The 68,188-nt window shown below is 43.4% G+C and overlaps 8 protein-coding genes across 12 annotated transcripts; 6 read left to right on the top strand and 2 right to left on the bottom strand.

Annotated features, from left to right (window-relative positions):
- Positions 1–7,078: 7,078 nt before the first annotated feature.
- LOC144704579 (K+-H+ exchange-like protein) lies at positions 7,079–10,111 on the top strand. 2 transcript variants are annotated; one of them, XM_078577041.1, is made up of 8 exons: positions 7,084–7,626; positions 7,735–7,799; positions 7,876–7,974; positions 9,054–9,101; positions 9,215–9,284; positions 9,402–9,473; positions 9,636–9,755; positions 9,827–10,111. In XM_078577041.1, the coding sequence occupies exons 1-8, from the start codon at positions 7,423–7,425 to the stop codon at positions 9,971–9,973; spliced, it is 825 nt and encodes a 274-aa protein (XP_078433167.1). In that variant the 5' UTR covers positions 7,084–7,422; the 3' UTR covers positions 9,974–10,111. The 2 variants fall into 2 exon arrangements, with proteins under 2 accessions (XP_078433168.1, XP_078433167.1); XM_078577042.1 differs by lacking the exon at positions 9,054–9,101 and having other exon boundaries at positions 7,079–7,626.
- Positions 10,112–10,675: 564 nt separating this feature from the next.
- LOC144704580 (uncharacterized) lies at positions 10,676–11,857 on the top strand. Its single transcript, XM_078577043.1, has 2 exons — positions 10,676–10,812; positions 10,891–11,857. Exons 1-2 carry the CDS (start codon positions 10,747–10,749, stop codon positions 11,158–11,160), a joined length of 336 nt encoding a protein of 111 aa, XP_078433169.1. The 5' UTR covers positions 10,676–10,746; the 3' UTR covers positions 11,161–11,857.
- Positions 11,167–13,284, bottom strand: LOC144704577 (Haloacid dehalogenase-like hydrolase (HAD) superfamily protein). 3 transcript variants are annotated; one of them, XM_078577040.1, is made up of 6 exons: positions 12,969–13,284; positions 12,421–12,858; positions 11,972–12,069; positions 11,871–11,895; positions 11,675–11,795; positions 11,167–11,593 (listed from the first exon to the last, which is right to left on the bottom strand). In XM_078577040.1, the coding sequence occupies exons 2-6, from the start codon at positions 12,794–12,796 to the stop codon at positions 11,236–11,238; spliced, it is 978 nt and encodes a 325-aa protein (XP_078433166.1). In that variant the 5' UTR covers positions 12,797–12,858; positions 12,969–13,284; the 3' UTR covers positions 11,167–11,235. The 3 variants fall into 3 exon arrangements, with proteins under 3 accessions (XP_078433166.1, XP_078433165.1, XP_078433164.1); XM_078577039.1 differs by having other exon boundaries at positions 12,421–12,854; positions 12,969–13,283; XM_078577038.1 differs by having other exon boundaries at positions 12,421–13,284.
- A 21,945-nt stretch (positions 13,285–35,229) lies between these two features.
- Positions 35,230–39,305, top strand: ALAAT2 (alanine aminotransferase 2). Of its 2 annotated transcripts, XM_078576743.1 has the most exons (13): positions 35,232–35,545; positions 35,837–35,887; positions 35,973–36,023; positions 36,218–36,283; positions 36,361–36,422; positions 36,651–36,729; positions 36,828–36,932; positions 37,008–37,118; positions 37,196–37,333; positions 38,145–38,219; positions 38,300–38,650; positions 38,725–38,928; positions 39,038–39,305. In XM_078576743.1, exons 1-13 carry the CDS (start codon positions 35,357–35,359, stop codon positions 39,152–39,154), a joined length of 1,599 nt encoding a protein of 532 aa, XP_078432869.1. In that variant the 5' UTR covers positions 35,232–35,356; the 3' UTR covers positions 39,155–39,305. The 2 variants fall into 2 exon arrangements, with proteins under 2 accessions (XP_078432868.1, XP_078432869.1); XM_078576742.1 differs by having other exon boundaries at positions 35,230–35,545; positions 36,828–37,118.
- On the bottom strand, positions 39,245–42,186 carry LOC144704342 (uncharacterized). The gene is made up of 9 exons (XM_078576744.1): positions 42,052–42,186; positions 40,795–41,486; positions 40,604–40,705; positions 40,503–40,535; positions 40,264–40,437; positions 39,999–40,064; positions 39,831–39,896; positions 39,697–39,768; positions 39,245–39,627 (listed from the first exon to the last, which is right to left on the bottom strand). The coding sequence occupies exons 2-9, from the start codon at positions 41,440–41,442 to the stop codon at positions 39,283–39,285; spliced, it is 1,506 nt and encodes a 501-aa protein (XP_078432870.1). The 5' UTR covers positions 41,443–41,486; positions 42,052–42,186; the 3' UTR covers positions 39,245–39,282.
- Positions 42,127–44,670, top strand: RAD51 (RAS associated with diabetes protein 51). Its single transcript, XM_078576747.1, has 10 exons — positions 42,127–42,259; positions 42,332–42,592; positions 42,779–42,923; positions 43,019–43,129; positions 43,217–43,308; positions 43,381–43,475; positions 43,576–43,689; positions 43,774–43,903; positions 44,083–44,204; positions 44,387–44,670. Exons 2-10 carry the CDS (start codon positions 42,497–42,499, stop codon positions 44,508–44,510), a joined length of 1,029 nt encoding a protein of 342 aa, XP_078432873.1. The 5' UTR covers positions 42,127–42,259; positions 42,332–42,496; the 3' UTR covers positions 44,511–44,670.
- Positions 44,671–44,889: 219 nt separating this feature from the next.
- Positions 44,890–47,099, top strand: LOC144704343 (Remorin family protein). The gene is made up of 4 exons (XM_078576746.1): positions 44,890–45,928; positions 46,001–46,397; positions 46,476–46,557; positions 46,638–47,099. Exons 1-4 carry the CDS (start codon positions 45,448–45,450, stop codon positions 46,890–46,892), a joined length of 1,215 nt encoding a protein of 404 aa, XP_078432872.1. The 5' UTR covers positions 44,890–45,447; the 3' UTR covers positions 46,893–47,099.
- Positions 47,100–47,301: 202 nt separating this feature from the next.
- On the top strand, positions 47,302–51,867 carry LOC144704270 (Translation initiation factor 2, small GTP-binding protein). Its single transcript, XM_078576626.1, has 7 exons — positions 47,302–47,405; positions 47,821–47,906; positions 48,298–48,409; positions 48,569–48,629; positions 49,327–50,791; positions 50,899–51,048; positions 51,129–51,867. The coding sequence occupies exons 2-7, from the start codon at positions 47,880–47,882 to the stop codon at positions 51,561–51,563; spliced, it is 2,250 nt and encodes a 749-aa protein (XP_078432752.1). The 5' UTR covers positions 47,302–47,405; positions 47,821–47,879; the 3' UTR covers positions 51,564–51,867.
- The last annotated feature ends 16,321 nt before the right edge of the window (positions 51,868–68,188 follow it).

The following is a 68,188-nucleotide window of genomic DNA, read 5'->3' as shown; positions in this document are numbered from 1 at the left end:
AACCTAACTTCAAAACCCTTCTCAAGTCTTAAGAGTCCACTATGTGAAATCCTTTATTAAACATGGGTATTAGTAAATAGTAATGATACAATACTATAAAAGAAAATTTATTTGATTGCGTTATCTGATATCCTTTTTTTGGTATCATATTTCAAAAACCTAAAAAAAATTAAATAAAAAATTCTTACATATAATAGACACAATATTGGATAAAAAATCGATTCTTTTCCCTGAACAAATAAATTTATCGATAGGTGTAGTAAAAATATTGTATGAAACATTCCTAGAAGTCACGACATGATGATAACACATTAATAATCATGTCAGTATACTGAAATTTACATATCTTATGTGCTAAAAGAATTTTTATATTCATGTTATCAAGCTGGAAATGATTCTATTTTATTTTTATAAGTGATTCATATTTTTTGGATTTATTGGTATTTATTATATCGAGTTTGGGTTAGAATATTTTATGATTTTTTGAATTTATATTTTGATATATTATTTTTATGAGTTAGAATATATAATTCTTATATATATGAAATATTTTAATTTGTTGAACTTATTTAAGATTTGTTTGGTCTTTTACCACCCTGCCACATGCAGCTGGTCAAAGTTTCCAAGTGATTGACACAACCAATCATTAATAAAGATTCCATTGTGACATACAATTTCAATGTCATAAGGCCAAATCATTAGGGGTGATGTGCACCAATAGAAAAACATGAGAGAAAGGGAGAACATGAGAGAGAGCACAAGAGAGAGAGAACGGGAGAACATGAGAGAGATAGAGAGAGAGAGAGAACAAGAGAGAGAGCTAGAGGTAGAGAGAGAGAGCAAAAGAGAGAGAATAAGAGAGAGAGAGAGAAAGAGAGAGTGTGAGAAAGAAACGGGAACTGAGCGAGCAAGAGGGAGAGAGAACAAGAGAGAGAGAGAGAGCTAGAGGGAGAGACAGAGAGAGAGAGCAAGTGAGAGAGAAGGAGAGAGAGCAATAGAGAGTGTGAGAAAGGAACGGGAAGCAGGCGAGCAACACAGAGAGACAACAAGAGAGAGAGCTATAGGGAGAGAGAGAGCAAGCGAGAGAAAATGAGAGAGAACAAGAGAATGAGTGAGAAAGAAATAGGAAGCAAACAAGCACAAGAGAGAGAGAAAGTGAGAGAGAATGAGAGAGTGAGAAAGAAACAGGAAGTGAGCGAGCAAGAGAGAGAGCTAAGGGGAGAGGGAGGGAGAACGAGTAAGGGAGAGAGAAAGAGAGAGAATTGATGAGAGAGCGAGGAAGCACGAGAGGGAGCTGTCATTTTTTTCTTGAATTGTTTAATTTCGTTCAAACAGTTCAGTAAACTTTGATCCATTTCACTTTTTTAAATTGAATCGATCTAAAAATCTGGATCAAACTTGACCTATAACCTTATTTGATCGAAATATTCAAACTGTTGGGATAAAATCTCATTTTGATCAATCAAAACATTTGATCAAAATTTGGTCGATTAGATTTGATCCGAACCCCAATCCCTACATAGAATGAAGAAAACGCTTACTATTTTATAACTACTGAAGAATTCAAATTTAGTGTTACTAATTTTGATTGATATTTGAGTAGAATAATAATAATGTAGATATTAATCCATAAAAGAATTTGACTATTTCATGATGATCAAAGGTTGCCTTTACAAGGAAGGGAGTTTAGGGTTTTAGTTGCCTATTACACGGTCATTAGGGGATTAGGAGAGATATGTATAAATTATGAGTACAATGAGACGAGGAGGATGATAAGGGAATAATAATAATTTATGTAATAAGAGGGATTCAATGATGATGATGATGGATCGGAAGAGATGAATGGGTTGATGTAAAAGGATTGATGTCAATACATATATGTGAATAGATGGACTTTGGCAAGAAGAATACAAATAAATATGGGTAGAAAAACTCACTGTAGGTCCTTATATTCTATCAGGGTCAAGGAAATTTATGACAGCAGAAGAACCCCTCCATTTCGCTTTCTTAATGGCATAAATCAATAAAACTTGATGGATAATGAAATCACTTACTTTCATTAGGCCTACTAGAGTAAGAAATCCCAGGATTATTTTTACACGAATCAAGGGGTATATTTATACATCTAACATTATAGATGGATAGAGGAAAGAGAAAAGGATGAGTCAATGCTCAAAATTGATGCCCAAAATTTCTTTTCAATCATTAAATATTTGAATTTGAACTTGAATTAGTTTTTAGATCTCCAATTTGCTCTTTTCTCCTTGATTCATGTGGCAGATATTGAGAGTGGGACAAAATTTTGGAAACCCAAAAAAAATCATAAAATCCATTCTTAATTCTTATATGCATGAAGTTAAATGCTAAAAATTATCCTTTAAAAAATATTTTACTTCTGAATGATGTTAAAAATACCACAAAATACTTATATATTAAGAGAAATCAAAATATTGTTCCAAAAATCAGTTTAACCATTTCAAGCTTGATGACACAGACACATATAATCATATTTATGCAAATGAATATAAGTAGTTCATGATATCAATCTAATTATTAGCATCTTATGTGTTATTCAAAGTCTGAAAAGTCAAAAAGCCATAAAGTTTGCGTGGCATTACTTTCTTGGCGTAAAGGTAAGAAAAATTGTTGTAGTCCTGGAAAAAGGCTTTGATGATCCAGAAATTAGGGCTAAAAATGTCATTTAAGGCTTTTGGGTTTGCCAAAATATTTATAAGTTTCTTTACGAGCACAGGGCGAGCAAGGGTTGAATCCACAGAGAGCAAGCATTGAATAAGAGAATTTATCTTTAATCTCTATTTTTTTGGATTTTTATGTTTATTTTAGGACTTAAATATAATTTAATAATGTAAAACTATTAAAAATAATTCAAAATAATTCTAGGAAGGTCATAAAATGTTAATGATATGTAATCTAATATATTGAAGTTTTAAAGAATAATTTCGGGAGCTTTTATAGAAATGTATATTAGAAAAATACTAATTGATTTGAATTAAAATACCTTTCTCCAAGGCTTCAGCAGAGCCGAGTGACGGTTGACGGAGATGAACGTGAGTGGAGCGGAATGGATGAAAGAGATACCACACTAGTTGTGATGGAGATGACGACGGATATACGTCAACAAGTGACGAAGGAGGGGCAAATGATGATGATTTTATTATCGCCACTGTGACAAAGATGGAGCCAGATTGATAAAGACAAGTGGTGGACTTGGAGTTGGCATGCATGATGGTGGAAAGCTAGGCTATCAGTGAAAAGATCCTAGGATAAAGGACAATGACATAAATCAGAAAAAGACAAAGGTCACACTAACCTTGTCGTCAAGTGTCAGACGGCTCGAGTGGTGTTTTCTTCATGTGTCTTGATTTTACCATCATTCCTTCAATCCTTCGCTCTTGGAGTGCAATCAAGGACCCCAACAAGATTTTGAATTACCAAATCACTCAACTAATCATAATTATGAACAACATCCAATGATATCATTTTAATAATGATGGGTTTTTTTAATACATCCAAGATGGCGGATGGATAGAAGAGGGAAAGATGGAGCTACCCTTAAAATTGCATCCCAAACTCCTTCCATATTGTTAGATACCATGTTTGAATTTGAAAAAATCTGAGCCATCTGATTCTCTCTCTTGTCTGATTTGTAAGGAGGATTGCCAGCAGTTCGGAGTGAAAAAAGCCAACAAATTCATTAAAAATACTTAGATACATTTAACTATGAATTTAATATGAAATGGCATTTGAAAATTATTTTCTCTATGAATTTAATGTCAGAAAATTCATACTTGAAAATCCAAAAAATAAAATGCCATTTGAAAAAGTTGTAAAACCCTTAAATATGAATAACTATTTTATGAATTTCATAATTATTGTAGTCATTTCATTAATGTCAGACGACTATGTTAAAATATCATTAGATAATGAAAACTAAGAAATCATTTAAACATTAATAGCTTGCATTTATTATCATTTCAATGAAAATAAGCACATAAAACACATTATGATTATCACTCCTCTCCAGATAAAACCTTTAATTAAGTCAACGATTACATGCTTTTTTAAACATCGAGAGACATGTGGCCTCAGTTCATTGGATAAAACTGCATATGCATAGATTTTGAGCGCACTGATGCTTCACCATCTAATCATTGTTTAAAATTTCCATTGTTGTCTTATTTTGCAGAACATGTGTCATGCTCTGGTTCGTTGATTGTGGATGGTGAGGAAAATAAAAACAAATCAATGAAATGAATATTGCGGGATTTTAAAGGTTACAAACTGTAAACATATATAGGTGATGTGACAACTGCAATGGAAAGGAGAGAGAGAACATTTAACTTAGTGAATGGCTAAGATTTCTCTAAGTTCAACTCATGATATCTAACAATCCAGATTGCTGATTGTGCTGAAAATTTGAGGGCAGCTTCATATTTTACCCTTGTTCCAGCCATGTCTATATCTATTAATTGAGGTTCCATTCACTAATAATTTTTTTATTAAAATTAATTCGTATATTTCTGAGACTTTTGAAAGAAAAAGTTTTAGAGATCTATCAAAATTTTTCTAGGTGTCCCAGGTGATTTAGGAGGAGAACCCAAGAAGTAGAGAAGCTTACCTGGAGCCGCAAATTGTCGTGGATCCTAGAGAAATGTAAGGACCTAGGGTAAAACTTTGTTCCTTACATCATTCCGTACTCGTCATCATATATAGCTTATATCTGTATCATTAGCACATTTTATATTTGCATCACATAGAGGTCTACTTTCATCACCAACTCATAACCTCTCATTGTCACTTCACCTTGTCATCCCATCATAAATAAACTCTCATCAAATTCATATCCACTCATACATCTACACACACCCATGTCTCTCTATCCACATTCTCATCCTGTCGGTGTGTTTTCACTTCATCCTCCATCTCTCTTTCCCATTATCTCCATAAATTAGTATCTCCTATCTTATGTGATTCACATTCATCTAAAAATATTATCTACTATCTTAATAAATATCCATTTCACTCGTCCCCTTGTCCAGTATTTTATAAGTGTCATGTATCTGATATGCGATAGTAGTTAGTAAAGGTAAAATATTATAAAAGTAAAATTATCTGGTACTTGTTTTCCCATATCAGATATCTAAGCATTAGAAACAACACAATGAAATGATTATAAATAGCAGGCACAGTATCAGATATGCTATCATTAATTTTCTGTTATCCAATATCGTCATTCCATCATAAATATCACATAACAATAACAGAATGGACAATACTTCATGAATCTTGTACTAAACCCTTACCGTAGTTGTTATGATGGCATTTCCATTATAGTAATTGAAATGCTAGCCCCCTACAAACCAGTCCTGTAATTCATAGGTTACTTCTTAATTTCTTCGTTTTATCATTTAATTTATTATGCCTTAAATGTGATTAATTTCAGTCACCCTTTTACCCCAAGAAAAATTCACCCCGTCCTTGAGGGAGAAGTCAGCCCCCTGTGACGTACACTTAAATAATAGATGCCGATTGTTGCCATCTACAATTTTGAACAAAAGATGAGAATGTTAATTTTTTTTTTCTTAATTAGCACATTTTAAATCTTTCTTTAAATGATAAAGAGTTTCATTTTCCTCAGTTAAGATTTGCATAAACATACTTCGTTCCTCTCTCTCTACTCACTATTTTTGCCCTGGGTACATAGATATCTATTTTTCCACAATATATCACAAATTGAATAATGGGTTTTTTATCAGTAACGCTCCAAGATAATTTGGCGATGCATATCAATTCTGCTCCATGTGGAGTTTGCCGTGTTTTCCTCAAGAGCTCTTCTCTAGATCTTATCTCAAACATCTACAAGGGTCCGTAAAAAAAATCACACAGGAGATCCAGGAAACTACTCCAAGAAACTTTTGAACTAATAAAAGGACTCCATAAAGGGTGGACCCAAACTTGCTTCGCAGCAGTTACATCATATTTACAATTGCCACCAAGTACAAGTGAGCGACAGTTCTAACCATAGTGATTAAAGCAAAATAATTAAAGGGGAAAGAAAAAAGCTTGTGAGAGGATTTCCAGAATTAATTAAGCCTAAATGAATAAACTTTGGATATCCTTTATCATCCCAATCCTATTGTTGTTAATCCTACCGATAGATTTTCATGATATTGGTATGATATTAGCAGCATATTCTTCCGGTAGACCACAGATTATGGCGATTTCTAGGTAATAATTTATCTGTTACGCTCAATCTGGAAATCCACTCTGGATAAGATCAACTTTCTCCAAATTTAGTAAACGCCCGGGCCCCCATGTGCGCCAGCCGCTCGTCGCGCTCCACGTCTCTCTCTCTCTGTCCACCTCAGTCTCTCTATCTCTCTACCTCTCTCTCTGTCTACTTTCTCTCTCTATGTCAACCTCTCTCTCTTCTCTGTCTAGTGTCTACTCTCTCTACCTCTTTATCTGTCTACCTCTCTCTCTATCCCCTCTCTTTCAGTGTACTCTCTCTATATCTCTCTGTCTACACTCTCTCTATCCCTCTCTTTCTCTCTGTCACACTCTATCCCCTCTTTGGGATCTGATAGTTCGAATCTTGATCTAAAGATTAGAACTAACAAATGCCAATTCGAACTGATCTGTTCGAATCTTTTGATCGAACAGACCCTTTGTTCGTGTTCGTGTTCGTGTTTGTTCATGTCTGATCGGTCATTTGTTCGAACAAGTTCAAACCAATGGCCAGCGAGTACCAGCGACTTTCTCTCTGGCAGCCGCTGGCGGGCGCTGGCCGCTGGCAGCTGCGGCCGCTGTCTAACCCAAATCCAGTTCGAACTACGTGTTCCAATCTGATCGAATTCGAACAGTTGATCCGAACAGCCATCTTCTTCGAACAATCCGAACCGAACAGACGCGCAGATCGTGTTCGGATCGGATCTTTACTGGACATATTGGTGTTAGGATTCGACCGTTACTCCCTCTCTATTTGCCTACTCTCTCTATCTCTCAGTATTTGTCTTCTCTCTCCCTCCCCCTATCTCTCACAGATCGTCTACTCTCTCTCTCTCTCTCTCTCTTTCTCGCTCTTTACTCTCTCCATCGCTCACTCTTTGTCTACTCTCTCTCATGCTATTTCTCCCTGTCTCTATCTCTCTCTCTCTCTCTCTCATACTATCTCTCCCTCCATCTCGCTATCTGTCTACCTCTCGCTATATCTGCCCGCGTCCGCCGCCTCGAAACCGCGTCACGTCGCAGCGGTCTCGGGAATCCCGTCTTCCGATCCCCATCCCCATCTCATCCCGTCGCTGTCTTCTTCGTCTTCCTCGCATGATCGAATCCCGCTCGGGCTCTTCGATTACCAGTCCGAGTCGAGCAGCCGCGATTGGTGGGGGCAAGTGAGGCGCGATGAGGGCGAGACTGGTCGTATTTCCGATCAAGGGCCGCAACTGGTGCTTCAGCCGATCCGTCGACCCGGCGCCCCCCGAGTCCACTCTCCCCTCCTCTCGCTCCCAGCCCTGGAATGACCTCTGGAAGAAGCTCTTCGTCGATGGCGGACGAAGAACGGGCAAGGAGAGGGTCGAACTCATCGTCGACTTCGCCGCGGACAAGGTATGGACGAAATCTCCTTTCCTTGATCTGTTGCCATTACATCCTCTCGTTCTTCGGAAGGAGTAGGAGAAGAGGAAACTTAGTCCTCTAGGGTTTCGATGGTTTTAGATGCACGGGGCGTGGGTCAATCTGGAGAATGCGCCTGCGGGGAGCATGAAGAACAAGATCCACGGGTGGGTTCTGAATCGGGTTTCTTCTCTTGCGAATACTTGTTCCTTTCGCAGGGTTAATCATCGGCTTCGTTTGCAGCTTGGGGCTGAAGCTGCTGTCGCGGGTGGAGCCCTCGGAGACGTTCCTGCGCTCTGTCTCTGAGGACATTACGAAGGTGGATATTACTTACCCCTCGAGGTTGGCCATTCTTTTAACTTATATGTGAGATGTTAGTGACTTTCTTCCCATCGATCAGACCTCTCATCTTGTGGGTGGGTGCACGGGGGTTGGCCTCTTGTCCAGAACCTCCTCCTCTTTGCTTGGGTCGAAGACTGTTCATCTCATAATGGAAAGCTTAGTTGCGAAATTACTGCCCTGCCTAGAGTAGATGGAAATTTCTTCTTGAGCGTCATATTTTTTGCGAATTTTTATTCCTTTTTAAAACTTCTAGATTGATATGCCTTGGGAAAGTTTTAGGACAGAGATGTTTGGTTCTAGTCATATATCGTTTACGAAGGATATTTTAGAAATCGGAAACGATATCGTGTCCGCTGTTTAAAGTACAGGCGAGCAATATGGAGTTTTTATTAACTAGGACTGGGTCCGTGAAGTCTTTTTCGTTCGCAATCGCTTTAATATTGAGAATGGGTAATTCATGGTTTTTGACTTTTTAGGGATTCAAAACCCTTGATTAGGTTCTTGGTGTTTGTGCGGCTGTCGGTGACAAAAAAGGCCTTCTGATATTCATTGCAGCATTATCCTTGTTCACTTGCAATCTAGCTTGAAATGATGACCTTTGAAACGATGATGATGGAAATCGTTAGTCCCGACGGCCTTTGAAAGAAGGGGGAGATACTGAGAATGAGGGCGACGATGTCAAATTCATGTTAAAATATCTGTCTGATCTACCATATTGTCTCCATGTCTTCTCGCTGATAGAACAAAGTTTCATCTGGGTTCTCATCGTTTTTATCTTTTGCATCTTAATCTTCTATGATCTAATGACTTTGAGAGAAATGACTAAACTTTTGTAACGAAGAAGCGAGGTTGAGAGTTTAGAAAGAAGCCGAGTTCTGATTGGAACGAGGAAAACGTTTATCAAAGTCTTTCTATGTTTTCCGATGATCGGAAACTTTGGTTGGGGGGGGGGGGGCGCTGTTCTTGAGCTTTGATGACGTGATTATTCTTGTGGGAAAGAGGAAGAAAATTAAGAATTTTAGTTCTTCTGCTTTCCCATTTCTGTCCTTGACTATAAAGTGTTGAATTGGAATCTGCAGCTTGAATCCTAGGCTTGTGCGTAGGAGATTGCGGCACATCGCGAGGCGGTATGAAATCCCTCAGAGCGTGCTCTTTCCAGGTCTCCCCAGAAGGCTCATTTTGCAAAGTTTTTGAAGCAGGCTTTCTTTGATTTTTGTTGTGATTGCCTTGTGGACTCCAGGGGATCTATCAATCACAGAATATTCTTCTACACCTCGGTTTCCTTGATTCCCTTCACGGCCGCACTGAGCGTGAGTACTCCTATTTACAATTTTCCCTTTTTTTTCAGTCACCATTGCTCTGATCTCTCTCACTCTGTCTCTTCAAAAAAATATGGTGAGGGCTAATCTCGAGCGAGCTGTTCTCAGGTCCTGCCTTTGCCGAACATACCTTTCTTCTGGCTCCTATTTCGAGCGTTTGCCAATTGGAGGGCCCTCAAGGTACTTGTATCGAATGTCTGAGGGACGAATCAGAGAGCCCAAAAAAAAAGAAGTTTTTGTCCATTTTTTCCCCGTTTTGTTCTTCCTCTATGAATGATGGGGGGGGTTGGGGGAGGGGGGGATCATCTGTCGTTTAAACTTTCTTGGATTCTACTTGCGCAGGGCAGCGAGAGACTCTTGCTGCTGGTCTCTGACAGCCCAGAAGAGTGGAGATTGGTGGTGGCCCGCGAGCAGGCCCTAAATCCGAAGACAGACGGCGAGGGCCCCCAGCGAGAGCCGTGGGTGGGTCCTTCTTCCTCATCTTCCTCTCTTCTTCGTTGCGAGCTCAACAACCTTCATGGGTTATGGCGCAGACGCTATGGCCGTGCGAAAAACTGGAGAATCTCGTCGGCGGGCAGCCCGGCGAGGACCCCGAGCAGGCGCTGCGCAGGATCTGCGATGTGTACCGCCTGAACGAGACGGAGGTTCTTCGCTGCAGGCAGCCTTCCATTCCTCGCTAGAATTGAACGAGTGCGCACCGCCCTCCATTTCCCTCTTTAAACGACGTGAAAATGTAGTAACGACTAACGAGGGCTCGCAAATGATTAGACCCTTGAAGAATTCTAACTCTTGCCGCCACGGCGCGTTGACCGTTTCGATCCTCGCTGTATCTTCCATCCTTTCCCCATCAGAGCACGTGAAGCGATCACTGCACTGGCGGCCCGCTTCGGCACTATTAGATCGATACATTGGAATATAAAATGAATCTATATTTCTATCTATCCGTATCGCTCTCTCTTCCAGACTTGGATTGGCGCCACATGTCGTGAAGGTCAGGGAACCATATACCTGATAAGAGGGGGAAATGGGGGGGGGGGGGGGTAAGGGAGGAGATCTCGTGAGTCTGCCCCGGTTTCGTCTGTCTCGCGTGTTGGACCCATTCCGATAGATACATTCCACCAGCGTCTGTCTTCGCTGATGCAACCAACCATCTCCTCGTCCTTTTCTTCTTCTTCGTCTTCTTCATCTTCTTCGTCGATGATTTCTCCCCAACCGGGGAGACTGTTTGTTGGGAGTGGGAGAGAGATAGCGGGAGGGGGAGAAGAGGCGGGCTAATCGGCGGAGTAGAGAAAGGAATAGGCGGACCCACGGCATTATTTCTCGTCCTGGGTTATGGCGGGCGTGGCAGGCATTGAATGAGGGCCAAGCTTCTGGCGCTCCCCTTGGCTTTGACGGCCCGAGCCGAGGTCGTCGTCGTCGGTCGCGAGGAGGAGAACCTGACCGGGCATCTGCTATGCCGGGCGGAGCACGCTGCGTCCCCAACTTCCGCCTTCTCCTCAGGAGGAAGGTGAAGACCAAGGTACCCGCCTTCTCCTCTCCTTCTCTCCTTGGTTCTCGGGTCCGATCTTGGCGGTAACAGAGACCAAAGAAACCGCAGGAGCGGCGCGGGGCCAAGTTGCTGGAGCGAGGCGGCAAGCGCGCCGACGGCGGCGGAGGGAGCGCGCCGCCGCAGGCGCAGGCGCAGAGGTCGTGGCGGCACGCAATTCTCTTCTGGAGGAGGCCGCCGGCGTGCCCCAGGAAGAGGAGGCGCGCGGTCGCAGATCTCCCCGACCCGCGCCGCTGCGCCGATACGGCATACGTGGCCCTCCGGCAGCCGCACCCGGGCGCGGCCGGCAGCCCGTTCGGGCCCCTGTACCTGGTCACTTAGACACGGGGCGAAGGAGGCGATGGCGAGCCTGGTGTTTCTTCCAAGAGAGCAAAGGTCCGATTTTTCGACTGGAATTCAGGAGGCGCGGTCGCCGGCGGGGCGGGCGAGGGCGCGGACGGCGCGCTCGACCTGGGCCCAGGTGTGGACGGTGGTGACGAGGGGGTGGGCGGCGGCGGCCGGGCACTTGCTCCACGGGTACGAGCCGGCGTAGTCGAAGAGGAGGACTCTTATCCCCGCCTCGGCGCACTCCACCGCGTAGCGCGGGTTGTCGTCGACGAGCACCCGCGCGCCGACGCTCCGGCAAATCTCCGACTTGGCCCGCGACTGCCCCTCCAGCGCGAAGTGGTTCCCGAAGTGCACCTCCTTGAACAGCCCCCCGTAGTGCTCCTCGATCCACTCCTCCGTCTCCTCTTTGATCGCCTTCTGCCGAGATCTTCGCAAAACCCAACTCCCACCCATGATTATACTGATTATGATGATGAACAAGAGCATGAATTGATCGTGAGAATTATACGTGACGACGGAGAGATGGCAGAAGGCGGAGAGGCGTGCGAGGACGCCGTGGGCGCCGGGGATGGGCTTGATTCCCCTCTTGAAGTGCGCGGTCTTGAAGAACTCGTGCACCCTCAGATCGGCTGCCCCAGCAAGATTAAATTTTTGTTTTCGTTTTTAGACATGGTTGAAGATAGTTTGGGTCGCTCAGTGCCTACCTTCGGTGCGGGAGCACTTCCATATCTGCCATGGAAACTACGGTAATCAACGACGATCGAGGATAAACCCATTCACTGCGAGTCTGCGAGAGAGAACGTACCCTGAAGAATTCGTAGACGTAGAATTCCGAGAGGGAGTGATTTGCAGCGTAGTGCTCCGCGACGAACTTGTTCAAGGCCGAGAGGAAGCTTCCGAGCACTGCCCAAGAGAAGAGGAACGGTAAAGGTTGATGAATCGTTGGAATACACGTGGTAACGGGGAAAACGCCAGAATCGGTCACGCGATGAGCGTCCAATTTTCGTTTCACATCAGATGGTGATATTATTTGGAATCAGGCGGACTGCGTATCTGGAAATTTCAGCAATCTAGTGCGTATCGACCCGGGTTTGTCCAAAATACTTGGATGCATGATTAGGAATTCTGGGGTTATTTTCGGATCGGGGAAACGCCCAGATTGAAAATGTACCGAATCCTAGCACACACAAATATGGTATTGAATGTAGAAGCAACAAAAACACAGCAGGTCTATACTCGAACAAGGATTTATACCTTCATCGACGTCCACAGCGACCACAAATCTGTCGATTGAAGAGTCGTTCGAAAATGTTAGGGGAATTTGGCGGCCATTCCCCAACTCGTCTTCCAGCCCAAGCACTGAGCTCTTCACCGCCAACCTCCCGCTGCTGTAATGCGCTAGAGCTTGAGACGTTTTCCAAGATCTTTCGTCTGCCCTTCTGAAAAGACCCTCGCGGCGATCTAGACAATTTGTAGATCTTAAAACACCCCGGGAACCGCGGCGAGGGTAAGCGCAAACACAAAGACCATCCCTGATCTTTCTAGTTCGTCCCAATCTCTGTTCATCAGGGGAAGGTAGTGGACTAGATCCCCAATCGGCGCGAGGAAGCAGAGCTTCGTTCAAGGCCATGGATCTCCAAAGAGCTAGGCGGGGTTGGCAATACCCGAAACAAAGCCGGGAAACTCGTCTGCCTACCATAACGGGGCAAATCACAATGGCAGGAAAAAGGGTCAGGAAAAGGAACAGGATAGGGATAAACGGAAGAGCTCCATGAAAACTGTAAACCGGAACGAACGATTACGCGATCGGAACGATAGCTCGAAAGGGCAAACAACGCGACGCCCGACGATTGACCCAAAAGACGAAAACAAATCTCTGGCGGTGGGATAGAAGATCCCGACGAAACTAAACTCTGATCGCTGTGACCGCGCCGTGAAGCGGAGGGTACGCAGTATTCCACGCCATCTGTTTCTTCCCTCTACTCGGGTCAGCCGTCTTCTACAAAAAAATTATATTCTTAGATCCGGGCCGAAGACTCCGTGATCAACCATTCCCCCCTCACGTTTCTTCCTTTCCGCTGGCCGCTAGTCCGAAATAGAGAGAAAGAATCCAGGGTCGGGTAACCCAAAAAATCTTTGCTGTTCTTTTCGGCAAAGGCGCGCCGAAAGTAGGCATGGAAAATGGATGACGGATAGAGACGAGACGGACTGAACGGCCCCCCGTTCAGTCATCCATCCACATTTCGTCCTCGTCACCATTGAGTCATCAGTTCCGTTCTATTTTAGTAGGGATGGGAAGTTTGTGGTTTGCTGTTTGTTGATGAATGAACAGCTGAAAATTCCGATTTGTGATCATGTTCAGTTCATTTGCAAACAGTTGCGAACAAACTTCTTTTCAATTATTAGCAGATTCGTGTCTGAATTCCCATTGTAATATGAAAGCAAAGACAGCAGCATCACGCTTGACCCGTCCATTCAATCTGAAGCATCGTCACTTCCAGTCTTCCCTTTTTCTTTGTAATATTCCCATTGTGATTTAATTAATGATTACCGAGCTACATCATGATAATATCATCAGGAGTGAGCATTGCAGATCAACGAACAAGAAGGAAGAAACACAGCTCCTCCTCCTTGTGTTGGTTATCTTCAGCTGTGTGCCTCGTTGAACATGGCTCCTCCTCCGATCATTTGATGCATGGATAGTTACAATAATTTGATGCCTGTGTGTAAACAAATCTCCTTATGACCTAGACCATCCGAGCCGTCGGGTGAGTGCATCTTCAAACTCCAAATCCACTAGCTATGTTGCCTCTAGATGGTATGAGTGTTGGGTTCTGTGCCTTGGTTCAACCATGTAACACATGGTTTCCATGATGTGAAAGCGTGAAGTCGATTCTTAATCAATCTATAAAACAACACATCAAATGTACCTTTTGGGAAACTTGTTCCACCCTAGACTTGCTCTCGTTGAGATCGTTCTGAAGCTCTTCAGGTGTCCAGTCTCTCGAAGTGTCCACATGATCGCTTGGTGCTCGGATCTCCACCTCTTCTTCTTCAACTATCCTATGAAATCTTGAAGATCTTTTCACCTTGAAGACACTCTCCTTGGTTGAGTATAGAAGAGAGAAGAGTGCAAAAAGGTGGGGCTCTCAAATCTTGCTGGCCTAGGTTCTTGAAATTGGGGCCCCTTCCCTATTTGTATTTTATTTTTAAAACTTTTCTCAAAAATCCCAAGAAGTAAAATATATCCACCAATGTCCTTATGATCTTATGAGTGTGACCTCTAGGCCCATGTATTATTCTAGTTAATAACTTTAGTGGCCCAATAAAAATTATTGACTAACCTTGTTAATTAACTATATCGACATATATATTAATTAAGGATCAATTTAACCCAATTGATAGGTTAAGTATCCAACCCGTGGGGTGCCAAGTAACACCTCGTTCTCTAGAAGATGTCGAGTAGTGTTTGAACTCTCTCATAGAAATTTTACTGTCATCGGTTACCAAATATGTATAATCCATCATCTGCATGAGATTCTCGAATGACTTAAGGTATGGTTGATCTTCAAATCCTAATCCATCATTCAATTAGTACTGATGCGTAACAAGGATCATCGGAGAACGCCTTCTCCAATATCCTCACTACCTTGCCAGGAATTTGCTGCATCGTCTTCCTAAAGTCAATCTCCTCTTATACCAAAGGTGAATGATCTCATCTTGACCACTCAATCATCTTCGTGAGCTTCTTCCTACATCCAGGCTATGACTTATTTGGATCCCATGATTAGAGGCTCATAAGTAGTAGTCAAAATGTAGTCGTCCATTCGCGAGATGCCCTTGGTAGCTCAAGTCAATGAACCACTTATAAAACCATGACATGACTCAACCTGATTGACGTTTAGGCATAATAGCATTCATGAATTCATACGGATCAATTCTATGAACTCTTTCTCCAAATAGCACTCACTATCTGTCCTTAGTGTTGCCACACTAACAACCACATGTTCAGCTATACTTATCGAATCAGTAGGATCCATTAGTGTCATTCTATTCAGATAATTCAATGTCCATCTCGACTATCCATCAAATAGGAATATTTAGAGTACATGTTTATTGGCTAGTGATCATTGTATTATGATCTCAATCACAATTCATTATGTCATTGCATGCATTCATAGACTTTATTATAATTATCACACTAGAATAATAATGAACATAATATTTTATTTAATGAACTTCAATAAACATGGTGGTATGATTGGCTTAACGGCCACAAAATATCCGTCAAAGATGTGGAGAAATTCCCAAGGTGTCTAAAAACAAGGTTGATGATGTGTGCAATACAAGGCACGTAGTGATTTCTATCAAATGTAGGGTTTACATTTCTTATCACAACTATCAATGTTGTGATCATTGACATATTGTTGCTGGTTTTGTCTAATGTAATAATGATGACCTTTTGCATAGTCGAAAGTCCACCATAACCTATGTTAGTAAATGTGTGAGGCGATTCCCTCTACGCAGCCCATTGATCTTCTTTATTACCTAAATATGTTACTTAAGTTTCCAGTTGTTTGTAATGTCTGTTGTAATGTCTATCGTCAATCTTGTTCCATGCTTACTTGGTAAGATATATACTTTTTTTTTAACATCTCCTTGGTTCTCCCATATGTGAGACAAAGTAAATGGTCATCCCGACTTGTGCAACTCACATTTCAACAATACATATTTAAGCACAGAACTTGGTTTTTCCTTTATCTCTTGGTCAGTTTTCCCTTTGGGGTGGTTGTGAATTCCCATTTGGCTCTAATGCAAGTACCTCCAAAGCATTGTTGTCATCCTGTGATTTTTCTCATCAATAATTGTAGTGATTGGAGGGTTGCTCTCCTTGCTTACCATGCATTTTTAATGGTTGATTTTGAACCGTTCGTATTAGCACATTGCCTCTGATTCCCTCGCACAACATTTTTTTGTGAGGTTAATTGGGTGTTCGTGTTTTTTCAGGTTTCCCTTCTACAAGTATGTCCTCCTTCCAAGTCTTGTATCCTTCTTTTAATTTCTTCAAATTTCTCCATTTGGCCCAAATTTCTGCCAGTGTCACCTTCTTTAGTAGTCATTACTTTGAACGCATTCCTCGTACTTTCCAGGATGACTCAGAAAATTAAAGAAACCAAGTGTAAGTTCATCTTCAATTCTAAAATAGCAATAATATAGTCATAGTTTGTTACCATATTAATTAAGCCATATATTAAAAAAAATCAACCAGATTTAATCCGATCTGGTCCAGCTCTGATCTCTTTGTAAATTTCTTGTCCTCAAAGCATGTTGCTCAGTTATCATAGTGGCCTAGGCTGCCTAAACATATCCAACCACAATTATTCTAATGAATGATCTCCCACAATACTTAAAAAATGCAAGTGTTGATGCTCACAATGATGTTCTTATTAATGTTATGAACCATTGACTTATTTTTAGAGTGATCCAATCATGATAATGACTTGATTTAAAAGTTGGATACACACTAAAGTCGCGCCTTCAAGATTATGGTTATGATCGTGATCATGATATTCTTACAACATGGAGCCTCCATGTTACTAATTCAGTTTGCAACAAAGTAAACAAGCAAGGTAGAAGCAATTCCAAATCAAGGTAGAGCCGACCTGGTTGAGTCAGCACATGTTGCCCGAATCAAACGGGTTGACTTGGTCAAAAACAACCCAATCATCCCGGTCGACTCGACTGACTCACTTTGAGACGACCTAGGTGACTTGGCCCACTCCGCCCCAGACGCCCGGGTTGGTTCAGTTCACTCTAGACGAGTTGACTCAACCTTTCAACCCCAGGTCAAACACGGTACTCAGGCCATGTGGCCATTGATTCAACAGTTGACCTGACCGGTATGACCGATCTCGATCGAGTTTCTCCGATAGAGTTGACTAGGCACGCCCTGCTAGACCCGGCGGATACGGGCCAACATGTCCAAGTTGACTCGGGTGCTCCTGACCGATCCAGTCAAGGGGATCGACTCAAGCTTGCCCAAGAGAACTTATCCGGCACAGCTCCACTCCTAAGAATTACTTGGGCAACGAGAGTGGCAGGTCCTTCACATACGACCCCCAATAAACCACTATCGAAGGCTACGCTTCCCCCTTTTTACGATGCCGTGATCCTGAAGAGGGGTTATACTGACTCCGAGGGTGCGTGTAGTCACCTTCTCCAAAGTGGAGGTATCGCGAATGGCAGCACCATTTGCTTATACCCTGATTGGGCGGTTTGCTACAAGCGACCACTCATTGACGATATCATGAGAGTATACCTAGTGCCAGGGAACTTCCTTGGGCCGGTCGTCATTGGAGCATGCAATCATAGGAGCGTCTTTATTCATTTCCAATCAGAAGTCAACTTTAGGAAGGCTTGGAGCGGTACCATATGGACGATCAATGGCTCCACGATGCACACCTACCGATGGGCGGCCGAGCAGGCGAGCGGCTCATGCGAGCACTGCCCCCACTCTATCCCAATGTGGATAAGATTCCTTGGACTACGACCCCATCTCTTTACACCTACCGACCTGAAATCCCTAGCCAACGATGTTTGAACTTTCATATGTACAAACAAGGACGCCCACCTATTCAGTCACCCTGGATATGCGAGTGTATGTGTAGAGATAGATCTACTAGAGCCCATCCATCGCATGATACTCATTCGCAATGGCGATGAGATGATTCACCAGTCCATTGTGTACGAGAACCTCCCACAGTTCTATACATACTGCACTCTACTGGGTCATACCTTCCATACGTGTCGCCAAAGGGTGACGCAGACTGTCTTGACCCCCGAGGAAGAGTATCTTCCCCCCTTAGCCTACAACAACTACATAGTTGCGTCATAGCGTCCAAGGGCATCGCCCTAATCAGAGTCCACCCCTAGGTACGCTTCCCACATACACACCGTAGGCTGTGACTAGTGTGTCCTCTTCTATCCCTCGAGACACTATGACGGCGAAGCCTATAAAGGCTAAGCCTCCCCTCACAGCTCCACAATGGGTGTAGAAGGGCGCTGATAAGCGCCCCCAAACCCTACCACGGGCTAAGGATGCCCCTTCCACTAGTAAAGGCAAAGAGGTAAGTGTATCCACACTCACCTTGAATACTTTTGTCCTTCTAGATGTATCAGAAGGACCAGATGCGAGCGATTACCTAGAGGTCGGGTGGAGTCCCTCTCGTATCCACTCTACACCCCCTCGTGCTTCCTCTCCTTGACCAATTACCCCCCTCCCTCATCATCCCCCCACGTATCCTCCCACTAGTCACCCCCTCGGTCTAGTTCTCCCCACCCTACACCCCTTCCCGCCCCTCGTCATCCCCCCATGTACCCTCCCGTGTCTCCTCCTGCCAGTCACCCCCTCGGTCTAGCTCTACCCATCCTGCACACCCTTCCCGCCCCTCGCCATCTCTTCATCCCACATCTTCCCCCCCTTCATCATCACCTATCACATCTCCACCCACCATCCGATCCCCCTCATCTCCCCCATCACCCCACAACCCATTGTCCTTTTCTGACCAACTGTAGCCCCCACCTGATATACTCATCTCCATGCCCGACCTCCATCCATCACATATCCCTTTCGAACAGGTGGAACGCTTGACTAATCGTCAGGCTTCACTCACTAGTTCGGAGGACACTTGTGGAGGTACTAGTGGTTGAGCTTCCACGGGAGAGGAGGACAATGTCTCTCTCTCTGATGATTCAGACGTGGATGCCTCTCCCCCTCCGGGACATCGTTCAAATGCCTCCCATACACGTCACGTGAGCAGGTAGTTTTATGATTCCAAGTCTTGTTTGGAATTGCGGAGGGATTGGTAGCCCTCTAACCCCGTCACATCTCCTCTCACTAATAAAAAAGCACAACTTAGGGATAGTTGGGCTTATCAAACCGATGACAACATCGGATCATTCCCACTCCATAGCGAGGAAACTAGGAATGGATCATGTTTATTGTCATTCCTCGAATAAGCTCTGGCTTCTTTGGAAGCAAGATTATTCGTTGGTGCTACTGGCTGAAGGGGCATGGTACGTCACTTTTGACGTACCGTATTCCCCGAAGCCTTACTCGCTTACTGTTGTTTATGCCCCGAATAGACAACTAGAGCAGGAGGCCCTCTGAGAGGAACTCGCCTTACATGCCCATTCCCACTCACGACTTGTTGATCTCCCTTGGTTTATAGCTGGGAATTTCAACTGCATACGGGTAGTTAGAGAGCGCCAGGGGGCCGCCCACCTCGGTCACGATCTATGCAAACGTTTAATGACTTTATCCATCAGGCGTCACTAGTGGAGCCGCCTACCATAGGTGAGCAATGGACCTGGTGTAATGAACGTCAGGCAGATGCGTACATGTACTAACGGCTCGACCATTGTTTTACAAATAGTACCGCACTGATGCATTGCACCACCACGATTGAGATCCTACCGCGATATTACTCAGACCACTCGCCGATCCTCTTTCTCCCTAAATCCAACAACCGAGTCCGTCGCCCTCCATTCCGATTCCAAGCCATGTGGTTAGAGCACACCAACTTACATCGTTATGTTCAAAGCCATTGGCATGGAACGATCTCTACATCACCTATGGAGAACTTCAGTAACAGACTAAAGAATCTCAAGTTCCACCTTAAATGGTGGAATCGACATGTCTTTGGAGACATACACGCACAGGTCGAAGCACTCAAACGGGAATTAGCTACTATCGAGCGACAGTAGCAAGATGGTTGGAAGGACGACGTGGGAGAGTGCAAGCTTCACCTTAGAGAGCAGCTTGAGGACGCGATGCGGCGCCAGGAGATTTTCTATCTCCCGAAGTCGCGTGTCCAATGGCTACGAGAAGGTGATAGAAACACGCGTTTCTTTCACGCTTTGATTCGTCATAGAGCGCGTCCTAATTATACGACACTATTAGAGACGTATAGTCAGGACCCCACCCAACTAGCAGCTACAAGATGGAGTATTATCACTGGTTCCTCTCCTCAAAGCCAACGGTTGTGAGTGAGGACATCCTTGCCTCGATCCCTCACTTGGTGACCGACCAAGATAGTGCACTTCTCATAGCCTTTCCTACCCGAGCAAAGGTTAAGGAGGTCCTTTTTTCCTTGGGTAGGAACAAGGCCCCAGGACCAGATGGATTTTCCGCAGAATTCTACACTGCATGCTGGGATATTGTAGGCACTGACTTGGTGCTTGCTATTAGACATGGTCGTTCTGTTCTGTTGGTGCGAATTGGAGCGAATTGCGGGAATTGTTTGGATTTTTGAACAGAAGAATCTTGAAAACAAACAGATCTTCGCACAGACTGCAGTGTGGTTTGCATTGTGCGAATTGTGCAAATTTTTTTAAGGGTTTTTAAAAAAAAACATTGTATTCTCATTCTCTTTCTCAGAGTCCCATTGTCCCACTCTCTATCCCTCGGTCCCTCGTTCTTGGAATCCCGTCTCTTCTCTTCCTTCATCTCTCTCGAGTCTCGACAACCGCCCGTAGACACCATCATGGGGAGAATCATCGGACTTTCTTCTGGCTGATTTGGCAGCTCTACTCCGAATTCGCATCTCTAGCACCAGATTCGGACGAGGGTCAAAGTGGAGGCGGAAAGAGGAGTCAGGATTTGGTACATTTATTTGATTCTCCTTTCTTTCTTTCTTTCTAATTCTCTGATGCTTTCTTTTTCCGCTCTAACTATCTGACTCTCTCTTATTTTCTCTATGATTTTTTCTCAATAATGCTCTTATTCTCTCTTCTGCTCTCTGTAACTCTGCATGTCTCTCTCTCATTCCCTATTTATCTCTTTCTCTCCCTCATCCTCTAAATTTCTCATATCTATATCTGATTCTCTTCCTATTTTTGTCTTTGCCTCCCTTGCTAATTTTCTGCTTTTCTGTTTGTTGCTCTCTAATTTTCTCCTTCCATCTCTTCCTCCCATTCTCAAAATTTCTCTTTTTCTATCTCTAAATCTCTTTTACGGTCTCACCATAATTCTCTTATTTTCTCTTGCTCTATGTCTAATTCTCTCTTCCTCTCGCCCTCTCACTAATTCACTATCCCAAAACCTCTTTTCTTCTATTTTTCTCACTGGCTCTCTAATTCTCTGATTTACTCTCTCTCTCTCTCAAATTCTTTATCTTTTTAATTCTCTGATTTTCTCTATCTCTATCTCTGAATCCCTCTTTCTCTCTCTCTGAATCTCTGATTTGCTCTTCCTCTATCTCTAATTCGCGCTCTCTGTCTCTCTATTTCTTCAATTGTCTATCTCTAAATCTCTATTTTTATCTCTCTCTAGTCCCCCAATTCTCTCTCTAATTCTCTTTATGTAATTCTCTATTTCGCTCACTTTCTAATCTTTTCTTTCTATCTCTCTATCATTATCTCTTCCTCTCACCCTAATAATCTCTTTATCTCTTTCTATCATTCTCTGTTTTTCTCCTTATCTATCTCTAATTCTCTCTCTCCCTCTAATTCTCTGATTCTCTCTCTCTCTCTCTCTCTCTCTCTCTCTCTCTCTCTCTCTCTCTCTCTCTCTCTCGCGCTCTCTTATTCTCCCCTACTCTCTGTCTATCAAATTCTCCATTGCTCTGACTTGAATTCCCTCTTTCTCTTCGTCTCTCAAAATCTGTCTCTTTCTAATTCTCTGATTTTCTCTCTCTCTATTTCTGGATCCCTCTTTCTCTCTCTCTAAATCTCTGATTTGCTCTTCCTCTATCTCTAATTCGCTCTCTCTCTCTCTATTTCTTCAATTGTCTATCTGAAAGTTAATTGATTGTGAAATTTTATAAGGTTTAAATAGAGATCTAATTGTTTTACACAGACAGAAAGTCGGATTAGTGATTTTTTGGAGGTATTTTGTGATTTTATTATTAAGATAGGTGATGGCAGTCGATTGACCAAATAAGTTGCTCTTGTATCTACTTCATCTCATAATTTCTCCAGCACTATAGCATTATGTAGTAATGATAAATATGTCTGAGTAATGTGACAACGGGGTGAATAATTCTTTTTTTAAGATGTTGATGAAGCTATTTTAATTCTCTACGCAATTAGATTCTCATAGAGGGAATCATTTTGCTTGAAAGCATATTGAGGACGGGATAATAACATAAGTGTTCTTCCACTTAGAGTTTCTTGTGCTGCAACTAATTGCTCAGTTTGATCATTTAACATCTCGATTTGTTCATCCGATAGTATGTTACATTTTCTGGATTTATTACTCAACTTTGCAGACACATATTTCTTTATGTTTTATCAACCCTTGATTCTCTTTGTTGATCTGTTTATCTCTCATTCTCTGAGTATCTTTTGAACTATCCCCATTGGACGTTTCGGTTGATTTCTATCTTATTTCAGCAGGAAGTCATCTCGGGTAATCTGAACATTTCTCTACCTTTTGATACAAAGCTATACGCGGCATTCTCTGCACTCTCCATAACGTTCAGAGCATTTATCTGCCTATTGAACCATTCCTGAATTTTCCTTGGAGGCAATTAAAAAGGTGCATACTTATGTGACGAATGGGACGCGGATTGGAGAATTTTTCAATTTATGTTAAGTGGCATATATTTCACTTTGTTTGCTTTATTATTTACCCATATGATGTACGAAACTAGTTTTCACCTTTGCAGTTGTCATAAATTTCTTACTTTTCTATTTATGAATCTGTTTGAACATGTGTACTTTATGAGTGCAGATCAATCAATGTCCGAATTCAGCATGGTATTGGATGAATTTTTTAAGTAATACAAATTTCCAATTGTAATTTAGGATGCCTAGGGAACCTCTATTGTATGCCTCTGGTTTCCATGGAAGCTCTTCATTGTCCGAGGGGAGCATTGGCCACGGCGGGAAGAGGAAAAAAAGAAAGAATGAATGCGCTGCACGGATACACTTCACAGAGGTGGCGCCAAAGGTTTTTACATGCAACCTTTGTGCCACCCATACTCGGGGTCGTGCAGTGATTGTAGAGAAAAATAAGTATAGTTGTAGTACGATCTTATGGCATCATTTGAAAAATGTGCACCGTAAAGAGTATAATGAGCTGAAGGCTCAAGATTGCAACTCTTCTAACCAAGTATCGTTGGCCAACATCTTTGATCGACAAGGTACTGAAAAACTGTACTTCACTGGTCACTCGCCGGAGATGACAGAAGAAGAGCTTGTACATTTTATCTGTCAGTCAGCCTCACCGTGGAACATTGTATGTAAGAAATATTTCATCCGGCTGCTTTGATTCATCTCACAAGAGGAGATATCCATTCCATCGACAAGGGCTGTGAAGGAAAAGGCATTCAAGATTTATATTGAGTTGAAGAGCGGTATTCGTGATCGTCTGGAGAGTGTTGATAGAGTGGCCATCACTCTGGATTGTTGGACTTCTGCGAATCGAATATCATTTATAGGACTCACCGTTCATTGGGTAGACACGGAAAGGAAAATGTGTGAATGTGTCCTCGCTATACGCCAGCTGGAGGGATCCCACACTAGGGAGTGCTTGAGTGAGAAGTTGTGCGCTATTACGATGGTCAATGCTTCGAATAATACAACAATGATGGCGATATTAGAATGAGAGTTACGGCCAGTGAATGCCCGATTCACTGCAAAGAGATATGTCTTGTGTATTGCGCATGTCATCAACTTAGTTATGCAGGCCGGATCGAAGGCGCTCAATGTCGTCGAAGATGGCTCCGAGTCAGGTTTCATTGACGAAGTAGACCTCACAAACCTTGATGCTGTGATGGTTGCGGAGGAATATTATTCTCTTGCAATATCCTTAGGGGATGTTGTTCGACGTTTAAGAGAGGTGGTGATTTCTATATGAGGATCAACGAGGCAAAAGGCAAAGTACTTTACGTATTGCAAACATTTAAACATGTCAGACGTGAGGAGGATCCCGATAGATTGCCCTACTAGGTAGAGTTCCACTTATAAGATGCTATGCAGGTGCATTGAAAAGAAAATTGTTATCGATATGATGACGTCCACCGCTCTTTGAAAACAAGCCTTGTCACTGAATGGGAGCTAGTGCAAAAATTTGTCGACTTACTCAAACCACTCCAGCTTGGTACCTCTGTTGCTATCCAAAGCAAGGCACCAACGTCAAATGTGGCTATAGTCATTATTAAGGGATTGACGAGGCATCTAAAGCAAATTAGTGTGGGCGTATCAAACTCATCCATGCTTACAATTGGTCATGTTATCTCCGCTAGGCAAAGGAGCGCCTTATCTAATGTTTGTTCTGCTATGCGGGCTAAGCTAGATAAATATGTGTCTGTATTAACACAAAATGAGGCGTTCACTGTCGCCTCTTTACTTGATCCATCTATGAAGCTTTGCTTGATTGATCCACAAGCTAAGAATGAGGTTCTATCTACTGTCTGCAATATCATGGGGACACATTCAATATCCAGGAACCTTAGGAATCGGCACATCGAACCAACTGCTCTATCAACGACTAGTGATTTCATACAAATGGATCTTGAAGAAATAAAAGATCCGTCTGAGCTACCACAACAAGTTGATCTGATCGTAGAGCTCGACGTATAAGCGATGGCCCCCCAGCATTCAGTACGGAGGTGTTACATTGGTGGAAGACGATAGGTATCATATAATTTGCATCGTTTATATTCCAAATCTTGTACTTTTACTTATTAAATTTCTGATTACCTTTACCCCCAAAACAGGTCAGCTTTCTTACCCCACGTTAGCACTGGTGGCAAAGGAATTCCTACCAGTTCAAGCGACAAGTCCCGCGTGTGAGCATCTATTTTCAGAGGGTTGCCGAGTAATCAACTACAGGCGATCGAGGCTCACGCCAGAGAGTGTTGAAGTGTTAATGATGTTGAAGTCATGGTACAGCAACAACAACCGGAGAGCAGATGAGGACGAAGACATTGATGAAGAGGACGGGCCATTTAACATACGTCTAAATGCACCGACGGGTTAGACTATGTCCTTGCTCCTTGTCTGGTGTAGAGAGCTCTATTATTTATCTTTGCCTTCGTGAACAAAAATTATGATGATGTGATGGCAAATTATTTCATTTTTTAACATGCAGATTAGCGCTCCACCACACAATACCAGCGACAATGATGGAAGAATCCCCAGGTCTAAATGCGAGACTCCTCTAGTTTTTCCTCTCTCTTTCATTTTTTGGTTTTCTCTTTATCTCTAATTCTCTCTTTCGCTCACTCTCTAATTATCTGATTCTCTCTTTTCCTCACTTTCACCTCTCTACTTTCTCTCATTCCCTAACTCTGTCTCTAGTTTTCTCTCGGTCCCTAATTCCATCTCCCTCTCTCCCTAGTTTTCTATCATTCTCTGCTGTTCTCTTTTTTTATCTCCGTTTCTCTCTCTCCCTCTAATTCTCTGATTCTCTCTCTCTCTCTCTCTCCCATATTATCCCTTACTCTCTATCTATCATATTCTCCCTTGCTCTGTCTTCAATTCCCTCTTTCTCTTCGTCTCTCTAATTCTATCTTCGATTATAAGATTTTCTTTACCTGGGTAGAGCAGGAGTGCTGGTCATCAAGCTGAGGGTGCTACTCAGGATTCAACCATCGCCAAAGGAGCATACTCGGGCAGGAGGCGGAAAACTGGTTCTGCAGCTAGAAATACCCAGCCAGAAATCTGACTGGAATTTTGAAGTTTTGGGTGAGAAGAGGGACTTCAATTTTGAAATGAGTTATTTTCCTTCAAAATTGTGTCCTACTCTTCAAAAATTTTATGTCGTACCCCACGTTTTGCAGTTGGTTGATTAAAATACATATATACTCAAGGAAATGTTCTCCACACAGTGTTTAATTTTTCTTCAAAAATTAAATTCCCCCCCATGAGGAGCGATTGCGGCCTATGAAGAAAAATTACTGATAGGAAAAATTGCAGAATTGTGCTCTCTCTAAATCTGTGATTTTATCTATCTCTATCTTTGAATCTCTCTGTCTCTCTCTCTCTCTAAATCTTTGATTTGCTCTTCCTCTATCTCTAATTCGCTCTCTCTCTCTCTCTATCTAATTTCTTCAATTGTCTATCTCTAATTCTCTATTTCTCTCTCTCCAGTTCCCCAATTATCTCTACAAGATTCTCTTCATCTAATTTTCTATTTCTCCCACTTTCTAATTTTTTTCTTTATACCTCTCTCTCATTCTCTCTTCTTCCCTCACTCGTAATCTACCTCTCATTCTCTCATTATCTCTCTCTAATTTTTTATTTCTCTCTCTACTATTCTATGGTATTCTCTCTATCTCTGATTCTCTCTTTCGCTCTCTCTCTAATTATCTGATTCTCTCTTTTGCTCGCTTTCTCCTCTCTAGTTTTCTCTCATTCCCTAACTCTGTTTCTAGTTTTCTCGCAGTCCCTAATTCCATCTTTCTCTCTCCCTAATTATCTCTTTCTCCCTTTCTATCATTCTCTGATCTTCTCTTTTTCTATCTCCGATTCTCTCTCTCCTTCTAATTCTTTGATTTTCTCTCTCTCTCTCTCTTATTATCCCTTACTATCTATCTATCAAATTCTCCCTTTCTCTGTCTTTAATCCCCCCTTTCTCTTCGTCTCTCTATCTCCCTATTCTTTTCCTTCTCCAATTCTCTGTCCCACACTCCCACCGTCGCTCTCATTCCCTCTGTCTTCCTCTCTCTCACTCACCCTCACCCTCTCCCTCTTCTTCTCTTTTTCACTCTCTCTCTCCCTCTCCCTCTCCCTCTTCCTCTCCCTCTCCCTCTCCTTCTCTCTTGCTCTCTCTCTCTGACAAAAGTAGGAACCCTCACATTTGATTTAAAAAACGACATCTTGAATTCATTACGGTTTGGATACACCCATCATACCTTCTTTCTTAGGTATGAGAACTAAAAAAAGTTATATTATTATTGAACAAATACCTAAATATATAACTATTGAAATCTAATAGTTCCACCCTCTAACCAAATTCTAGAAAAATATGGAAGTACACTCCATTTCATGTAAGTCATTTTAATGAAATTAATTCTCAAAAATCTATTAAATTAATTAATTACTTTCCTTTAAAACCAAAAGAATTCAGTTATGTCACCCAATGAAATGAAATGAATTATCAAAATGAATTCAATATAATCCCCTCTTCTGATTTTCTGCCAAATGAACTCATTAAAATAATCTTAACTTTTTTCTTAGATCTAAGTGACAACAATGACATAAACCCCTCACATATCAGGTACCATTAAAATATAAATGGCATTATCACTAGATTCAATGACTATTAGATTTGTACTAGTAGAATTATATTGAATATGATGTTTTGTGACTTGTAAGTTGTGAATTAGTATAACGTCATAATAAATTAGAATATTCTAAGTATGATATGCTTTGGTAGATGCATAATAATTTTTTGCAATTCAGTGCATTTTATGCAATTTTCGAACAGTTTTGTTCTTTTTTTGCCAAATTTGTTCGTTTTGTGCGAATTTTGTTCGGTTGTGCGAATTTGTTCATTTTGTGCAAATTTGTTCATTTGTATGAATTTGTTTGTTTTGTGCGAATTGTTCATTTGTACGAATTTGTTCGTTTGTGCGAATTTGTTCGGTTGTGCGAATTTTGTTTGGTTGTGCTTCCATTTGAGACTCATGCATCGTGGCCTCCCGACTAATGATCGCGTGACTTGTATCGGCCACTCCCTCAGTTTGCGTTGCCAGTGTTGTAACCCATCTCCCCAGGCGAAGACCATGGAGCACCTTTTCTTCCATAATGAGACAATCCTAGACTGTTGGCATCGAATTACACATCATTTGCACCCACTACTGCGTACCCCTCCTACTCTAACACCGTTAGAGTGTTCTAGGAAGATTTTTCTCGTCTCTAGAGTGTTCAAAATGCTCTAAGTGGAGCCCATTCCTTCACGTCACCATAATTGACTTACTATGGGAGATTTGGAAAGGGAAAAATTCTTCTTGTTTTGTAGGGACTTGTATGTGAGCATTGGATATCACGCGACGAGTCCAATAGTGGATATGCCACACTCACCATCTTATATTGCCCCTCACTCGCTGCTCAATCCTCACATTTGATCTTCTTCACACTTGGGCATACTGGTGACCCTCACCCCCATCACCATTTGGCTACAACTTATTAATTGGCACCCACCGCCAATTGGCATCCTAAAGTTGAATGTTGATGGCGTAGCCAAAGGGAACCCACAACTAGCAAGAGGGGTAGTATCCTTCGTGACCACACAGGGAGTATTCTCTTCGCCTTTTCGTACTTTTATGGTTTCAAAAATAATACAAAAACTGAGACTATGGTGATTTGTGATGGTTTGCTCCTCTGTGAGGCATAAAACCTTCATAATGTCATTGGAGAATCAGACTCATAGGTATTAGTAAACATGCTCCATGCATGCACCTGCTCCCAATGGTGACTGTAGGAAGTACGTCATGATATCATACGGCGCTGCCCCTACTTGATTCACATTTGACATCAGTTGCGCGAGGGCAACTAGACTATGGATGCTCTTGCAAACCATGTGGTATGCACTCAAGCTCCCTCTACTCTTTACTCCTCTTGGTAGGAAACCCCTCGGGCAGCTCGTGGTTGCCAATGTGTAGAGCTCCTTGGCTTGCTAGCTCTTCGCATGCGTCCCACTCTGTCAAAGGATGGACCACGTGATAGGCGTATTGCATGGAGCACTAGAGGCGAGAGCGCTCGCCCTCTCGCTTGACAGATGTCCCACCATGTGCCTCAATGATGCCACATGTTGATGGTAGGGAGAGCTCCACACACTCCATACATCATCACTATTGTGGGGGGACCTGGTGAGACATCAACACGAGCCCCCATCTTTGAGCACCTACCAAGTATCCCTCATGTACCTTTTTCCTTTCCTGCACATGGGGTGGACGAGTAGAATCTGAGTGTAATTGGGATATTTATGCTCGCTCCACGCCTATAAATGCTAATAAACAATCCCCTACGTACCCGACAGCGTCTATTTTGCCAATTAGAAAAAAATGTCACACATGAATAATAATGAAAGTATGTTACATTCAATGTACTTAAGTAAAACCATTGTGGTGTGATTGGCTTGATGACCACATAATATCCATTAGAACCTCTATTCACAAATTTATAGGTAATAAAGGCAGATCTGGCTACAACAATAATGAGGTGAGAGGTAGAGAAAGATTCTATGAGGGAGGTAATAGAAATATATGTGGTTGGAAAGGTAATCACACATTCTATTCTTGTTCTGTGTTCATTAATTAAACATATTCATTATAGTGCACATGTGATGCTTATAATGAAGTCCATAAATGTATAATCGAACTTAGTGAATTATGATGAGATCGTGATACAGAGATCTCTAGTCTTTAAACTTGTTCTAAATATTCCTATTCTAAGGACACACTAGAATGACATCGAAGTATCTGGATGGAATAACACTATCTAGCCTCACTCATATGATGAGTATAGCCGTTCACATAGCCATTAGTGTGGAGACGCTAAGGATAGATAGTGGGTGCTCTTTAGTGGATAGAGTTCATTGAATTAATATGTATGAATCCCTGAATGGTATTATAATGAACTGTTAATCAGGTTGATTCACGTCACGGTTGCGTAAGTGGTCCTTAAACTTGAGACACCAAATATCTTGTGGACGGACAGTTGTACTTTGACCTATGTGCATGGAATTTTAAATAATCTTAGTTCAGGTGCATCAAGAAGTTCATGATAACAATTGAATAATCAAGATGGGATCATCCACCCTAGGTCTAATAGGTGACAGCTTAAGGAAGATGATGCGATGAAGTCCTTGGCAAAGATAGTGTGAAATATCCGAGAAGAGTTCTTTGATGATTTCTGAACGCATCATTATTAACCCAGATGACCAATTAGGGTTTGATAGTAGACCATACATTAAGTTATACTAGGAGAGTCAAGTGGATGCGGGACTATTGACACACGTTCCATGAGTGAGTCGATAGACGCTCTTCATATCTTCAAGAGCATGATGTGTAGCTCAGCACCCCACGTGTTGGAGCCTCGACCTATCGATTGGGTTAAATATAATCCGACATAAATTAATATATATGATGATATTGTGAATTAATTTGGAAGGCCAATAAAGGTAATTGGGTCACTTGAGTCGTTAATTAGATTAATACATGGCCCTAGAGGGTCATACGCAAAAGGTCTGTTAGATGTCTAAACATATACTTAACTTTTGGGCATTTTCTGAAAAATACCCACTTAGTATTAATAAGGGAAGGCTCTAAATAGAATTCACCCAAGATTTGTTCACGGGCCTTCCCCTTCTTTTCCTTTCTCCCCACACTTCCTCTCCACTCCCAATGCGATCGGGACGGTGTAACGATGGCAACGGAGATTGAACAGGGCTCATCAATGAGAAGGAGGAGATCCAAGGTACCAAAGAGGGCTCATCAAGATTGCGTGGATACTTCTAGAGGTTGCACACATGAGCAGCTCCACGCAACTTGTTCAAAGATCAAAGAAATCATGTATGCGATCTGTGCTGAGGTACTTCGTTTCATGATTTCCACGATGTCGTTCGATTTTTTTTACGTGTCTTCCGCTGCGTGGAATCCTCATGTTCATCTAGATCTAGGCCTCTAGAACCCAATAAGAGGGAGAGAGAAAGTTAGAGATGAAGAGATAGAGAGCAAGAGATTGAGAGAAATATAGAGACACATAGAGAGATATATTTGGAGATGTAAAATAAGAGACGAAGAGTATGAGAGCGTAAGATAGTGAGAAAGAAAAAGAGATGAAGAGTGTGTCTGCGTCTGAGAGAGTGAGAGACAAAGAGATGGCGAGAGAGCCATACATTTGAGAGGAAGAGAAAAATAATGGGAGAGTGAGAGAGGGGAAGAGCACCATAGGGAAGCGGCGACAGTAATGTGCTACCAATCAGATAACAAATATGGAAATGGATGTGGGATACTGACATAAAAATTGTTTTGTTTCCCTTTCATTCATTATCAATGATTATATATTTGTTATCTGTTATCATATAACCATAACAAATAACATATTTTTTTCATATGTTATCATATTCACAATCTAGGGGCATTTCTCAAATTTGGAGGTTGTTCTGTTTTGATATACATTATCATGAACAGATATCAGATATCTAATAATAAAAATGATATAACATATTAGTATTCATTATCATAATATCTCTATTGCGAGAGAAGGAGAGGGCAGGAGAACGAGTGATAGTCAAGGACAGATAGAGGAGCTTGTGAGAGTGTGCATGTGTGATATATATATATATAGAGATATATACAGAGATATATATATATATATATACAGAGAGAGAGAGAGAGAGAGAGAGAGAGAGAGAGAGAGAGAGAGAGAGAGCGAGTGAGAGAGAAGAGAGCACGCAAGAATGAGTGAGAGAAAATGAGAGATGGGGAGAATGAGCAAGAGGAATGGAGAGCAGTGAGAACGAGAGAGAGGGAGAGAGAGTGAGAAAGGGATTGGTAGGACACAAGAGAGAGAGATAGTTATAGAGGGACCAGGAGAACGCAGGAGAGAGGGAGCGATATTGGGATAGGGAGAGAGGGAGCAACAGTGGAAGAGGGAGAGAGTACAATAGCAAGAGAGAGAAAGCTATAAAATAGAGAGAGAGCCGGAGGGTGAGTGAGAGAGCGAGAGAGACAGAGCGAGAGAGTTAGAGAGAGGGATAACAAGTGACAGAGAGAGGGAAAGATAGAGATATCCAGAAAAAAGTGAGAGAGCATGATGGCAAGCGAGAGAGGGCGAAGGAGGGTAGAGAGACTGAGAGTGAGAGACTCAGATAGTCAAAGAGAGGGAGAACGAGCGATAGAGAGAGGGAGAGATAGAGAGTGATAGAGAGAGAGAGCAGGCAGGCGAGCAAGAGATACTGAGAGAGAGAGCATGAGGGCAAACAAGAGATACTGAGAGAGAGAGAGAGTCAGAGAGAGGGAGAAAGGGCGTCATAGAGAGAGGGAGAGATACCGAGAGAGAGAGAGAGAGAGAGAGAGAGAGAGAGAGAGAGAGAGAGAGAGAGAGAGAGAGAGAGAGAGAGAGAGAGAGAGAGAGACTTAACATTATCGGTTATCAAAAACTATATAGTTTCATAATCGATGTTGTTATCCAGCTAAATGTTATACATTATTCTTATCTGTTCTACACCTTGAAACCACTATCCATTATCAATATCGTTTATCATTATTGGACACGTCTCAGACATTTATAGATAATGGATATCATACTATCCGATAACAGATATCAGATATGGATAACGTTAGTAGCAGAACCAACAATAGTGGTGGAGAGATAGAAAGAGGGAGTGAAGGATTTGTTTCTTGTGACAAATCACACAAACTCATGCCTCAAAAGATTTCAATTAAGTTATAAAACAAAATTGTATTTTTTGTTTGTTATTATGCCCTTTCTTGATGGTCTGTGATGACGTAAAAATGATGTGATGGGATATCATATGGCATCTGATGGATTCTGATGGATTTTTCTAAAAAGCATGGATGAGTAACAGGAGATGTGACAAACTACCCATCACACTTTGTCTCATGCCACTTGTTATCCATCCAGTCACCTCATGTCCATTCCTTGTGGGACGTGCCGAACCCTAGTGACGATGAAGTCAATGTTAATGCTAGATGCAATGTTTATGAGTAATTATTTGACTTCCGTCCCCTATGAGGAAGAAGTGGGTCCTAGATGACTCAAACGTTTTCTTATAGACATAGACACTGAGTTTTCAATCAAACTTTAAAACATGGCGATGCTAAAATTTTTTATTTGTTTAGTTTCAACCTTATTATTGAATTATCTGAGTTTCGGTTCTTAAACTTTTAAGATTACCATCTTTGTTCCGATGGTTCGTGTAATTCAGTTAATTAATCAAATATTGTATAATTCATATCCATATGCATTGAACACAATCATCAACAAAGTTTTATGTGTTGTCATGACAAAACAGGGAACATAAATTTAATGATTTTAAATTAATTATTGTAATTTACGTGGTCATAATTTACACACTGTGACCTTATCCATTCATAAATTATCCACTTAATATATATGTTAATTTGATGGAAACCTAACTAGCTATGTACTGTTTCAAATATATAAAAGTAAGTTGAATTTTGATACAAAGTTATAATATTTATATGTCAAATAATCATTAATGAATGAGAGAAATTTGGAACTGAAAGAAACTAATGTATGCTTCATTTAGTACTCAATAAAATGTCTTGAAAATGTTTTCTCAAAACATTTCATAGAGTACTAAATTTTGGCATCAAGGATATCCATGACCTTGTGAAAATTTTCTGTTTAATATTTAATTTTTCGGGATTTCTGACAGCACAATTTGCATGTTTGTTGTTCAATCAACGTATATCTCAGTCAATAGGGGATGATTTAATCCAGCCTGGACCTACACATATACACATCATGGCCAAGAGCAAATCTGGTCCCTCCCCCTGCCCTCCACAAGGATGCCATGACGCATGCATGTGGGCAAACGGAAACTAAATAGAGACAACATTTCTATGTATTATCCTTTAGAGAAATTAGTATGTATACACATTTTTTTTAATGTTGCCGATATGGGATAAATTGCCGAGATCCTTTGGTTCTTTCAGATTTCCGGATATCAAAATCTGATATGTGAGATCCGAGACCCGGTACTGACATCCATCACCATCTGCCCCTTGTTTTACCAAGAATGTGGATTGTCCCATATTAGATATTGCGGCTTATATTCAAGGACAACGCTAGTATTCACATTAGAAGAACTACTGTCATTTCCCTCACTCTTACCCCGGCCTTGACCTAATATAACTAGATTAAGACTCTTAAAGTCACACCTATTTAAATATATGCGTATTTTTAGATAACATAATTAAAACACTCCCTCATTTGTTAGATTATATACAGAAGAAGAAAAAATGGGTCCCTGCAGAAAGATATATCCATGTCAACATCTTTGCTGGCATAGGAAGTCAACTTAAGGACATTTAATGAACGATCTAAAGTCCACAAAAAAATCTCCGGATCGACTTTGTGCATATACGATGGAGAGTGGCAGACGATTATTTTGTTAATTATTGTGACGAGGTAATATCTATATGTTTGGCCAATGAGGCGTCGCCATGAGTCATGATTCGGAGTCCCTATCGTAAATAATTATATTGTCAGACATTATCAGCCCACAGAAGAACAGCGCTCGAGTGCCTGCGCGTGCATTTGTTTACTCTAAGACGACATATACTTGTGCGGCTGTGCCGATGTGTGCCTTGGACAGAGAGAGTGTGTGAATGGAGAGAGACATAGATGAAGATAGATGGACAGATAGATAAACGGAGAGAGATAGATGAAGAGAGATGGACATATATATAGATGGACGGAGAGATAGATATATCGATTGATGGAGAGATAGATGTATAGATAGATATATAGCTAGATAGACAGACAGAGGGATAGTCAGATGGAAAGAGAGAGATAATAGGGAGAGAGAGAGAGATAGTTAAATAGTAAGGAGAGAGAGATCGTTGAATGGTAAGGAGAAAGATATAGCTAGATGGGAGAGAGAGAGTGAGAGAGAGATAGGTAGATGAGAGAGAGATAGAACAGAGAAAGAGAAAGAGTGAGCGCGAGACAGAGAGATATAGAGAGATACATAGAGCGAGATACAAGAGAGGGATATGGGAGAGCGAGATATAAGAGAGAGATTACGGGAGGGAGAAATATGGGAGAGAGAGAGAAAGAGAGATATGGGAGAGAGAGATGGGGGAGAGAGAGATGTGGGAGAGAGAGATGGGGGAGAGAGAGATATGGGACAGAGAGAGAGATGAGGGAGAGAGAGATAGAGGACAGAGAGTGAGAGAGATGGGGGAGAGAGAGAGAGAGATGGAGGGGGGAGAGAGAGAGATGGGAGAGAGAAAGAGAGAGATGGGAGAGAGAAAGAGAGAGAGAGAGAGGGAGAGAGAGAGAGAGAGAATATGGAAGCGAATATCTCCCAGGAAAAAGTCAAATCCGGTGTGCGAATGGGAACAGGGCTGCCGGCGAAGTGACGAGGGCTCGAAACCGCCCTGGTTAAGTCTCCCTCGCGTGGGAAGGTGGGAGCACCGGCGTATAAAGCCGTTCCTCAGCGCCTCAGCCCACTTCTACGATGCGTAGACTGGCCTTGAACAAGGCGAAGCAGCTTCTACGCCCCCTCTGCTCATCCCTCTTGACCACTCCCATTGCCGCGTCCGATCTCCTCTCTTCATCTTCCCCCTTCTGCTCATCCTCCTCGCCATCGACTGCCATGTCTTCCACGAAGACGGCCCCCGTCTCCGTCGACAATATCAACCCGAAGGTGCGTTATCGATCCGCCTTTCCTTCTTCTTCTTCTTCTTCTTCTTCTTCATCGTCCCTTCGTTTTCCGTTCTGGCAACCTTCCTTTATGAGAACTCTTCCCTCTTCATTTTCATGGGTTTCCTCTTTTTCTTCAAAGTTTCAAGTTCCTCAAAGTACCCAGATCGCTTGTCTGTTCTGTAATTAGATCTCACCCATTAAGCCCGGTCCTTGGGCATCTCTTTGTGTTGCAGAGCATGATGTCATATCTTTGGCTGAGCTGAGTGCTCACGTTGCTTGCTTATTTTTGCAGGTCGTCAAGTGCGAGTACGCTGTTCGGGGTGAGATTGTCATCCTTGCGCAGGTATTATATTTACTTATAAACTAGTTTTGGAGATTCATTCGTCGAGCAAACCATGACGAGATTTTCATGTTGGCCTTGCGTGCAGCGGCTGCAACAAGAGCTGCAAGAGAAGCCCGGTGCTCATCCGTTCGATGAGGTACTTGACATTCTTTGTCTAAATCAAGATTATAATAGGAACAAGGGTTTAACCCTCGACGTCCTGTGAAATGTTTATCTTTCTAATCTACTTTTGCATTTAACCCAATTGGCCACCGTTTGTTGATTTTTCGGCGATAATTGATACTTTGTTTGTGCGTGACTTCATCTTCTTCTCGATAATAATGTGGGCAGATACTCTACTGCAACATCGGGAACCCCCAGTCGCTTGGCCAACAGCCTATTACGTTCTTCAGAGAGGTTGGAGTTTTCCTGATGCGCCTCCCCCGTTTTTATCAGAACTGTCAGTCCTGAATATAGTCTTGGATTTTCTTCAGGTTCTTGCTTTGTGCGATCATCCTGCCTTGCTCGACAAGGATCAAACTCATGGCCTGTTCAGGTACTTCCGACGCGAGAAACGATTGCTATTTTCAAACATAATAAGACGAAAATTTGAAACTTTGTGTCGGGAAAATGATGTTAATTAGTTGCGTGTATCTGGGAAAACTTTCTTTTTGGTTAGACTTGCGATCAGTGAATCGGTGTCTGCTCAATTTTTATTCATCCTCCTAAAAAGTTTCTCCCCATTGATTTATATAGTTAATCAATCTCCAGAATTGTGTTGCAGCTCGGACGCCATTGACAGAGCATGGAAGATACTGGATGTGATGCCCGGCAGGGCCACCGGAGCTTACAGCCATAGCCAGGTGAGCACCTCCCTCCATGAATGACGTGCCAATTCCAATTGAGGAGTATCCATTCCAGCTTGGCCCGAGTGTTTACACTTCCTCACTGTTTCCACCAGGGAATCAAGGGCCTTCGAGACCTGATCGCCGCCGGTATAGCTGCCCGCGACGGCTTCCCAGCAAATGGTGATGATATCTTCTTGACGGATGGAGCCAGTCCAGCGGTTCGCTCTCTCACCCTCTCCCAAAACAAAGTAATATTGTGGGTTCTAAAAAAATACAATTGGTATCTGTTTCAGGTGCACATGATGATGCAGCTGTTGTTGAGGTCAGAGAAAGATGGGATCTTATGCCCAATTCCGCAGTACCCGCTCTACTCGGCCTCCATTGCGCTCCACGGTGGAACGCTGGTAAGCCATCGCATGAATTGCGTGCTTTTACCATGCAATGCATTGTTCTAAAACCTTAATGGTGTTTGAATTTGTAGGTGCCATACTACCTCAATGAGGAGACGGGATGGGGTCTAGAAATTTCTGAGCTCAAGAAGCAGCTGGATGACGCTCGTTCCAAGGGCGTGACCGTTCGGGCCCTGGTGGTGATCAATCCGGGGAATCCAACAGGCCAGGTAATATTACATCTGTGTATGGTATTGGGCGATGATCTTTCTGTTCGTCAGGACCAGTTTGCAAGTGTTAGATTCAAGTGCTTACCAACTGTGCTAAAAGCTATTGCTGATTGCAAAGGCACTACTTTTCATCTTTAAACAGGATGTTGTTCTTCAACAATTCCCCACAACACCATGTTAGATTCAACATCTTTAAGCAGGATGGTGCCTTGATACCATGTTAGATTCAAGCAGTTACCAACTGCGCTAAAAGCTATAGCTTATAGCAATGGCGCTACCTTTTCATCTTTAAGCAGGATGTTGTTCTTCAACAATTCCCCACAACACCATGTTAGATTCAACATCTTTAAGCAGGATGGTGCCTTGATACCATGTTAGATTCAAGCAGTTACCAACTGCGCTAAAAGCTATAGCTTATAGCAATGGCGCTACCTTTTCATCTTTAAGCAGGATGTTGTTCTTCAACAATTCCCCACAACACCATGTTAGATTCAACATCTTTAAGCAGGATGGTGCCTTGATACCATGTTAGATTCAAGCAGTTACCAACTGCGCTAAAAGCTATAGCTTATAGCAATGGCGCTACCTTTTCATCTTTAAGCAGGATGTTGTTCTTCAACAATCCCCCACAACACCATGTTAGATTCAACATCTTTAAGCAGGATGGTGCCTTGATACCATGTTAGATTCAAGCAGTTACCAACTGCGCTAAAAGCTATAGCTTATAGCAAGGGCGCTACCTTTTCATCTTTAAGCAGGATTTTGTTCTTCATCAGCCAGTAATCCGTGTGAAATTTGATGGAAAAAACAGGTGCTAGGGGAGGAGAACCAGCGAGAAATTGTGGAGTTTTGCAAGGCGGAGGGGCTCGTTCTTCTGGCGGACGAGGTGCGCGCGATTGACTGTCTACGTGATGCATGAATGTACGTGATACATGATGGATATGAAGATCGTCAATGGCTGTGCAGGTTTACCAGGAGAACATATACGTGGAGGACAAGAAATTCCATTCGTTCAAGAAGGTGGCGAGATCAATGGGGTATGGGGAGGAGGACGTGGCGCTGGTGTCGTTCCAGTCGGTGTCGAAGGGGTACTACGGGGAGTGTGGGAAGAGGGGAGGGTACATGGAGCTCACCGGCTTTGCGCCGGAGGTGAGGGAGCACATCTACAAGATTGCCTCTGTCAACCTCTGCTCCAACATCTCCGGTCAGATCCTCGCCAGCCTCGTCATGAACCCTCCCCAGCAGGGCGACGAGTCCTATGAGTCCTACGTCGACGAGAGGGACGGCATCCTCTCCTCTCTCGCCAGGCGGGCCAAGGTACAACTCACATTCGGACTAGAACCACTAGTACCTGTACTAGTAAGTAGTAATTGGAGGAGCTTGATGGGCAGATCCTGGAGGAGGCGTTCAACGGGATGGACGGGGTGAGCTGCAACAAGGCGGAGGGCGCCATGTACCTGTTCCCCCGCCTCCGCCTTCCCCGCCGCGCTATCGAGGCGGCGGCGGCGGCCAACACCATGCCGGACACCCTCTACGCGCGCCGCCTGCTCCACGCCACGGGCATCGTCCTAGTCCCGGGCTCCGGCTTTGGCCAGGTAACGCAATTGAACCAACAAATGATGAATGTTTGAATGAATGAATGAACGAGTGAATTGTCTTTCTCTGCCAGAGGAGACTTGTTGACCATTGTTCATCTCTTGACAGGTACCGGGCACATACCACGTAAGGTGCACAATTCTGCCACAGGAGGACAAGATCCCAGCCATCGTCTCCCGTCTCAAGGACTTCCACGCCGCCTTCATGGCCGAGTTCCGCGACTGACGCCTCTCACTCTATGAAATACATCTCTCTCTCTCTCTCTCACTCTCTTTTGGTGGCGCCGAGGCGCAATAAAAAAAGGAAAAAAAGACCTGAGAAAGGACCTTCTCTTTCTTTTTTTCTTTCTTTCTTTATGAGTGGGGTTTCTCTTCAATTCTGCCGGTCGGTAGGGACGTGGGTTCGGCGTCGCGGTCCTTGGCGCCGCAGCTGCAGGCCGCCGCCGGGCGGGTCTTCCGCCGCTCGAGCTGGGCGGCTGCGGCGGCGGAGGAGCCCTTCCAGGCGGCGGTGGCGGCGGCCAGCGCCACTGGCATTAGGCAGAGGCCTTTAGTCTGCAGGTATTGCATCGCCATGGCCATGTTTGACTCCAGCAGGCTAAGTACGTGTTTCTCCGCCTCCGCCGTGCCCGGCGACTCCGCTTCTTCTCTTAGGTACCCCCCTTCTCCCTGCTCCACCACTTGGCTTCCCCCCCTCGATTCCTACGCGCGATCGTGTTACGCTTTTAATGCGAATTCTGATGCCGATGGTCGGGTTCTTCGGATTTGTACCTCGGACGAGATGTCTGCGACCGAAGAGGCCGCCGCGTTCTGCGCAGCTCCCAACCTGCTCGTGCTCAGAACCTGCGACGCCCATGAGTATTAGCCGGAAAATTCTATGATTTTATGCGCCCGTTGGAAATCACCTTCACTTGGAGTTGTAGGAATTTCACGTAGTCGATTATCTCGTCGAGCATCGATGCCTTGTCCGTCTGCATTGTGCGAGAGGTTTATAATTTATTGATCGCAGCAGGAACCACCCTGAAGAACGTGCATAAGAAGCTAAAAACCAAAGGTTCGTTTGTTGATGATACCTTGCTCGCGTTGGGAATCAGCTCTTGAAGATTCTTCATCCTTTCAGCGATTTTCTCCCTGCGCAGCTGTTTATTTTTTGCGGCAAATTTCAAATCAGTAAATCCTAGGAGAAGGGATTAGAGTCGGAAGGGTCAGCGGAAAGCTATCATCCTGCGTAGGATGGAAAATAGATTGAAAATCTTCGGGAAACAAGCGACACTTGATAATTCAAACCAACCGCCCACGCAAAAAAGGAACACCCGAGCAAGTTTGCGCAAAGTTTACCCTTTCAGCGATGCTGTGAGGATCTGTTGCCTGACCTCTCCGTGCTCGCACGCGTGTTTTCATGGAGTCGCTTGGCCGGACGGCCAGATTGGTCGCTGCTGGTTGCGAATGAGTGACCAGAGATTGGTTGTTCTTGTAATTCTCGGCGGGGAACCGCTCGGCAGACGGCAACGGCTGCCGTAACGCCATTTAAGTAATTTTTTATTTCAAAAACATGGTTCAAGTTTATTGATAATAACCTGTAAGGTGGCGGGACGCCCTGGTCCAAGTCCCTGAAAACGAAAATTTAAGAGTCGACTGGGTTAGTCGAAAAACGATGGCAAACTGAGTAATTTGATACCTGATGGAGCGCCTCGAAACAAAGATTTTCCACAGGCTCCATGAAGCTTCCATGAGAGATATCGGGTAATTGGATGCCTTGCGCCTCGCTATTTCCCTCAACCTTGCAAAGGTAAAAAGAGGACAAAATAAATTTTTGTTTTGGTCGAGGAACCGGACTAATTTGTGACGAGGAAAAAATGATGGAACCACCATAAATATTCCCGAAAAACTTTTCGATTCACCAATTTCGCCACCCTCGCGTGAGGCGGTACCCAAGCCGTTCTTGTCGCCTTCAACCAGCCGCTCGTGGAGTCCGAAATCTTCGGCGCACCCAGATCCAACTAATGTAAAGGGTGCGGGCCAAAAATCGTCGGCTACAGCAGGCTCTAGAAAAGGGACTTCTGTAGACTGCGGAAACTCCCCTGTAACGCAAGCATCAGCCCTCGAAGAACCAGGATTGATCAAAGCATGATGACATGTAGACGCGGTGCAAGAACAGTTGAACTCTGCGCCAATCGGCCCAGACACTGTGCCAATCTCGATTGAAAACGCCAAATCAGGGACTTCCAATCCATGCTTCGGCATGCTCGAAAGGTCTTTAACAGCAATCTGCCGATAGTCACCCTCACTTCGAAGATCGTCAAACTCGAACGTTTGGTTACCAGGAATCCCAAAGTTGCCCGGATGAAGGTTTGATGCTTCGAGGCTTTTGCCCTCCGCAGGACATCCTCCACAATCCAAAAGAAAACCATCGAGGGTAGGGTCTGCAGGAGACGCCCACAAAGTAGGATAAAACTCAGCATCTTCAACCCACTGAGTTGGCGATAATGGATTCGTAGCTTCAATGTAGTTCTCCATTCGGAGATCGTTCCGTTATCCCTCTCGAAAATAATGATGCCCCACTGTCGAAAAGAAAAAAAAAACAAGTGGAGATGAAGGGCAGAGATTAGATATGACGGAAATCTCGATCCAGAGCTAGCATCCAGGGCAGAATTTAGATTTTCTAATACTTTGTGAGAAAACAGATGATCTGCAAAGGTGTTTTCGAAGGCGAGCAGACAAGGAAACAGCTCATTTCCAGATTGACGAGTTGAAGCAAACAAGCGTGGCCTTTATGAAAGGACGAAAGATTAGGGATACCGCATACGCAACTTGAACTCCAGCCAGAGATTAAATCCGCCGAAACGAAATTTAATCATCCTCCTCGATTGATCTTTTCTTACACAGTCGTCAGTAATCAATCAGATCTATAAGACGCCTTGAGATCATCCGATTCCTTTCTAATTAGAAAACACAGATTCTAAAATGCGATTCATAAAATAACGAAGCTTCCGCAAGGGGACGGCGATAACACGGAGTAGAAAAAAGGAAAAAGAAATGCAAGATAGCCGCCGAAACGAAATTCAAAGAGCAATTCGAGCATGCCGAAGATAGCAACGTCAGACTAAAAGCCAAAGATTTGCTTACACCTAGACAAGCACATCAGTCGGCGCTGCGCGGTTCTCGTCTCCTCTGCTCAGTCTCTGTTCTTGTCCCCGCGGGGGGAGAGGGACGAACGGTCTGCGCGCAATCGTAGGCCTCTCCGCGCGCTTCGAAGGACTCGGTCTTGTCTTGGCGCTCAACGGCCTTAAAACTCGGGGGGTCGTTTCACACGTGGCGATTGGCACGCGCATAGGTACTCATTTTCCCCAATTTCGACGTTAGAAAAGGGATAAAAAAAGAATTATTAATGCAAAATGCGATCCAGGGGTAAAGAGGTCATTTGAGCGCTGGGGGAGCTTCTCGTACAAGCCTTCTCCCCGCCGACAAATACAAATCCAAAATCAAGAAATCTCTGCGGTTTGGCGCCTGTTTTTCCTCGCTCTTTCTCCCTGTGCATCGTCGCGCTTGGCGCAGCGGCGAGAGCGGGGCCATGGCGGCGGCGGCGGCGGCGGCACAACATCATAAGATGGCGGAGCAGGAGGAGATGGAGGTGCAGCACGGCCCCATTCCTGTCGAGCAGCTTCAGGTGGGAAGTCGGTTTCTTTCCCTAATTCCATCTTGGGGAATTTTTTGGCGAAAATTTTTGAATTTTTTTGATCGAACGAGATTCTTGAGGGTCATTGTTCGATCTGGGCATTGCGCCTTGGCGAGCAGGGTAGGGCAATTCGACTTGGGCTGAGGTTTTCGCTGGATTTCTTTATCTCCCTTTCAGACTTCTGGAATCGCCGCCCTCGATGTTAAGAAGCTCAAGGATGCCGGGTTATGCACCGTGGAATCCGTCGTGTACACCCCCAGGAAGGATCTCCTGCAGATCAAAGGAATCAGCGAGGCCAAGGTTGACAAGATTATTGAAGCAGGCACGCCCATTATTGTTGCTTTGAAAGAAAAAAAAACCCTCTTTCTGGAACCATTTCGGTGGAGTAATCTTCATTCCTTGATCTCCATTCCGCAGCGTCGAAGCTGGTTCCATTGGGTTTCACGAGCGCCAGCCAGCTCCACGCGCAGAGGCTGGAGATCATCCAGATCACGTCCGGATCGACCGAGCTAGACAAGATCTTGGAAGGTAATTCTCATGGAGACCCAGTTCGGGTGTTTTTTAGAGAGCGTTTCGCAGTCCCCGAGCTGATCATCTCTCTTTCTCTTTCTCTAGGGGGCATCGAAACCGGATCGATCACAGAGATTTACGGGGAATTCCGATCTGGGAAGACCCAGCTATGCCACACGCTCTGCGTTACTTGCCAGGTATTTCGCTAGTTGCTTGTCTTTTCAATCGAAGACAGAGAGGCGGGTTTGAATCCCTTGTTTGTTTTTCAGCTCCCGCTGGACCAAGGCGGCGGGGAAGGGAAAGCGCTGTACATCGACGCAGAGGGCACATTCAGGCCTCAGCGGCTGTTGCAGATTGCTGACAGGTTTTGCTTGTTTGATATAAAACTAGAGTCTCTTGTCCTGCCTGGAATCGCGTGTCAATGGGAAGCCAGCAAGTGTAATTTGCGTTCTAATCGATCTCAGGTTTGGCCTAAACGGAGCCGACGTTCTGGAGAATGTGGCTTACGCCAGGGCTTACAACACGGATCACCAGTCTCGGTTGCTGCTGGAGGCGGCCTCGATGATGGTGGAGGCCAGGTGGGTGGTCTTTATTTAATCTTGATTTTTTCTGGGTTTTTTTTTCTGATGGCGTTGGATTGATTTTCAATTTATTGTGGGCAGGTTCGCGCTCATGATCGTGGACAGTGCGACGGCATTGTACAGGACGGATTTCTCCGGGCGGGGGGAGCTGTCTGCGCGGCAGATGCATCTGGCCAAATTCCTGAGGAGCCTTCAGAAACTGGCCGATGAGGTGGGAGGAATCGATATTCTTTTTTTTCCGACTCTTTTTCTTCTAATCTCTATTGTTAATCCTCTGTTCCCGGATCGCTCCTACTTCCTAGTGCAGTTTTGGGTGGGTCCTTGTCGCTGTACTCTTGTTCTTGTTCTTCTCTTCTGCCATCCGACTGACCAGTTGATGATGGGATGCAGTTTGGGGTGGCGGTGGTGATCACGAACCAGGTGGTGGCGCAGGTGGACGGGGCGGCGATGTTTGCTGGCCCCCAGATCAAACCGATCGGTGGCAACATCATGGCGCACGCCACGACGACGAGGTGCAGCCTCAAGGCCTTGACGTTTCTTCTTCTCCTCTTCTTCTTCTTCTTCTTCGGCTTTTCTTCTTCTTCTTCCCCTTTTCTTCTTCTTGACGTTTCTTCTTCTTCTCCTCTTCGTCTTTTCTTTTTCTTCTCCTTTTCTTCTTCCTGACGTTTCTTCTTCTTGTTGATCTGGGGTGCAGGCTGGCTCTGAGGAAAGGGAGAGCGGAAGAGCGGATCTGCAAGGTGATCGCGTCGCCTTGCCTAGCCGAGGCGGAGGCCCGCTTTCGAATCTCCCACGAGGGCGTTACCGACGTCAAGGACTGACTGACTGACTGGCTGACCCCTCATGGTGGACCGCTAGCCGTAGCCCACCTCTACCACCATCATCAGCATCATCATTTCTTCCTCTTCTTGTTGTTCCTCTCTGTAAAGCTGGCTGTCTTTGCGTTTTCCGATTCTGGAAAAGAGAACCCTCAACGTGGAACCCTTGTCTCTCTCTCTCTCTCTTCTGGCGTGGGAGTCATCCTCGTCGGCCGTGTCCGAATCCAGAGGGGGGTGAAGACTGAAGACTGAAGACGAGGAACAGTCATGGCGGAGGAGACCAGCAGGGTAAAGAACACCCCAAGGAGGCTGCAGGAGAAAGCGCGCAGCCTTTCTTCCTCGGCCAAAGTAAAAAACACCCCCCTCCCCCAAACTGAAAAGCCATGATAGAGATGGGAGAGAAAAAGGATGAGAGGGACAAGACGGACGCGACGGGTGGCCTGGGTATTTCGGACAAGCCGGACAGAGCCCGGCCTCCGATCTGGTCTGGTTCGGCCTGCTTTGGCGGGGAGCGCGGCTCGCCGGCTCGTGGGTCCGCCCCCGCTGGAATCTAATCTGTCGGCATTAATTCCAGCGGGGAAGAAGCCTACGAATCGAACAAGCCCAACGCGAGAGACTGGCAGTGCACAGTCTCTTTGTCCGGTCGGCCCGGCACGGCCCCCAAGTTTCCACTCGAGAGACGCGGGCTCGACTACCCCCCCACCCCTCCCCCCAGCACGAGTCTGCCTGTGACCGCGTCCGCGAGGAGCAGTTATCATTTTTATCTTCCTGTTCAATCCGGTGTGGGCTTCTCACGTTCCGCGATTCCCGGCCGCGACTGGGATATCGAGCTAAAGGGTAAGGCTCTCTCTCTCTCTCCCTCTCTCCTCCATGCAGCACGAAAGCCGGGCTCCGTTCCCTCCTTCTCGGGTGGGATAGTGGGTCGGCTTCAGTTCTTTCCATGGGGGAGCTCGGCGGGGCGGCGCCCTCCCGGCTTTCACACAGCGTCGCCGGCTACAAGCCCTTTCAGGCGGCGGACCCGCTCTGCCGGCTCAACCTTCTCGAGACCTCCGACTTCGTCCGCGCGCTCCCGAACAGCAACAGCAACGGCAACGGCAACGGCAACGGCAACGGCAAGAAGAAGTACAGCACCGACAATGGCTCAGCGGAAAGGAGGAGCAGGGACGGGGGCGGCGCCGCGCGGCCGAGGGCGGAGTTGGCCCCCCGCACGCCGGCGCGCGCGGCGCTGGGCAGCCTGGCCAGAAGGCCCGCGCCCTCCAAGTGGGACGACGCCGACAAGTGGCTGATCAGCAGCAGCGGTTCGTCCTGCCGCGCCTCCCCCGCCCACGCCGCCCGCCCCGACAAGCCGCGCAGGCCGCTGGCCCCGCCGCCGCCGGTCGTCCCCCCCCAGGGAGGAAGCCCGCCGGAGGACACCCTCAAAGGTTGTGACCCCCTCTCTCTCTTTCTCGTGCCTCTTCCCCGCGCGTCGCCGGCTGAGCCCCCTCGCGTCGCAGACAAGCTTACGGAGATGGTGGAGGCCGCCACGCAGCGCCGCCGGGACGCGGCCACGGAGATGACGCCTCTGGGCAGCTCCACCGGCTCGCGCTGCCCCACCCCCTTCAAGGCCTCCTCGCCGGCCCGCCACAACACCCCGGCCGACCGGTCCGGCCCCATCCCGGCGGCGCCCCCCAAGTCCGGCGCGGACCTCTCGGAGATCAAGGACGGGCACTTCGCGAGCCTCGTCTTCGGAGGGTCCCTCTTCGACTCCAACTGGAGCTCCAGGGAGGAGGAGGAGGAGGAGCTCTCCAAGAGCCTCCGCCACTTCGCCGCCGCCGGCGCCGGCTGCGGCGGCGCGTCCGAGTCCCCCTCCGCCGCCTGGGAGGACGACGCCAAGGCCAAGATCTGCGTCAGGTACGCGCCGCGCTCGTCTCTCTTCACTCCCGAGTCCCGTCCAACCCCCATAAATCATTTTTACTTCTCGGGCGGCAGATACCAGCGGGAAGAAGCCAAGATCCAGGCCTGGGTGAATCTCCAGAACGCCAAGGCGGAGGCCGAGTCCAGGAAGCTCGAGGTGCTCTTTCGATGGATTTATTTTATCATTAGATTGTACTTGTCTGAGATTTGAGTTGATGGAGGGGGGGGGGCGCGCAGGTTAAGATCCAGAAGATGAGGTCGAGGGTGGAGGAGAAGCTGATGAGGAAGATGGCGGTGGTGTCGCGGAAGGCGGAGGAGTGGCGGGCGGCGGCGCAGCAGCAGCACGCGCAGGACATGGTGAAGGCGGCGGAGCAGGCGCAGAAGATGAAGGCCCTGCACGGCCACGGCGGGAGGGCCTCGCTGGGCGGGCCGAGGACAGCCTGCGGCTGCATTCCTCTCCATCCCCCCCATTACATCGCCCACCGTCTCTGAATCATCCATCCTCTGGAAATGAATTCATCCATCTCCCTGTTCCTTTTACCCCAATCCCCGTCGAGACTCCAGAAGAAGGCCAAGCAGCATACAATGAATGCGCCAGCAAGAACGCTTGCCTGTTGTTTATCTGCATGAAATCTGACGTCTCTGTCTCTGTACTGTATATTTCCTTCTTTCTTTCTGAGCGACCTGGGCTTCATTTCATTCTTCACGTCGTACGGAGCACAGAAGCTCAGGGTGCGACTGTAGCAGCGGAAAACAGTCTACTTATACGCTTTGACCGCGCGCGAAATACCTTGTCGCCGTCCGGCCCGGTAAGAGATGAGCCCACGTTGGGTCTCTGTTCTGGGCTTCTCCGGAAGAGGCCCACTTATAGTGTACTACTCCTAGAAGAAGGTTACAACACGGGGACAGGGGACAAGGCAGGCTGCCCTGGCGATCTCGAGTGTACCACTTATAGTGCTTCTTCGCTCGGGGACGGGGGGAGGCGAGTTCCTCTTCTTTCCGTCGGTGGGTTTGCCTTGTATTCTGTTCTCTTCTGTTCTATCGCCCACCGTGTTCCTCATCTTTTGTTCTGTTCACCTCCCCCGACCTCTCTTCCTTCTCAGTGTGTCTGGGGTTGGGTCAAAATGCCCCGCGCGTTTCCCTTTGATTGCAGATTCTCTCTTTGGTTGAATTTTTACGGGTTTTCTCCGGATTAGTTCTCGATCATTTCAAAAAAAAGTTTGTTCTTTGATTGGGTTTTTGTTTTCTTCGTCTCTCCTATCGGTTTTACGTTAGAAAGACCTTACCTTTGATCTGTTTTTTTCAACCGCGAATCCTTTCCTCGGAGTGAAAACTTGCTTGTCTCGTATCGTTGTGGCTCTTTAAATAAGTTCTCTTGTTTTTTTCCCATGAACTGTGTTCAAATTTCTGTGTCGCGCAGCTCGAATGACGGAGGACTTTCCCTCGAGTAATCCCTCGCGAAAATCAGAGTATCCATGAATGGCGTGGAGACATATCTACAGAAAGGTCAGTACGATGCCGTGATGGTGAATTTGTTTGGCTTCTCCCTACTGTTATATCACTCATTTATACCGAGTACTTGAAGAAAACTAAATGAGACGGATTTTCCCTATCGAATATTTGCGATGGCCGACGCTGAAGTCCATCCACCTGAAATAAACTATGCGCCTGCCGTTGAATGATGTATCCATTAACGATCAACCGTCTAACATTGAGGCGCTGACACATCATTCGACCATCTCTGTGGCGGATTTGACATGTTAAAACAATTACATGAAACTAACTACTCTTCCTTGTTATTGTAATTTGCCTCCTGCGACGTGGATCTGTTGAGGAGACAATGAGGTCACCCATTCACGGCGTTGATGAGAATCTTACTACTTCCTTTGCCGTGCAGTTTGGCCGGCCCAAAGAAGGCAGTCTCCGTGCCAGTTGGGCCGGGTTGGCGGAGGCAAAGGGTCCTGGAGTACGCAGCTTTCTGTTCTTTGATCTGACGGAGAAACCATCGAGTAAGTCGTATTTCGTCATAAACCCGTCTCTATCTTATGTTGAATAAGTGTTCTATCGTGAGTAAGTTTGTGGGCTCTTCCTCAAGTGGCATTTAACTTGCCCTGGTCCATCGAACATGCCTTTCATGAGGGTTTTATTTTGCTGCATTTTTTTTCCAGTTATTGGAGGGTCCATCCCTGGCTCCAGCTACGTACGGCCCAACCAGCATCCTTTTGTTAGGTGCGGAGGCATTCTTATCATCCTCTTTGAACAACAATGTTATTTCTTGGATTTTTCGTGCACGCTTTAAGTGGGTTAATCTTGCGACTTAAAACAGTATATGGCATCAAGCAATACATTCTTCTAATGGTTTTACGCTATTTTTATGGGGTTCTTTCTGCAAGTTAATGCGATATTTTCTTTCCTCAAATTGATGTGATATGTTCTCTCTGAAGAACATTTTCTTTCTTCTTTTATGTGTACGTGGAAAATTTAAAGAAAATGGGTAAAAGATTGAAATTTTCCATGTGAGGGAAAAATAAAAATGAAAATTTTCACTTGCGACAAAGAAATCAGCCAATTGCATCATGTTTTTGTAGCTTTCGTGTCTGTGTTTTCACAGTTTTCTTTTCTGCTCACTAAATTAATCGCTTTTTGAGACGTTAATTTTTTCGTATATAATCTCCGAGGATAAAAAGAAGGAAAGCTTTTGAGTATTCAATGTCCAAGGAAAATAGATGTGTTTTTCATGCAGATACCTTAGTAGAGGCCATCATTTACATAATAGCTTTGATTTCAGATACAATAATTCATTTGGGGTTTTGTTCATCTTATTATTTTAATGATACATTTTTCAATGCTACCCTTCTTCTCTTGTGACGGCTGAGAAAATAAAGAGGAAAACATACAATTATGGATTTATTCGTAAATTGAACAGGCATTTTCGAGCCAGTGTGGCCTCATCGGCCAAGAGAAAAGAGGAGCAGGGGAATGGCAGAGACCGTTCACTGAAGTTGAGAAGGGAGAAGCCTCCCCCAGTTGAAGTTGCGTATGTGCCCCCAAAACCAAAGCCTCATGTGGAAGCACCATACACTCCACCCAGGCCCAAGCGGCCCGTTAAGCCTCCGTCTGATAGAACTGTCGAGATATTTGATGGCATGACCTTGGTCGAACTTGCCAAACGATCAGGTCAATCTGTTCAACGTCTGCAAGAGATACTGTCCAGTGTGGGCGAGAAGGTTGCCTCGGAGTTTCACCCTTTGGGAGCAGATGTTGCTGAGCTGGTTGCCACGGAAGTCGGGGTCAATGTGAGAAGGCAGCAGTGGCGTGAAGGGGATGAGGGGTCTGGGGTGTTTGAGGTGCGGCCACCAGTGGTGACGGTGATGGGCCACGTTGACCATGGGAAGACCTCTCTACTGGATGCGCTGCGGCAGACTTCAGTGGCGGCCAAGGAGGCAGGTGGCATCACACAGCACATGGGTGCATTTGTAGTGGGCATGCCCTCAGGTGCCTCCATCACCTTCCTCGACACGCCAGGGCATGCCGCCTTCAGCGCCATGCGTGCCCGTGGTGCTGCAGTGACAGACATGGTCGTGCTTGTAGTGGCGGCAGATGATGGCGTGATGCCGCAGACACTGGAGGCAATGCGACATGCCAAGGAGGCCAACGTACCGATTGTGGTGGCCATCAACAAGTGTGACAAGCCCAGCGCGGACCCAGAGCGAGTCAAGGTCCAGCTCGGCGCAGAGGGCTTGCCCCTGGAGGAGATGGGCGGTGATGTGCAGGTGGTGCAGGTGTCGGCACTCAAGGGCACAGGCCTGGACCGGCTGGAGGAGGCTCTACTGCTCCAGGCTGAGATGATGGAGCTCAAGGCAAGGGTGGATGGCCCGGCTCAGGCTTATGTCGTGGAGGCAAGGTTGGACCGTGGGCGTGGGCCCCTGGCCACGGCCATTGTCAAGTCAGGGACCCTGGTCAGCGGCCAGCATGTGGTAGTGGGCTCACAATGGGGCAGGATCAGGGCCATCAGGGATATGGCCGGGAAGCTGCTGGAGCGCGCTGGGCCAGCCTTGCCGGTGGAGATCGAAGGTCTCAGGGGGCTTCCTATGGCTGGTGACGATGTCACCGTCGTGGGCACTGAGCAGCGGGCACGGCTTCTCAGCGATGGCCGCAGGAAGAAGCAAGAGAAGGACCGCCTCAGGACTGCTGCAGAGGAAGGCCCTGAGTGGCTTGCCCTGGAAGACTCCACGGCCAATGGCGGCGAAACAGATGGAGATGGTGATGGTGAGGGTGAGGCAGCCCCTGAGAAGCCGCGGATAGTGGAGCTGGCTATTGTTATCAAGGCTGATGTCCAGGGGTCCGGCCAGGCTGTGAGGGATGCACTGAGGAGCCTCAATAGTCCCCAGGTGAGTGAGATCAGCCAAAAGCTGTCTTGTTGCGTGCTTTCTTTCTCACTTGTGTGAGTGGTGGGTTGCCTTGTGTAAGCTTAATGTGTGTCCTCCGTCTGTTGCAGGTATTTGTCAACGTTGTCCATGTTGGTGTCGGGCCTGTCACCCAGTCAGACGTCGACCTTGCCCATGCTTGTGGCGCCTGCATCGTCGGGTTCAACATCCGCTCGCCACCGAGTTCTCTCAGCCTTGCCGCGGACCGTGCCTCCGTGAAGGTGAGATCTAGGAGTCAACGTTGTGATTTGTGTGAGTGTGTATCATTCATTCTTTTGTTTGGATGTCGGTCTGTCGGCAGGTCATCATTCACCGGGTGATCTACCACCTGCTGGAGGAGATGGGTCAGGTGATCGTAGAGCGGGCACCAGGGCGTGTAGAGACACAGGTGGCTGGGGAGGCCAAGGTGCTGCACATCTTCGAGCTCAAGGGCCGGAGCCGCTCCAAGGGTCCAGATGTGGTCATTGCAGGTTGCCGGGTGCTGGACGGGCGGGTGGCACGAGCCGGTAGGCTGAGGCTTATGCGTAGTGGAGAGGTTGTCTTTGAGGGTGCCTGTGCGTCGCTAAAGCGGGAGAAGCAGGACGTGGACACAGTCGAACAGGGTGCCGACTGTGGCCTTGTCATCCAGGACTGTTGCGACTTGCGCGTTGGCGACATCATCCAGTGCCTTGAGCTCATCAACCGCAAGCCCAAGTTTGTCTCGTCCGAGAGTGGTGCTGTCCGCATTGAGTGCTGATTCCAGCTCTTCTCTTCTTCCTTGCCTTCTCCCATCTCTCCAGGTGAGGAGTGGCTGGCCCAAGGTGCAAGGTTCAGTTCCACCATGTCAGGCCTTCCTATCGTAGCATTTATAGGGGTTGGGGTCCATTTCTTTTTTTACTTTTTCACTTTTTTTCACTTTTTTTTACCAACTTATATATTTAACTCCCTCCATTGAAGAGGGAAGAGGAGAGAGGTGTTCCTCTTCCTCTTTTTTGATGAACAATAATGACTATTGACACTTATAATCTTATCTTAGATACTCCTGAAAATAAGGTTAACAATTGATTCCGGTCTGATGTGTGCTGGCCAAAATTTTTGATTGTGTTCTAATTGGTTTGATCCAATCAGTCTGAACATATGGATCACTATAAGCCAATAGATCATATGATTGAGATAACCGATTAATGGAATTTGCCCAGTAGGTTGAATCTGCCATCAGTTCAATTAGATGCTGCCATTTGGCAGACCCAACTAATCGCCCTCTCCTTGGGATGGTCTGATTGAGGGTGGTGGGTGGTTGTACAGTTGTGTGGCGTAGTTTGAATTTCAGAACTGCCTTTGCTCAAGCTTTGGATCATTCAATCCACATATCTGCAGAGCATTTTTTGAGCTTTGCACATGCCGGAGTGTAATGCCGTTCAGGGCGGATTTCAGAAAACAAGAATTGACCTCTCACATGCGTTTCCAATTTCACCACTAAGTCTCAAATGTTAAATAAACACAAACCTTAGAACAATGTTTCTTACATGTTCCAGAGTGAGCCCATTGAGATCACATTTGGGAAAACAACTTCGGAGATCCTATGCTGCTCTATTCTGCCACACAAATACCTGGTTTGCCCACTGTTGTTTCTGTAGATGTCTCTAGGGACAGGAGTTTTTATAATCATTCTGAATCAAACAGGGTCGTTGGACAGGCCGATGCAAATTTTGGGGCTACAAACAAGTATAAGCCCAAGAGAAAAAAAGAAAAAAACTCTGAGCACTCATATGTTGTGTTACACAGACCCAAGCCTTATACGTTGTGTTGTGCAAATGATCTCTCACACATGATGGAAAGACCAATGGTTGAGAATGATATTAATTATTAAGAAATCAGATAGGACAAAATTGAAAGTTCATCGTTGTGGAGTCTCTTGTGTTTTTCTTACATGAAGAAAAATAATCTGAAAGGATTGGATGTAGGTAATGAGCTTATCAATGCATATGTTTCTAGACGCGAGAATTCTGTCAGAACTTGGAAACCAAAAACTCATTAGCATTTTTGAAGTTTGCGCAGTTAGGGCGATAACACTCTTATTATTAAATTAATATCGTAGCTTTTTTCCACTAAAATGATTATATATGCACATTATCATGGTTGAAAATACAAAAATGATTTTTGGAATACTATTCTATTTTTGTGGATTTTTCTTTGAAATGTTTATGGAATTTTCCAACATCTTATTCATAAATCAAATCAATTTCTGATTCAAAATGTATATTTTACTCTTTTTGACATTAGATTCCTAAATAAAATAAATTTCTAAGTTGAGACATATCTTCTTAAAATTTTCTTACATGAAAATTTTAATAAAATTATTTTATAAGATAGCATATATATTGAATATATAATTTAATGAGTATATATATTTGGAAAGTTTTAAGGCATTTTTTCTATTAAAGTTTTTTGACAATTTTGTGCCACGTTGGCTATCTGAGAATTGGAACAATGAGATAAAATATTGTGATGGGGACTATCTAGCTTTGAAGACCAGAACCTGGTCTCAAGTAAAGGCCGATGTGAAAGACCCGGCCATCAACTATTTGGGCTAGCCAACGGCCCCGAAGGTTGACATTATCTTCGTTCCTATTTTGGTTGAATTTTTTTGTTTTATTCGTCTATGTGTTTGTGTGTTTGGACTTGGGTATGTGGACCCAAATGTGGGCTTATCTCCCTCTCTTTCTAGAGGGCCCATAACATGTATGGGCCTCTCTCTCTTATAAGTGCCCCTTAGTCCCCTATGTAAGGGGGGCATCCCCTCACTTGTTAGAGAAAAAAAACATCGATGAAGAACATCCATAAAAAATAAAAGGTTTATTTTTTTCCCATTTTCCCATGTTTTTTCCTCTTGCCAAGAAAATCTAACGCCACTGCTATGGGGTTGTAACCAATCTTGCGTCTCTGGTCTTCAACATGAAGACCAGGTCCTTGGGAGCCTAGTGGCATTCTTGAGTCTCCCTTGTCATGACATAGTGGTCTTTGGTGCTGTTCGACGTCTTGTCTGCACTTCTCATCAACTTTTATTGTGGCTCTAGCCTTTCCATTTCCATATACATCCTCCTATCTGATTGACGCCAGAATGGTTGTTTGGTCCTGAATGGTTGTTCCGCATCATATAGGGTGGCATGCATTTCCGCATCTGGATCCCCACTTGAAAATATGTAAGGTTAAGAATGCAGGATCCAACTATGTTGCTTCATCAATCTACAGAATTTAATTTTAGCAAACTTGTTTCACTAAAATTGTTTACTGTGAGTTGTGGTTGTCATTTTTGTGACAAAGCATTCACATATTTTAACTTGAAAATACGGACACATGTGCATCTAGTCTGATCATCAAAATTATGGCTTCAAATAATTACTAAAAATAAATCTGAGATAGAACTCAACTGTTGGAGATAATTTATTTTATGCAAATAGAAAACCACAATGATAAAACCATATTGAAATTTATAATAATTTAAAGCAAAAAGTTATTTTCCCCCACTCCTAGTTTTCAAGTAGCTATGTATTCAGGCATCATTCTTTTGATTCTTACACTCGAATGGGATGCCATTCTGGAAAATAAAAAACAAGCATGTACGTGAGCATTTTCCTACTCCCCACATAAATATCTTCAAAGATTTCTCTGGAATATATTTTTATCAATTAACCATAATATATTTCCGCAATCTTATCCTAAAATTTAGAAGTAAAAGTTCATTTATTCTTTTTCTTCACACAATAACCTGTGGATAGTCTTCCAGCCAAAAATTAACGGTATCATGTTTCGTTCTTAACTTATAGTTTCAACCTAAAATCACTTATTCTGATAAAATTTAATCTTTTTTCTTGGCCACTCTTCAGGTAGAGAGGAACATACATGTTGTTTCTTTTTATTTGGTCATCATCTTATTTCTTGCAATATGATATTTTTTTAGTACCCCTTTTATGTAGATCTTTATCTAATGACTGTGTTCAGATGGACCCTCCTATCTTTATCATCATCCAGCTATTTACGTGTATCATGTACACCATTAATTAGAGTTGACTGCTCATTCCTTTTACACATGATGTTCTTAAGCCTACTCCTTTTTCTCAAATTATTTCTCTAGAACTATCTATCATTCATGATATTGCTATTCATGATAATTTTCTGATGTAAAACATTCATATACTTAATGCTCCATGATAACATGTATCTTGTGCATTTATTGGCCCCACAACAAGTAACGTGGCTTTGCCTATGCAAGAGGGGTTATTTCATAACAGGTAGAGGGGTTATTTCATAACAGTATTAAGTATCCCCATTTTATAACCTTCTAATAATGTAAATATTTATGTTTGGGTTTAGTATTTTTAAGTGCTTTGGGGGGTACACGTGGAAGAATGATAGACATTGGATAGAGATCTAATGATTAGGACTTATTCAAGGAGACAAGAACTTTGGACCCCATGACATGCATGACATGGCCTCTCTTGTGACCCAATCTGGTATCAACTTGACCGTCGAATTTTAGAAAAAACAAATGGAAGGCTGATATCTCTTACTCTCATGTGAATTTATTTAAGGTTTTTGCTCTCAACACATCAAAGATAGTTCCAAAACTCTTGGTTTTTTCTCTAAGTGTATAGTCATGTTTCTTTGGTAAAAAACAAAGTGATTTTCATTTTTGACTTGGTGATGCTCTTCTTGGGGCAAACATCTTACCAATCCATCAGAAGAAAAGGGAGAATCATTGGCAACTCACCAGAATTCTCCAAAAGCAGAGAATGATGTAATTATACAGGTTTGAACTTGATTTTGGTTTGGAAGTATGTTCTATTTATTAATTAAGATTCATAACGAGCTAAGTTTACATTTTGATTATACAATTATAGAGATTTTAGTGAATCATCACTGTTTTTCCTCAAGTTCATTATGATTTTTGCTGTAACTTGAAGGACAAATTTCTCACCTGTTTCTCAACTAAACCTCACGAATGTGGTTGCTGAGGAGTTTATAGCCCTATTTATGTTGATATAGAAAACTTTAAAGTATTTGCAAATTTTGCACCAAAAAATTATTTGACTACCACATCCACAAACAAGTCATGATTTTTTGGTTTTGACTTTTAAGGGCAATATCACGATAGAAGAATGTCCAAATTATATGGTTTTATGTTTTAGAATCCATTCTTCCCAATGTCCATATTAAATGGTATCCATCCCTTCATCATTATCCATTTCTGGCATCCATTGCTTGATCAATTCCTTGAATTCGTCTGCATATCATAAATAGGGGCTTTTCAAAGAAATGAATTTGAAAAATGATATTAACCCTGTATCTTCTCTAGAAATTTCCAACTTTATCTGATAGTTATCTTTTATATGTCCCATTCCTTCAGACATGCATATCGTAGAATTATATTATAATTTTTAACATCAATTTAGAGTCATTAGGTAGGTCAAAGTCGACGCTTTCAAATTGTCCATTATTGCCTTCTTATTTTAAAGCTGGTAAATACCAAAATTAGTCCTTAAAATCCTTATCTTGTCCTCTTTCGTAAGTATAGAAATGAAATTTTTTTTCTCAAAAGAATGATTGAGTGTAGATGGTCAACTCAGACGCATCAGTTGACTTTCTCATTTATTTTTGAACTAATTTCAGACTCGATTTGGCTCTATTTGGATTAAATTATATTATTATAATTATTTATTAATAATATAAATATATATTTAAGTTTTAAATTTCTCTCTGTCCAATTCTTATTAAGTATGGATTAAACCATTTTTTAATGTCAACCCTAGATATCTGTGAAATCTAACTATACTCCCAATTGTACTCAAGTTTATACATCTCATCGACTTCTGAATTTATATTTGATGGATGAATCATATTTGAAATTGACCACATAATTGGTTCCCATCAATGCCTAATGTTAATGATGTTGGATTCTCGAGACCTTGGCCTGGATGAATAATTCAAAATGATTTAAAGCGGAAGTCTTCAATGAATTTCAACGACATCAACAAAACCAAGAAACAAATAATCCTAACATGAATCACATACGCAATTTCTTGGATCCTTGAGCGAGACGAGTCAAGATGCTCATGTGTACAACCTCTTGATGTATCCACACAATCCTTGAGTCAAGACGAGTCAAATGAAATAATTATATTTTCATATAAATTAATTTATGTCGGATTGATTCAACCCTATCAATAAGTGGAGTCTTTAACCCGTGGGATGCCAAGCTACACCACATGCTTCACAAGCTACAAAGGAGTGTGTATCAACTTACTCATCAAACTTGTTCGTCATCGGTTACCATGCATGTATAGTCCCTCATCCACTTGACGCTCCTAAGATGACTTAGGGTATGTTCAACTGTCAAATCCTACTCTAATCGATAATCACCTATGGCTTAGGTAAGTGATATCACATGTTAGATAAAGGAACACATGTATGTTAAAATTGAATTATTTAGTACGTAGTAGGATCATGATGTTGAAGATATTATAAAATTTGACAGCAAAAAAAGATTTAAAATTGGAAAAATATTTTGTGAATAATGGTATATACTATATCATTGGGCAATGTAATCTAATGAATAATAGATAATTTTATATTAAAATAGTCCTTTAAACTGTTTACACAAAATAACATAGTTTAGAGAAATATATTTATTCTCTTGAAACTGAAGTAAATAATGCCTACTTGACAAAATATTATACATGTTTTCATGTAAAACTTCATTATTCATAAGCTTTAGCTTCATTATTTCCTAATTTAAAAATTATAATACAATTTATTAAATTTTATGTAATAGAATTTAAAGATTTAAGATGACATTATGAAAAAACTTAAGTATACCTCAAACAGAGGAATGACCAAAATGACATCAAATAAAAAATAAATTTTGGTAAAGATTATTATCATGATGGACCCTAAATCATGAACTGAAGGTCATGTCTGTCAACAAATGCCAAAAGTAACAATTTGATATCTTGTGATTAGGTCAAATAAATAAATTTTGTAAGTGTATTGATATCTGTATCTAGAGAAGGACATGGTCTGACGGATGTTCGGTTAGGACAGAATGTACTCGACAGTCGGTCAGCCTGTTCAGGGCTGATTAAACCTTACAGTTTGGGTCCACTTCCCATGTTGCACAGGACCGAAGACTGGCCCTCTCTCTCACCTTCTCCCCCACTCTCATTCTTTTCCACTCTCCCTCTCTCACTCTCTTCCTCTTTCCCTCTTGTTCTCTCTCTATCTCTCTCTCTCTCACTTTTTTTTCCTTTTTCCCTCTCGTTCTCTCTCTCTCTCTCACTTTTTTTTCCTTTTTCCCTCTCGTTCTCTCTCCCTCTCACTCTCTCACTGGCTTCCTCCTTCCCTCTCTCCCACTCTCTCTCGTTCTCTCATTCTCATCCTCTTTCCCTCTGTCTCTCGCTCTCCCTATCCCCCTCTCTCACTCTCTTACTCTCTTCCTCATTCCTGTTAAGACAGATACGAAGGATCACCCAGTGTCACATCCACGTGGCTCCGTCGCCAAGACAGATTGTGTAGATCAATCCACAACTGCTCCACGTGTCTCCAAGATCGAGAACGAGATGAGGCCCAATGCGGGGTTGGACAAACCCAACCCTAACTTAGCCAGAGTTAACGCCAACGGATCTTATGAAAAGTCTATAAATAGGACACCCGTCCCTTTGTAAAAGAATGAACTATCTTCTTATTTTCTTTATCGTCTGCTTACTTCTTTGCCTATCTTCTTCACCTTCTTTGTCTTCTTCTTCATCCCATTTATTGTTCATCCTCTCTTCGATACTTAACATGGTACATGCGACATTGAAGAAGATCATCTTGAAGATGAAGAATCCGAGACAACACATCATGAGTCTTCCAAGAAAAGCAAGCGGATTGAAAGGCCCGTCCAAAATACCAGCAACCATGGTCCCAACTATCAAACTCACAAAAGACAACTATGTTGTCTGGAAGACACATGTACTTCCTACACTCAGATCGCACCCTCTTATTTCTCACATTACAGATGAACCACCAAGAAAAGCAAGCGACGGCTATAGTGAATGGTGGTACATGGATCAACATGTGCTTTCTTTTCTACTTGCATCCAAGATGAAAGGGGTCATCGGATGTGTGACCGAAGCGGCTACCGCCAAGACGACATGGGATATCTTGGCAGTGGATTTTGCATCTTCCATAGAAGCACGGATTCAGGAACTCTTGGGCAAGCTCCACATCCAGGTGAAGGGTAATCAAACCCTAGAAGAGTATGTGACCCAGGTCCGAAACATAAGCAGCGGTTAGCAGCTTCAGGCGAAAAAGTAGATCAACGTACTCTCATCCGTGCACTACTCCGTGGCTTAGGCCCATAGTATGCTCTAGTAATTGCCATGGTTTGGACTCAGGTACATCCTATGTCCTTTGAGACAATTCTCTCTCATTTAAGGGACCATGATGCCATGTTGACGCGGCTTCAAGTAGTCAAAGACAATGACTTCCCAGCGACAGCTAATCAATCTCAAACAGCCCTGCCAACAATTCAAGTTAAGGTCGAGGTAAACCTGGAACCAACAATAGAAGTCATGGTGGATTTGGCAGGTCAAACAATTGTGGTGGAGGTCGCTCTAATGAACACGGACGACCGCCACTACGGTGTCAAATTTTCTCTCAGATAGGACATCGTGCACTAGAATGCTATGAAAGGTTCAATCAGACTTATGATACACAAAGCATGTGCAGTCGCTCCTCATCTCAATTTGATTCATCTTGGCCGACTATGCCTCAAGCATACAATAAAACCCCCTCAGCACCTCAGAGTCCACATTGATATCCTGACAGCTGCGCTACGCATCATGTTACGACTGATTCCAACTTACTCATTGGTCCGCAAGTTTACTCGGGCACAAACAAGCTCTAGACCGGTGACGGCTTAAGTCTGTTAATCTCTGTTGCAGGTCATACTCATTTACCTACTCACTCTCGGATTCTAACTCTTAACAATGTTCTTCACGTCCCTTCTATTACCCCTAGTCTTCTTTTAGTATGACAATTTACCACCAATAACAACGTGTTTATTGAATTTTATTCTAATAAATGTTTAGTTAAGGACAGCTCTACCGGAAAGGTACTGTGCTACGGGCCACATTGAGGCCGGGATGTAACAGCTCAATCCCAACTCCCAGCCCAAGGCTTGTGTTGGAGAGCGGGGAACTCCAGCAATGTGGCATCAGCATCTTGGCCATCCATCTTTCCGTGTTTTGCATCAAACTATTCGTCGATTTGGTTTACCTTTCACCCAATTGCATAAACATTGTCTCTGCACGTCGTGTGCTCTTACAAAAGCACACAAACTTCCTTTTGTTTCTTCGATTGTTAAGTCAATTAGACCACTTCAACTTATCCACTCTGATCTATGGGGTCCTACCCCAATTAAGTCACATTTGGGTTTTTCATATTACTTGATTTTCATCGATGATTATAGCCGCTTCACCTGGTTTTATCCATTAAAAACAAAGGGTGACATTCTCGCTACTTTGTTCAATTTCAAACACTCATGGAACGTCAATTTTCTACAAGAATTATTGCCTTCCAATCAGATTGGGGTGGTGAGTTCAAGGCATTACACAAACATCTTCAAAATAGCGGAATTCAGCATCGGGTGTCTTGTCCTCACACTCCTCAGTAGAACAGGACTGCCAAACGCAAGCATCAACATATTGTCAAAACCGCCCTTGTTCTCCTCAATCAAGCATCACTTCCCCAAATCTACTGGGATGAGGCTGCAACAACGGCAACCTACCTCATCAATCGTATGCCTTCTCCCCTTTTATCAAATAAATCTCCATATGAACTCCTTCGCCAAGTTCCACCGGATTATGCATTTCTCAAAACCTTTGGCTGCCTGTGTTTTCCAAATTTACATGCCTATGCTACTAAGAAATTCACTGACAGATCCAACTGGTATATCTTTCTTGACTACAGCGCTCTTCATTATGGTTACCGATGTCTCTCCCTAGTGTCATGTAAATTTTATATTTCTCGTGATGTTATTTTTTATGAACATGAGTTTCCTTTTGCTAAGCTACCTCCTGCCCAAGCTCCAAGTACTTCGCCAAGTTTACTTGGACCCTCTCCTCCCGCCCCTATTTCCTTTCCTCTTCCTTGATCATGTGTTCACTCTCGTTCTCCTATTTCACCAGCGCCTTCTTCCCCCTCTCCTTGTTCTCGACCCAGCTCCATGCCTACTCTGAATGCTTCCTCACACACTCCATCTTCCACTCCGCACCATTTGTTTGCACCATCCATTGTATCTCCTTCCACATCTCCACCTGTCACGATTTCGGATGCTCCCCCTCCTCCGTTGACCGACCCCTCCGCTCTCTCCATAACATCTACACTCGCACAGATCATTTGGCCATCACTCTTCCCCCCTCCCAGCTGCTATCAGGTGTCTTCCTCTTCGGTTGAACCTACTTCATTTACAGAAGCTTCTAAGGATCGTGCTTGGTGCCGTGCCATGCAATCTGAGTTTCAAGCACTCCTCCAAAATAGCACTTGGACACTTGTCTAATTTCACCCTTCACTTCGACGTCTCGCCTATAAGTGGATCTACAAACTTAAGCTCAACTCTGATGGTTCTATTCAATGTCACAAGGCGCGCCTCGTGACTCACGGCTATCGACAAACCTCTGGGCTCGATTTCACGGAAATCTTCAGTCCCATCGTTAAAGTAACTTCCATTCGCCTTCTTCTATCTATTGCCGTTTTGCAACATTGGCACATTCATCAGCTTGACGTTTCTAACACTTTTCTCCATGGCGATTTACAAGAGACTATCTACATGCATCAACCTCTTGGGTCTCATCACCCTCATTTCCCCTCTCATGTCTGCCTTCTCCACAAATCTCTCTACGACCTCAAATAGGCCCCTCGCACCTGGTTTGGAAAATTTCCTACTTATCTCTTCCATCTTGGCTTTCGTGGATCGCGTACTGATTCCTCTCTCTGTTTTTTTAAATTACTCTGACCTCTCGTTTTTACCTTCTTATTTACGTTGATGGTTTCCTGGTCATCGGCTCAGATCGAGCAAGGGTATCATCTCTCCTCGCGTCCTTACTTAAAGAGTTTGCCATTCGTGATTTAGGACCCACACGACATTTTTTAGGTATCCAACATATTCCACATACTAAAGGCCTCATTCTCTCTCAGTCTCATTACCTATCTACTATTCTGCATCGTGCAAATATGCTCAATTGTAATCCCACAATTAAACCAGCCCCGACATCTCTTCCCTCTATGGTCAATTGTGAATCATGTGATGCTACGTTATAACATCAAATTGTAGGATCCCTACAATATCTTACAATAACTAGACCGGATATCTGTTATGCGGTCAACCGTGCCTGTCAACACATGCATAATCCATCGCAAAACCGCTGGAAAGCGGTGAATCATCTTCTAAGGTACTTACAAGGCACTCTTAATTTTGGACTTATGTTTTATCGCAATTCTAACTCTTCGTTGAGCATTTTTAGTGACGCTGACTGGGCAGGAGATAGTCAAGATCCTCACTCAACCAGCAGTTTTCTAATCTATCTTGGCTCAAATCTTATTTCATGGAATTCTAAGAAACAGGTCACAGTGTCTCGGTCTAGCATGGAGGCTGAGTACACATTTCTTGCGAACGCCACATCTGAATTGTTCTGGATTCAGTCACTCTTACACGAGCTTCAACTGCCTACAATCGACATGCCTACTCTTTGGTGTGACAACATTGGGGCAACGTACCTCACCAAAAATCCAGTCTTCCATGCACAAACCAAGCATATCAAAATTGATTTCCACTTTGTCAGAGAATGTGTTGCAGCAAAACAACTGCAAATTGCATTCACCTTCAGCATAAATCAACCGGCTAATATTTTGACTAAAAGTCTACCAAAGTAACCGTTCTTACGAATCAGGCTCAAGCTCAATATCATTCCGATAATGAACTTGACGGGGCTTGTTGAGACAGATACGAAGGATCCCCCAGTGTCACATCCATGTGACTCTGCCGCCAAGACAGATTGTGGAGATCAATCCACAACTGCTCCACGTGTCTCCAAGATCGAGAACGAGATGAGTCCTAATGCAGGGTTGGACAAACCCAACCCTAACTTAACTAGGGTTAACGCCAACGGATCTTATGAAAAGTCTATAAATAGGACACCCGTCCCTTTGTAAAAGAATGAACTATCTTCTTATTTTCTTTATCGTCTGCTTACTTCTTTGCCTATCTTCTTCACCTTCTTTGTCTTATTCTTCATCCCATTTCTAGTTCATCCTCTCTTCAATACTTAACAGTTCCCTCACTCCCTCTCTTTCTCTCTCTCACTCTCTTCCTCCTTTCCCTCTTGTTCTCTCTCACTCTCTTCCTCTTTCCCTCTCCTTCTCTCTCCCTCTCTCTCTCGTCCTCTCTCCCCCGCTCTCACCCTCTCTCCCAGTGTCTCTCCCCCTCATGTTCGCTCTCCCTACCTCCCTCCCGCTCACCCTCTCCCCGCTCTCACTCTCTCCCTCTTGTTTTCTTTTCGTTTCTCTCTCACCTTCTCACCTTCTCTTCCTCTCTCTTTCTCTCATCCTCTTCTTTCTCTCTCTCTTTCTCGCTCTCTCTCTCTTCCTCTCGCAGTCTCTCCCACTTTCCCTCTCTCCCACTCGCCCCTCTTGCCCCCTCTCCCACTCTCACTCTCCCCCTCTCATTTTCTTTCCCTCTGTCCCTCTCTACCACTCTCCCTCCTCTCTCACTCTTGTTCTCACCCTCTCTTCCACTCTCCCTCTCAAGGCCTTCTCCGTCACCCTCTCTCCTGCATTCACTTGCCTCCTCTCTCTCCCTCTCTTTCCCTCTCTTGCTCGCCCTCTCTTTTGCTCTCCCTCTCTCTCCCTCTCTCTCCCTCTCTTCCTCTCGCACTCTCTCGCTCACCCTCTCTTTCCCTCTCTTCATCTCGCATTCTCTCCCTACTGAACTCTCTGTCTCTCTCTCACTGTCTTACTGTCTCCCTCTGGTATTCTCTCTGTCTTGCACTATCTCAGTCTCACTCTCTCCCTCTCCAACACTGCTTCTGCTCTGGAGGTGACATAAGATGCAGTGAGATGGCCAAACCAACTTTACCAGAACTTCCACATTAACTAGTCAACTTGACGAACTGAAAACTGGACCTGTCTGAGACTAGACCAAACTTTAGGTCTAGTTTTAGGTTTTCATTAAAACCAGACCAAGACCAGACCGTGTGCTACCCAACCGTATCAATGTGTGCACCATACATGAAGATATTAATGTAAAATATATCATAGCTATTTCGTATGTTTAAGGCATTCCCAAACAATGAAAAAGTTCATGAACATAATGATAATTCCCTAGACTATAAGTTTGCTTCATTTTATGCAAGGCTATTAGTGAATGGGCTGGAACTATGGAAATCATACCTGATCATCAGTAATTGACTTACTAAGTAGGATGTTATGATAATATTTTATAAAGATATTTTATTTCTTAATTCCCAAGATATAATTGTGATACAGTAAATGTATGATCATGGCCATCAGCTATAAGACCCAAAAGAAATCAATAAAAAGGAAACACAATTACCAGCTTAAATTTGGGTAAAAAATTCTTTTATATTTTATAATGATTAATTACTTTATGCGAATCGTATTTTATTTTAGAATTATGATAAAATATATCAGCTAATAAGCAAATAAAACAGCATATGTGTAAAGATATTTACTAATGGCATTAGGCTGACAAGTTAGATATCATATTGTGAAAAATGAAATTTGGATTTAACTATTAAACTTCGTAGTGGGTTATAATGTAAAATATTCTAAGGTATGAATTAAAGTCATTACAAATCATTATTGTGAGGAAGTGGAGTTCGAGCAGTGAATTGAATTTAAAATGATGATAAACTCAAAAACATTAATAGTTTGCGTTGAGGAGAGAAAGATCAATTAAAATGATTAGAAAATTATAAATATGTTGATAGTATAATGTTAAAGAAATCTCTTGCACATATTTGGAATGAATCGAGTTCTAAGTATGTAAGATATAATTAAACATGATTCAAATAAGAACGGTAGAATTGGTTTGAAGCTGAGTGATAGAGTTGGAATTGAGTGAAATATATGGAGAGTGTTTGGCTGGCCTACTAGGCCTACTCTCTCTTGGGTATATGTGAGACCATTTGATCATTTTTTTTTTGCTTAATCAAGTACTTTTTTGGTTATGATGGCATCAGATGTAGGAACTTTTCTTATTGAATCATCACAACCACTGTAACAATATTTTGATAAACCAGAAATTAGGTAAAGTGGTCATTTAAGGAATATGATTCATACAACCAAATGTGTAAAATTATCTTAATATGGGGTACATAAGCGTTGAACCAACAAATAGTAAAAAATGCGACACTAATATTGCGGTTAAAATGAATTTCTAGATAATTTGATAGTTTTTTTTATATTTTAAAGACTTTCATTTAGTTATGTACAATAAAACTAGTAAAACACAAGGATAGAAAACTAGTTAATAATTTTGGATATTTTCTGAGTTTATGAGTTTTCCAGAACTAATAATATTTTAAGTACAGCGATATATTTGATTTTTTTAGTGGTTGGCAGTGGCTGTGTTGGCTAGAGCAGACTGGTTCGTATGTGTCAACAAGCATGGAGTTTGTTTGTGCCAGGTTCATGGTTGATCCGTAGGGTTCAGAAAACTAACAACTTAAAATCTGGCTGACTACGTAGTTGAATCAGTCCCTGGTGGAATCTATTGATGGCTCATTGACCAGGATAAACTTTTGGTCAGCGGTGCACTGGTACTGTGGTGGAAATGGTGCTGACTTTTCACTAACTTTGAAAGGGCATCAGAGTTAGAAATAGAAAATTTTGAGATTTTTCTATTATTGTATTCTTATAGATGTTGGTTAGTTAATGGAAGGAAAACATAGCTAATAGTTGGGAGAAATCAGGAGACCCAAGGTGGGAGACCACACAGCTCTCTTTTTTAGTGCTAATCCTTATCAAAGTGGTGTTGTTTTCTCCCAATCCTTTATCAATTTCTCAGAATCTTGAGTCTGAACTCTTGATACAGAAGAGAAAATCATTAGGAAAATCCTGTTTTTGTTAACCAACTTCTCCCCAATTACAGACATCACCATCAAGTAAATGTGATGCGAACTCAAAACATCAGTCATTAAGATCAAGGCTTGGTCATCTTTTTAGGCAAAATGTGGATGCCCCAGATTCAGCATTAGAGGTACACTGAAATTTTACTTAGTGAAAATTTACAAGTGGTAGAACGATTATTTATTCGAAAACTGTGAAAGTACTGGAAAAGATCTTTTAAAAAACTAATTTTACTTAGTGAAAATTTACAAGTAAGATATGCAAATCAAAATGATTTGATCATGGGAAATTTCTATAACTCCTAATACAAACTAAATGATAGGATGCTTCTCAAATTAAAATTTATTGGATTTTTAAGACTGAAAAATGCTAAAATCCATTTATGCCTTATCCAAACAAAAGAGGGCATGATGTATGCAACTTTTTTGCATGCAATACAGGCGATCAAGAGAGTGTATGGCAGATATAGTTACAACACATTAGTGGCACCAATAGATTCCACCAGAATATTGTATTTCACATTAGTATCACTGAGCCATCAATAGATTCCACCACGGACTGATTCAAGTAGGTTGAGTCAGCCCATATTTTAAGTTGTTAGATTTCTGAACCCTATAAATCAACCATGAACCTGGCGCATACAAAAACTCCATGCTTGTCGACACATACCAACTAGTCTTCTCTAGCTTGTCGACATATGGGTCACTTGTTGGATGTAAAAGCTAATGCCATGAATATGGGTTTAATGTAAATGAAAGTGCAAAAATACCAAGGAGAAGAATTAAAATGACATGTTGTCCAATGGAACAAGATTCTGTACATATTTCAGCTCTACATCAAGTCAAGGTGATAGCTGAAATATCTAAGCTCCAAAAAAACATTAGATTTAACAAACTCTTTGATCTCTTAGTTGGCCATAGGAAACCATGTAAATCAGATTATACGTGAATACAACTATTACTGTCTCTGGTGTAAACTTTAAAAAGGACAAATTTTGTCACAATTTTGTTGTTATGTAATATGCATGTTTGGATAATGACGGAATTACTTTCATGATGAATAATATTGATATGTAATATTGAAGTAACTATTTCACTTGACATAGTTTTGAAGAATGTTAAAGTAAGAAAAACTTTGGTTTATATAAGACAAGCAAATTAGAGAGACCAATATAAATACTTATTTTAGGGTCTAATATATTTCACTTAATAGACAAGGGCAATCAAATCAAAGCCAATAGATAATATGGAATCCTTACCTTGGACATATTTATACAAATTTACGAGCCACGCTAAATCTACCTATATCTTAAACTTTTAGTGTCTCTCTTTCTCTCGTTCTCTTCATGATACAATATTAATGTTCCTAAACACTAATTTTTAATCCTTGAGAATATCTCTGAATACAAATATCTGACCATCAACTGTGAAGGTCCTAATATACTTTGTTTTTAGTTTATTAAATACTTCTCGCATCAGCATATATATTCTAGACAGGCTACTCCGGCATGCAGCCTGATGATGAAGGCAGATCACAACATCAATTTACTGATAAAAAATGATAGTGATCTTCTTAAGGGGGATCAATCTTAGGCTAAACTAATATGACACAAAGATAGTGTTCTCAAGGATAGAGTGAGAACTTCAAACTTCAAAATGATGAACTCTACTATAGATGGTGCAGAATAAAAGTTAATGGGGGAGTAAAATATACAACGAATCAGTTGGAAACAATGGAAGAAGCTAAATATCTAAGCTGAACATCATGAGTTTTACAAGAGACAGCTTCAGAAATGGAGAAGTCACATAATAAAAAGTTTCTAAGAAAAAATTCTTAGATCTGGGCATCCAAATTAGTAGTCATTGGAGCACAAGCATGAAAGAGTTGGAGCTGTATGGAACCTAATATCATGTTTGATAGCAACAACTTTGAGAGATCCATCTCGTTAATCCCCTGAGGGGCCTGAGAATAAGATTAAAGCTCATGACGCAGAGTCGGAAGAGGACACTCTGTGTTAAGAATCCTGAACTCGGATGAAACAAGAATGAAAGAAAGAAGAAGAGAGATAGAGAGAGAGAGAGAGAAGAGACACCAAAGCAAGCTTGAATTAGATCATTGTATTCATCCGTAATTATTACAATTAGATTGGTTAGTATGTATAGTGTAATATAAAACTAATTATAGAATGTTTTT

This window comes from Wolffia australiana, chromosome 6 (assembly GCF_029677425.1).
Source record: "Wolffia australiana isolate 7733 chromosome 6, ASM2967742v1".
Taxonomy (NCBI): domain Eukaryota; kingdom Viridiplantae; phylum Streptophyta; class Magnoliopsida; order Alismatales; family Araceae; genus Wolffia; species Wolffia australiana.
Note: the sequence above shows the minus strand (reverse complement) of the source record. Positions and strands in the feature narration are given on the sequence as shown.

Excerpts from the sequence above, each read along its gene's own strand:
- RAD51 (XM_078576747.1), top strand. The coding sequence starts at position 42,497 with ATGGCGGCGGCGGCGGCGGCGGCACAACATCATAAGATGGCGGAGCAG. Across the intron at positions 42,593-42,778 it reads TTCCTGTCGAGCAGCTTCAG|ACTTCTGGAATCGCCGCCCT; the intron begins GTGGGAAGTCGG and ends TCTCCCTTTCAG. Across the intron at positions 43,476-43,575 it reads CTGTTGCAGATTGCTGACAG|GTTTGGCCTAAACGGAGCCG; the intron begins GTTTTGCTTGTT and ends AATCGATCTCAG.
- LOC144704580 (XM_078577043.1), top strand. The coding sequence starts at position 10,747 with ATGCCGGGCGGAGCACGCTGCGTCCCCAACTTCCGCCTTCTCCTCAGG. Across the intron at positions 10,813-10,890 it reads GGAGGAAGGTGAAGACCAAG|GAGCGGCGCGGGGCCAAGTT; the intron begins GTACCCGCCTTC and ends AAGAAACCGCAG.
- LOC144704577 (XM_078577038.1), bottom strand. The coding sequence starts at position 12,865 with ATGGTAGGCAGACGAGTTTCCCGGCTTTGTTTCGGGTATTGCCAACCC. Across the intron at positions 11,896-11,971 it reads ACGTCTACGAATTCTTCAGG|ATATGGAAGTGCTCCCGCAC; the intron begins GTACGTTCTCTC and ends TTTCCATGGCAG. Across the intron at positions 11,796-11,870 it reads GAAGTGCTCCCGCACCGAAG|CCGATCTGAGGGTGCACGAG; the intron begins GTAGGCACTGAG and ends TTGCTGGGGCAG.
- ALAAT2 (XM_078576742.1), top strand. The coding sequence starts at position 35,357 with ATGCGTAGACTGGCCTTGAACAAGGCGAAGCAGCTTCTACGCCCCCTC. Across the intron at positions 35,888-35,972 it reads AGATTGTCATCCTTGCGCAG|CGGCTGCAACAAGAGCTGCA; the intron begins GTATTATATTTA and ends CCTTGCGTGCAG. Across the intron at positions 36,423-36,650 it reads CAAACTCATGGCCTGTTCAG|CTCGGACGCCATTGACAGAG; the intron begins GTACTTCCGACG and ends ATTGTGTTGCAG.
- LOC144704343 (XM_078576746.1), top strand. The coding sequence starts at position 45,448 with ATGGGGGAGCTCGGCGGGGCGGCGCCCTCCCGGCTTTCACACAGCGTC. Across the intron at positions 45,929-46,000 it reads GCCGGAGGACACCCTCAAAG|ACAAGCTTACGGAGATGGTG; the intron begins GTTGTGACCCCC and ends CTCGCGTCGCAG. Across the intron at positions 46,398-46,475 it reads AAGGCCAAGATCTGCGTCAG|ATACCAGCGGGAAGAAGCCA; the intron begins GTACGCGCCGCG and ends CTCGGGCGGCAG.
- LOC144704270 (XM_078576626.1), top strand. The coding sequence starts at position 47,880 with ATGGCGTGGAGACATATCTACAGAAAG. Across the intron at positions 47,907-48,297 it reads GGAGACATATCTACAGAAAG|TTTGGCCGGCCCAAAGAAGG; the intron begins GTCAGTACGATG and ends TTTGCCGTGCAG. Across the intron at positions 50,792-50,898 it reads GGAGCCTCAATAGTCCCCAG|GTATTTGTCAACGTTGTCCA; the intron begins GTGAGTGAGATC and ends CGTCTGTTGCAG.
- LOC144704342 (XM_078576744.1), bottom strand. The coding sequence starts at position 41,442 with ATGGAGAACTACATTGAAGCTACGAATCCATTATCGCCAACTCAGTGG. Across the intron at positions 39,897-39,998 it reads TGATTCCCAACGCGAGCAAG|ACGGACAAGGCATCGATGCT; the intron begins GTATCATCAACA and ends CGCACAATGCAG. Across the intron at positions 39,769-39,830 it reads TCCTACAACTCCAAGTGAAG|GTTCTGAGCACGAGCAGGTT; the intron begins GTGATTTCCAAC and ends TGGGCGTCGCAG.
- LOC144704579 (XM_078577041.1), top strand. The coding sequence starts at position 7,423 with ATGAGGGCGAGACTGGTCGTATTTCCGATCAAGGGCCGCAACTGGTGC. Across the intron at positions 9,285-9,401 it reads CCTTCACGGCCGCACTGAGC|GTCCTGCCTTTGCCGAACAT; the intron begins GTGAGTACTCCT and ends AGCTGTTCTCAG. Across the intron at positions 9,474-9,635 it reads CCAATTGGAGGGCCCTCAAG|GGCAGCGAGAGACTCTTGCT; the intron begins GTACTTGTATCG and ends CTACTTGCGCAG.